At 33.2% G+C, this 69,279-nt stretch overlaps 11 protein-coding genes across 18 annotated transcripts; 5 read left to right on the top strand and 6 right to left on the bottom strand.

The window, feature by feature from the left end:
• Window positions 1-636: 636 nt before the first annotated feature.
• LOC140814205 (protein TRANSPARENT TESTA 1) lies at window positions 637-1,829 on the bottom strand. The gene is made up of 2 exons (XM_073173120.1): window positions 1,436-1,829; window positions 637-1,118 (listed from the first exon to the last, which is right to left on the bottom strand). The coding sequence occupies exons 1-2, from the start codon at window positions 1,811-1,813 to the stop codon at window positions 714-716; spliced, it is 783 nt and encodes a 260-aa protein (XP_073029221.1). The 5' UTR covers window positions 1,814-1,829; the 3' UTR covers window positions 637-713.
• A 1,392-nt stretch (window positions 1,830-3,221) lies between these two features.
• Window positions 3,222-8,220, bottom strand: LOC140842612 (cryptochrome-1-like). Of its 2 annotated transcripts, XM_073210634.1 has the most exons (5): window positions 7,584-8,216; window positions 6,790-7,008; window positions 4,951-5,657; window positions 4,040-4,842; window positions 3,222-3,503 (listed from the first exon to the last, which is right to left on the bottom strand). In XM_073210634.1, the coding sequence occupies exons 1-5, from the start codon at window positions 7,894-7,896 to the stop codon at window positions 3,500-3,502; spliced, it is 2,046 nt and encodes a 681-aa protein (XP_073066735.1). In that variant the 5' UTR covers window positions 7,897-8,216; the 3' UTR covers window positions 3,222-3,499. The 2 variants fall into 2 exon arrangements, with proteins under 2 accessions (XP_073066735.1, XP_073066742.1); XM_073210641.1 differs by lacking the exon at window positions 3,222-3,503 and having other exon boundaries at window positions 4,036-4,842; window positions 7,584-8,220.
• Window positions 8,221-10,296: 2,076 nt separating this feature from the next.
• LOC140814198 (signal peptidase complex-like protein DTM1) lies at window positions 10,297-11,228 on the top strand. Its single transcript, XM_073173106.1, has 2 exons — window positions 10,297-10,620; window positions 10,772-11,228. Exons 1-2 carry the CDS (start codon window positions 10,385-10,387, stop codon window positions 10,857-10,859), a joined length of 324 nt encoding a protein of 107 aa, XP_073029207.1. The 5' UTR covers window positions 10,297-10,384; the 3' UTR covers window positions 10,860-11,228.
• Window positions 11,229-18,046: 6,818 nt separating this feature from the next.
• LOC140814191 (aspartokinase 1, chloroplastic-like) lies at window positions 18,047-18,650 on the bottom strand. Its single transcript, XM_073173095.1, has 3 exons — window positions 18,486-18,650; window positions 18,342-18,434; window positions 18,047-18,241 (listed from the first exon to the last, which is right to left on the bottom strand). Exons 1-3 carry the CDS (start codon window positions 18,627-18,629, stop codon window positions 18,113-18,115), a joined length of 366 nt encoding a protein of 121 aa, XP_073029196.1. The 5' UTR covers window positions 18,630-18,650; the 3' UTR covers window positions 18,047-18,112.
• A 431-nt stretch (window positions 18,651-19,081) lies between these two features.
• LOC140842589 (uncharacterized) lies at window positions 19,082-23,280 on the top strand. Of its 5 annotated transcripts, none has more exons than XR_012120446.1 (9): window positions 19,082-19,260; window positions 19,330-19,408; window positions 20,537-20,616; window positions 20,719-20,785; window positions 21,015-21,086; window positions 21,597-21,827; window positions 21,918-22,098; window positions 22,177-22,307; window positions 23,027-23,280. XR_012120446.1 is itself a non-coding variant. In XM_073210622.1 (9 exons), the coding sequence occupies exons 3-9, from the start codon at window positions 20,443-20,445 to the stop codon at window positions 22,180-22,182; spliced, it is 651 nt and encodes a 216-aa protein (XP_073066723.1). In that variant the 5' UTR covers window positions 19,134-19,260; window positions 19,330-19,408; window positions 20,372-20,442; the 3' UTR covers window positions 22,183-22,529. The 5 variants fall into 5 exon arrangements, 3 of the variants coding, with proteins under 3 accessions (XP_073066716.1, XP_073066701.1, XP_073066723.1); XR_012120445.1 differs by lacking the exon at window positions 23,027-23,280 and adding an exon at window positions 22,557-22,999; XM_073210622.1 differs by lacking the exon at window positions 23,027-23,280 and adding an exon at window positions 20,372-20,456 and having other exon boundaries at window positions 19,134-19,260; window positions 22,177-22,529.
• Window positions 23,281-24,569: 1,289 nt separating this feature from the next.
• Window positions 24,570-27,384, top strand: LOC140842580 (annexin Gh1-like). Its single transcript, XM_073210588.1, has 5 exons — window positions 24,570-24,823; window positions 25,437-25,582; window positions 25,880-26,098; window positions 26,473-26,685; window positions 26,832-27,384. Exons 1-5 carry the CDS (start codon window positions 24,748-24,750, stop codon window positions 27,126-27,128), a joined length of 951 nt encoding a protein of 316 aa, XP_073066689.1. The 5' UTR covers window positions 24,570-24,747; the 3' UTR covers window positions 27,129-27,384.
• A 234-nt stretch (window positions 27,385-27,618) lies between these two features.
• LOC140842573 (uncharacterized methyltransferase At1g78140, chloroplastic-like) lies at window positions 27,619-30,487 on the top strand. Its single transcript, XM_073210576.1, has 8 exons — window positions 27,619-27,932; window positions 28,258-28,361; window positions 28,476-28,616; window positions 28,914-28,998; window positions 29,072-29,265; window positions 29,375-29,486; window positions 29,922-30,029; window positions 30,165-30,487. The coding sequence occupies exons 1-8, from the start codon at window positions 27,741-27,743 to the stop codon at window positions 30,309-30,311; spliced, it is 1,083 nt and encodes a 360-aa protein (XP_073066677.1). The 5' UTR covers window positions 27,619-27,740; the 3' UTR covers window positions 30,312-30,487.
• A 2,688-nt stretch (window positions 30,488-33,175) lies between these two features.
• On the bottom strand, window positions 33,176-34,894 carry LOC140842566 (uncharacterized). The gene has a single exon (XM_073210563.1). It carries the CDS (start codon window positions 34,493-34,495, stop codon window positions 33,473-33,475), a length of 1,023 nt encoding a protein of 340 aa, XP_073066664.1. The 5' UTR covers window positions 34,496-34,894; the 3' UTR covers window positions 33,176-33,472.
• Window positions 34,895-39,820: 4,926 nt separating this feature from the next.
• Window positions 39,821-41,496, bottom strand: LOC140842556 (uncharacterized). Its single transcript, XM_073210553.1, has one exon. It carries the CDS (start codon window positions 41,242-41,244, stop codon window positions 40,051-40,053), a length of 1,194 nt encoding a protein of 397 aa, XP_073066654.1. The 5' UTR covers window positions 41,245-41,496; the 3' UTR covers window positions 39,821-40,050.
• A 9,697-nt stretch (window positions 41,497-51,193) lies between these two features.
• Window positions 51,194-53,646, bottom strand: LOC140814173 (probable trehalose-phosphate phosphatase D). Of its 3 annotated transcripts, none has more exons than XM_073173066.1 (11): window positions 53,567-53,646; window positions 53,145-53,465; window positions 52,886-53,029; window positions 52,721-52,792; window positions 52,540-52,632; window positions 52,363-52,419; window positions 52,164-52,265; window positions 51,849-51,996; window positions 51,676-51,746; window positions 51,509-51,601; window positions 51,194-51,431 (listed from the first exon to the last, which is right to left on the bottom strand). In XM_073173066.1, the coding sequence occupies exons 2-11, from the start codon at window positions 53,391-53,393 to the stop codon at window positions 51,372-51,374; spliced, it is 1,089 nt and encodes a 362-aa protein (XP_073029167.1). In that variant the 5' UTR covers window positions 53,394-53,465; window positions 53,567-53,646; the 3' UTR covers window positions 51,194-51,371. The 3 variants fall into 3 exon arrangements, with proteins under 3 accessions (XP_073029167.1, XP_073029184.1, XP_073029174.1); XM_073173083.1 differs by having other exon boundaries at window positions 51,195-51,431; window positions 52,886-53,026; window positions 53,145-53,452; window positions 53,551-53,646; XM_073173073.1 differs by having other exon boundaries at window positions 51,195-51,431; window positions 52,886-53,026.
• A 9,194-nt stretch (window positions 53,647-62,840) lies between these two features.
• LOC140842549 (putative disease resistance protein At1g58400) lies at window positions 62,841-66,170 on the top strand. The gene is made up of 2 exons (XM_073210544.1): window positions 62,841-64,031; window positions 64,202-66,170. The coding sequence occupies exons 1-2, from the start codon at window positions 62,957-62,959 to the stop codon at window positions 65,893-65,895; spliced, it is 2,769 nt and encodes a 922-aa protein (XP_073066645.1). The 5' UTR covers window positions 62,841-62,956; the 3' UTR covers window positions 65,896-66,170.
• The last annotated feature ends 3,109 nt before the right edge of the window (window positions 66,171-69,279 follow it).

The raw sequence follows: 69,279 nt of genomic DNA, 5'->3' as shown, positions 1-69,279 counted from the left end.
AACTATAAAATCAATTTTTATTATTAAAAAAACATTTTTAAGAAAAAAGCTACTAAATCCAAACGGAAATATCAATTTAAAAAAATCACAATTATATTATACCTTTGAGTTCCCAATATCCTGCGTTTTTAACATAGAATACTGGGTTTCAAAAATTGTATATGTCAAGTTAGCATGAATTCGTCCCAGATTATTGCTTTGCTCTTCACAAACCAACTCTCCATCAAAAGCAAACATAGGTCACTTAGACAAAGGTTACGTTAATAGAATAGAAAAGTTAGTTTTAGTCAAATGTATATATTTAAGGGGCAAAATCTTCTTTTTTTTAAAAAAAATATATAAAAGAAAAGATAAAAGAATGTTTGTTTGGAGATAGATGTTCATCGAGGAAAGTGTTCAAGAACCCAGAAAATATAACTTTTGGATTTGATCTTTAGATTTAAAATTCTTAAAAAGAAAAAAAAATCTATTATTTTTCTATTTTATCTAAACATCTTCTATTTTTTAGGGAAAAAAGTTGCGCTTTTTTTTTATTGAATGAAGAAATTTGGAAAAAAAATATGATATGTTTTGTTAAAAAAAAATTGTAAATATATCTAGCAAAAAATTGGGTTATTAAAGTGTTTTTCTCTGTTTTATAGTTTCTCTATGCAAACCAACCCAAAATGCCATTCAAACAAGTTGTTCAGAATCAAATATTAATGATCGATTTTTCATATAGCAAGCTTCCCCTCATCAAAAGTGGGAGGAAAAGAGGGACCATGACCAGAACCGAACGACGCGACATGATCTTTGAGTGATCTTTTGTGTTTGAAGTCCGAACCACAGACGCACAGCCAGCGTTTGCCGCAGTTCTTCTCGTGAGTTCTCCAGTCTCCTTTAACGGCCAAACGCTTGCCGCATTTTCGGCATGAAAAACGCTTCATTCCATGTTTTCTCTTGTGATGTGTTTGTAAAGTCCTAAAATCCTTAAGGGGTTTGGCTCTGGGGTGGTTAATATTGTTCTTGCATCCTTCTCTGTAGCAGTAGCATGGGATTCCTAACATGGCGCTTGGTTGAGTCCCTTTCAGTGAGTTAGGGCCTCGGCGATATTCTGAGCCATGACCCCACATGTGCATCTGACTTATCAAACATGAGATAATCAAAGAAATTATCTTACACATGTAAGAAATTAAAACAACGATTATAATTGGAGTTCTTGATACTAATAGTTTCTTATGTGATCGGAGCAAGATGGAAGTCATAATTTCAAAGTATTCGGAGCAAGCTGAAGATACGTAATAGTTTCTAACGATATTAACATTGATCCAAACATCATGAGTTTCTTCAGTATAAATACAGTACTATTAGTTTGAGCTACATAATGTATTCATACATGCATGCGTGATGCATGATATATGTATATATGCATGTATGTATGAGGGTATGCGCGCACCTGGAGATTGTTGTAGCGATTGAAGGTTTTTTTGCATATTTGGCAAGAAAAATGAGTGAAACCCACCAAGATTTGTTCAGGTGTAGGTATCCAGTATTGGCTAACTAGCTCTACTGAACTTATATCCTTAATACGACCAACATCAGCACTTGTATCGAAGAATCCACCGTTGGGAAGGCCTATTTGCAAGGCAAATGCAGCATCTTCTTTAGCGCGACCATCGCTTTGATCAGAAGCGTTTCTGGCCGTATGCACTTTCTCTTGAGAAGTCAATGGTTTGTTTGGGAAGAAGTTGAATTGTTCGATATCTTTGTTGACAATCGAGGAGGAAACTAGAGAACAAGATGGGCTAAATGAAATACCACCTGAACCTTCCATGCTTATGATCCGTGCGTGTTTCTTTGTGTCTCAAGGTCTTCTTATATATACGTAATGAGTATTATATATTAACCTCATTGAAAGTTAGTCATACGAAAATGGCTTAACTTCTAATTGAATGTGATGATATTCATAGTCTATATAAAGTAGTATCAAATATCGAACTCGAGCTCCAAAAAAAAAAAAGAATTTGAAAATCAAATTCTTGATCAACTCAAGCTTGTGGTCAGAGAGCTCTCGGACTCGAGCTTGGGCTCGGGCAAGTTCATCATCTCTAACCAACTCGACTTACAACCCTAATTTGCAACAAGAAATCTTGGATTTCACATTTAGTTAATACTAGATAGATTGATAAATGGATTTATGTGAGCCAACTGTCACATCTCATTATCTCGGGAATGTGATCAGGCAAGAAATTTAATGGATGAATAAGTTAGTTGAGCAAAAGCAACCTTAGTTGAGGTGATCACAGTTAATTTCGGCTGTTGGTGTGGAATATCTGATTTTGGGTATGTAATGATGACTGTGGCCCATGCATTCTATTTCTAGGACGAGGCATAAACCAGTGACTTCGAAATTTATGGGACTAATTTAATATCGTCCAGCACAAATTCTTACTTCTTTTAGGTCAGAAGGGTATGCTGGACAGGCAGAGCTACCTGAACTAGAAAATCTCGGGCTCGCACGAGGTTCATTTCATTTATGTTATGTCCTCCTAGGTTTTTCAATTTCAGTGCTAAATTCAATTCTTTCAGCTCCACTATTTTATTAACTAATAAACTAATCATAATTAGAACTCTTTAATTTCTAATTATGCTTTCTGATTTGCACATGAAGTATTACCATAGAATCCCGGTGGTGGTATATATTCGTAATTATTTTCATGTTCAAATTATGATTTTATTTGTTTTTCTTTAGTTGAATATACTATTAGACATACGCGACTTGCTGCAAGGATATCTCGATTAGCAAGTATGTTTTCTTCCCGGGATACAAGTGTTAATTGGTAAAAACGAAGGACTCAACATTGGTAATTTCTGGGATACAAATATATTATATTCGAGTCACTGACATATGGTAAAAGATATTGGAAAAAAAAAATGAAGCTACATGAAGAAATATTGCAGGGAAACACAATACATTTTCAAGGATATCAAACACACAGACTCAATTTTTATTTTCTACGATTACCAGCTCAAAACTTTCAGTGAAGGTCCATGAAACTACAATGGATGGAGGAATTCTGAAGTAGAAACACAAGCTAGAATCGCACACTTTCGAATTCCGTTCAGTATCACTTAAACTCCATCAGCAAGCCAGCCTTACAACCACAGGTCTTCGGGCATAGAATTTTGAATCAAACAAAAGCATATTGTAAACGTAATAGCTGCCTATAGTACATGAAGCATACAAGGCACAAACATGCATTTATTAAAAACGAAAAAACTCCAAATCCCGTCACCAAATTTCTGCTGCTATAGTGATGGCCAAACACAGACTGTACAGAAAAACCGTAAAAATTGTACAACAGGACAGCAAGCAATGGATACAGATGAACCACCCCATGGACTACAAAAAATGTGGATGACGATGGATTGTTGGTCGAAACAGACGGTGCCATACCCGTGCTGGTTTCATCTTGCAGTTTCTACTCCATGTCCGGTTCACTAATATACTGACTTCAAATTATCTGGTACCAAGTGAAACAATGAAAATCAAGGAATTTGCACACCAGAAGTGCTGAAGGGAATTGCCATTAATGATGAAAGTGTAATTTCGACTTTGCTCAAGAACAAATGGTTATTGTCAATTATCATATGCCGTTCCTTTTTTTCATGTTGAATATAAAGAGAAGTCACTGAATCAACAAATAGCAACAAGTTTTATGATAAAAACTTCTAGATGTTTGCAAAATCCCAATCACTCGATCCTTTGAAAATGGAGCTCCATGCAAGCACGAACAAATTGGGATTTTGATCATGTCAATTCGATGGCTGAGTATATAAGAATACACATCACTCATCAAGCAATTCTGATCAACTCTTTTCGTAAAATGAGTACGGACACAAGGTAATTTCTATTGGAACTCAAATAAAGTCTTATTTCTGTAGGCTAGGGAACCTGAGGAGTGACAACCGGTGAGCTTAGAGTGGTGGTAGTTATAATATGCACGATAGCATTATTTGACTTCGAAATTAACACTTGAAACTCAAACGGTTTACTTACCCAGTTTGATAAAGCCGCCTCCAGCTTATTAGCTGGTGAGATTGTCGGTGCCTTTGCGAGTAAGAGGAACCATTTCCAATACCACTGTCCTCAGCAGCAAATGGGTCAGAGTAAGTTGAACTTGAGGGAGACCAAACCGGTACGAGACCTCCATCTCTTTCTCTTCTACCGACACTGGATGACTCTGCAGTAGATTCTTCAGAATTCCTCCGACCTGTTCTGTTAAATTGTAGAAAACCAGTGTTCAGTCTAACTGTTTCTGTAGTAACCCGTCCAAATGCGTCTCTTCTTGGTTCCTCTGCCATATTTACATTCGATGGCACCTCAGCTCTACTCTCATCTGCAGAAATTCGAATATTAATAGATGTCTCTTCGTCTCCCACCCTCACAAAAGAAGAAGTGATGCTTGGGACCATTTGATCCTCGTATAGTCGAATATTTGTATTTATATGGTTGTTTCGAATTGGTTCGTTATCCATTTCCATTTCTACTTCTGTTTCTTGAGGAAACGCAATAGGGGTTGAATCAGATGAGTCTCCGAGTCCCTCTTCCATTCCATTACCGGCTCTTGAAGCTGCTTCATTTCGCCACATCTGTGACAGTGCTTCATGTAACCTGGCTTTTGCATCATCGATTTCAACAATTGGTAAAGGATAATTGGAACCAAGCTCGATTCCAGCTGCCTGAAGAACAGATTCTGGTGCATTCCAAGGGTGGTGTATCCATTCGGTTGGCAATCTAGCAAGTTCAGGAAGCCATCGCCGAACATACTCACCGTTTGGGTCAAACTTGTAACCCTCGAACTGTGAAATGACAATATACGTAAATTAAATGCACCATTGTTGAGAATTTGGAGAAAACAGTAACATAATGTGTGAAAAATCAATGGTAATACATAAATCAATCAACACCTGTGGGTTGTCAATGCGATCAAGCTGACGACCATCTGGAAGAGTCCCTGATATATACTGCCAACCAAGGGCATCACTTTCAAGATCCGCGTCCAAAAGGGTATCCCAGAAGTACTTCATTCCCCATCTCCACGGCAGCTGCAGGACCTTCACAAAGAAACTCGAGACCACCACTCGTATCCGATCATGCAGCCAGCCACTGGCCCACAGCTCTCTCATACCAGCATCCACCAAAGGATAACCGGTTCGGCCTTGTCTCCATGCCTTAAAGTAACCCTCATCCACTACCCAAGGGAAAAACTTAAGGTGACCAAGTAACGGCCTTTCATGGCTGTATGGATGGTTGAAACTCATATATCTCGAATATTCTCTGAGCCCAATACTCTTAAGAAATAAGTTGACACTATCTTCACCAGCCTTGTTCCCATCATTGGCCCATAGAACTTGCTTGCTGCGAACTAAATGGAAGACCTTCCGTACACTGACTTCGCCAAAATGTAAATGAGGAGAGAGGAACGAGGTGGTAGCACTATCTGCTTTTCTTCGGTTCTTTGAGTACTCTATGAGTGGTCCATTAATGAATGAGGTGAGAGCCTTATCAGCGTTGCTCCAGCCAGGAGACCAAGCTCGAGCAAGAAGTGCATTACTTCCTTTCTCAGACTCATCTTCAAATACTAAAGTGTCCGAAGCACATATTGGCATGTCAACTAAAAAAGATCAAGCATAAATTTCAATGCAAATCCGAAGAAAAAATGGTTAACTAGAAACTGAGGGACACACTAGCAAGCGATAAAACATCTGCGAAAAATAAAGGAAAGCAGCAGAAAGAAATCAAAATTGAATACCAGGATGAAGTTCACCAAATACTCTTCCGTCGTAGCAAGTTTTCTCAAGAAACCTAATCCACCAATTGTCAATGTTTTCCTATTCAACTACTGTTCTTGCCCATGTTGATGAAGTTTTATGAGAAGATAGAGCACAGCACAAGAACGTCTTGGTCTAAAGAATCCCATTAAGTAAACAACTACTCACATGCTGACTCATTGTAGCAATAGAATTTTATGAATGAATTGGGTTTATAATCAGCCATACATTAAATGAATCGAAGATTTTTAACATTGCTACAGCATGAACTGCAACCAGGAACACTAATATTTCTTGCCCTGATGAAGGATCACTAATACACAAGCAGAATTAAACATATAATTCAAATAGCTGCTTGAATATATCTCCTTTATGAACGACCCAGCTGATATAGCTACCATCATGACACAAGTATTAAGATATTGCGGTACTAGAGCACGTTCGTCTAGTTAGTTTTGATCATGCTTCCTCTTCCAAAACACACTTGTTGGACAAGAATAAGTGGATGTTTTGAATAGTTTCCATATTCGAACAAAGAGATCAACTACGATTTATCGAAATTGCCTGAGACTCACAGCCAAAAATATAAAATAACTTCTTCAGAAACTGTTAGAATTTAAATTCACCAGCTGGATACCATGTACAAAGTTATACAATTGATTAGCATGGGTGATAATATGCTAATATATACAGTAGAGTCAGAAAGAATTATCAAAAACCAACATAATTAGCACTTGTAGCGAAAGAGGTTAGATGTTAGCTGTATTCAAGTGTCATTTAGGTCTTGAAACTAAACGATATCCTTTTCAACACTATTTATCATTACTGTTTACCAAAAATATTGTCAATATAAGCAATATCACCACAAAATTTTGATGAAGTGCACATAGGGACTAGCAATTAGCACTTAGTAGAGTCGATACGATTAAACACAGTGAGAATCATAATTGTCAAAACGTGAGAAGACCCTACTACCAGAAATTATTCTTTTGGGTGGGAGAAGTGGAGCCTCGGGATCATGTGGCATGCTAAGGCATCTTTCCCAAAATCCTGCAAAAGTTATGAATGGTAGGCCTTCCTGATCATGGACTTCCCAAGGTTCGTACAGCAAGTCCGCGTTAAAGGAGCGGACAGCCACTCCTTTGGCCGTCAAAACATCCTTCGCTCGGTGATCCCGAACCAACGATATAGGATCTAAAATAATAATCAAGCAGATAAATGCTAACTCCAGCAGAAGTAGAGCTAAAAATCTTATTGAGGGGGATAAAACTAAAATATAAAAATTTGAGGGGAAATTAGGCCTTATGTAAAATGCCTTCTTTTCTAACCAGCTATTGCCTTTAAATTAAAGATAAAAGCTACAGCTTTAAGACAACAAGATAGTCCATTTCTACATATGGAAAGAAAGAAACAACACACTAGTATACTACCTCACTAATACGAAAGTCCACTTCTTTCCCAAAGAAAGGGTTATTTTAAAATAAAATTGAATATTATGACTGGCAGAGTCAAAAGAAATCACGGCATTTATGTTTATATTGCAGTATGATATGGACCAAAAAGAGAAACCAACAAAGGTTAAAAATAATTATAAAATTCTTTACCACTATTTAATAACTAAACGATACCAATTTCAGTAACGATAAACATCAATATAATATGCTAAAAGCACAGTACAAGGAACTGACAAAATCCCAAGTGCCACCTTAAAGTATATGAAAACTAAGAGAAAATTAATAGAATACTCTACAATGAGAAGGAAAACTGACCATATAAATGGTTGAAAAGGATCTGAGTAGCTCCAGTGGATTTAACAATTTCAAGGAGAGAAGAAACACTATCTGTAGATCTCTTAGTGAGAAGACTAGTGCCTAGACGTTTCAAAGAAATATCGAGATGTGCTAAACTCTGCTTCAGCCACCATCTTGAAACCCTTCCTGGAAAATAAAGCCCTTCTTCTTCAGGTGCCCATATAAATACTGCAATTACTGCTCCAGCCCTCACTCCAGCAGCTAATGCTGGATTATCTTCCACTCTTAGATCCCTCCTGAACCATACTATACTGCACCCCCCTCCTGACATGCCCAATAAATTTTCGAGAAAATAGACACACACACACACGAACAAATTACGTTTCTTCTATAAACATCATAATTCTTCTCTTCTTGCGGTTGGGATACAAATCACTCTTGACACCTGTTGATTTTGCTATTCTTTTCACCAATCGAGACTCAAGAGAATAGACCATGAACCAAAAGAACTGATCTTTAACTTTCTTTCTCGCATAAATTACATATGAGTGCGTGGAAGAATTTAATTCTCCGTGAATCTTAATGGCCTAAAGTGAATAGTATGAAAAAATGGGCACTCAGCAATAGCAAAAAGAAACCTTTGAGAGAGAAACAGGGAGTGATGGTGATTGGTTAAGGTTGTGGGGTTGCAAGATAACTGCCGGCCAAATTGCAGCCACAACTTTTAAGTTTTTCGAGATTTTTTATTTTTATTTTTATTTTTGGATCTTGGTTTCTTATCCGATGCAAAAACACAGAAATACCATCAAGCCCATCTAGCTGGTAGCACCTTCGCTGATCGTTCCAAGATGGCGGGCTGGAAATAAATGTCAAGCTTAGCTTCACTGCACTTGGGATTCTACGTATTCCATTCGAGCATTTATATTCTTCAATAACCAAGTCTTTAAATGCCGAAATTAGCTGAGTTAAGTTGAACTTAGGTAATCATGTGTTACGTTGAGTTTGATTTCGAATATTGTTTTACCCAAAAGTTCAGACATAAACTCAATTAATTCGACATAATCTATAACACCATTTCGAAACCGAAAATATATATTTCTGGTTTGAAAAAGCACCAAACTTGTTGGGTTTTCATAATTATTACACACGAATTTTGCAATTTCGGTTGATCTCTTCACACACCCTCGTAACAATTTTTCAGGTTGATTAATGAAATTGCGAGATCTGAAATGTGATATTTTTTCTTAAGAATGAAATAAAGCCATAACATTTTGTCTTTAGGTCAAAGATAGACTTGAAAGGATATGCATGCCACCAGTCGATCGAGACAACCACTTGCTAATTGTTTTATGCATAGTTTTCAGCAATTTTTTATTTGCAAGTCAAGTTACGATGTGGGAAGCCTTGGGGAGGAGTAGTAGTAGTAGAAAGAAGATTCACATGTAGATTTTGTTTGAAGAAAAATATGTATTTTAATGGTTTTTAACATATTATCTTATTTTGAGAATAGATAAATATAAAATATATATAACTGAAAGTTCTCTTGTAATAAAATCAATCTCATATTTACTTTTTTTTTTTTTTTTACAATATGTACTAATTCATAAAGCTTATTCATATTTACTTAATTAAAACTTTCAAATTTGACGATTTATCATGAATGAAATGTTTGATAGATCATATTTTAACTACTACACTTTCAAATTGGGAAAAAATTTATATTGATATTCTTTACTTCCAAAAAAAACTATATATGAAAAAACCATCAAAAAATTTATAATAAAATATATTATTTAATACATATTATCAACTTATCCTTATTCATAAGAAAAAAAGTACTCAAATAATATTTATTTCCAATGGTTTTGGTCAATGAAATATGAATTAATAATAATTTAAAATTTTCAATAAAATCACAATTTCAAATTAGAAGAGAAATTATTACTCTTTCATTATTATCCATAAAATCAGTTTATAATAATTTTATTCACATATAATCTCATCTCTTCAATCAAACAAACGAACACTCAGAATTATAAAGCAAAACATGTGTGAGACGGTCTCACGGGTCATATTTTGTGAGACATATCCTTATTTGGGTCATCAATGAAAAAGTATTACTTTTTATGCCAAGATTATTACTTTTCTATTGTGAATATCGCTAGGGTTGAGCTGTCTTACAAATAAAAATTTGTGAGACCGTCTCATAAGAAACATATTCAAATTATAATGTACTATCCAATTTGGAGTTGGGTTGTGTCTCTAGACTATCATTTAATAGTACTCTGTCACCAATGACTTGCATGGATAGATATATATAAGATAACAAACCATTAATTTCCATGCACGTGAACACTTTCAGCTTCAATCACCACCAAACAAAAAAATATTAATAATAATTGGTTACACTGACTGAATTATCTATCTAATAATTAAATACATATTATAAAACCCACGAAAATTTATTAAATATTTTTGGAGGAACCACACAATCCTATCGGAAATGAGATATCACACCTCGACAGTCTATCTAAGGATTATTTCGTTCGTGGGTCACTTCAAATTTCTCCTAATAACGAATAATTTTTCCATCAGATGTCTTAGCTTTATTTTTAAGAAAATAATAAATCAAAAAATATATGCTTTGGCAACGTCAATTCGACGAATATTTATATTATATTCTATCTGCTACATAATAATTTAATGCATTGAATTTTAATTTTCAACATTTAAAGCAATTGTTAAGAGTCAGCTACTCAACAGTACTACGCATCGGGCTGATAAATAACTGCTTCCATCCCATCTTCGTCCATCGATCCATGGGGAGCGACGCCGTTTTACGCAATTCCATGGTTTGGTTGGCTGTGGCGGCGGCGATAACTGGACTATACACCCTGTCATGGAAGAAAATGGGGATTACATACTTGTTCGGGATGCTTGCCATCTGCGGCGTGGTGTTGCCTGATTGGGATAATCTGGATCGCGGTGTTTCCAGGTGGTGCACCGTCGTCACCGGAGATGGAATGGCCCGGGCAACACCGGTAACTGCCACAAGGTGAGGTGATTGATTGTTAGTTACTTGAATAACTTTCGTATACTTGCTTGATAAAAAAATATATAGTAGTTGCGTTGGTGAATAAAATTGTACTCGCAGCAATGATGATTATATATTTTGATGACTCAAATCTTGTTCCCTTTACGTGCAGGTTTAAGATGTACCCAATAAAACTCCTACTTTATGGTGCAGTTTATGGTTTTGCGTTTTGTAAGTGGTGGAGTTTCATAACTAGCTAGCGAACTCGGTGCTACCTTTGTTATTTTGCATGAAGTTGGCTGTAATTATTCATTTCGATCCAGTTGTGGCTCATATTTCTTCATGATCGCGGTCAGGGCTAATCTGTTTCGTTATGACTTCTCAATATGCCTTTTACGCGCGGCTTAACCCCAATATTGCACCATGCACGATTCTAGCTATTTGGCATGCCACTCACCATGTCTGATGCTACTAATGCAACAATCTGCAAAGTCATGATCATTGTAAATGTAAAAAATGAATATGCACATCCCATTTCTTTCTGCACACCAAAATAAAATCAACAGATCATCTACTCTTCACAATTGTGCTTCTTTAATAAATTTTAGATTTACCAGTTATCTCCGAGTCTGAAGGGGGAAAACTGCACAGTTCCAATATAACAGAGAAGGAGGAACTAGTTTTAAGATAGATAGTTTTTATCTTGCTATTTATTTTTACTAGCAAGAAGCACGTGCGATGCACGTAAATATTAATTATTTAATAAAAATTAAAATTTGATTTTTTTTAAAAATAATTTGATTCATTTTTTTTATTTATATTGATTTAGTCTTTTGTCATATTAGACGAATAAATTAATTAAGAACTTATATACTTTACTTTCAAAATTGTTTCTCAAATTGAAATTCAAGTCGTTAATTTTATGTTATATAATAAATTATAATTAGCATAATATATAGAATGAATTGAACTGAAACAAATTTTGAAAATATATATATCTAAGAACCACGTATAAGGTATAATAACCTAAAAATCAACCAGATTATGGATTTTATAAATGCATAAATCATAATTTATATAAGTGAAGCATACTAAGGACAAATAATTGTCAATTTAAAATATTTATGACTAACTCGTCAAAATATTATCAAAACTAATGAAATAATAATAATTGATAATAAAATATAACCTATAATACTCAAAATTTGCTTTTAAAATTTGTTTTCAATCATTTTTACACGGTTGAAAGATTTTCTCAAACGGTTATAAATATTAACCACGTGAAAAGTGTGAAAGACATTTCAATATTTCTAATGATATTTTCAACCAGTTGACAATCTAAACAACAAGATATAGTTTGAAGAGTTAGTCTCATGTGAGACCGTCTCACGGATCTTAATCCGTGAGACGGGTCAACCCTACCCATATTCAAATAAAAAGTAATATTCTTAGCATAAAAAGTAATACTTTTTCATGGATGATCCAAATAAGGGATCCGTCTCACAAATACGACCCGTGAGACCGTTTCATACAAGTTTTTGCCTAGTTTGAAATGTAAAAACTTGTGAATAGTAAATACACGGGAATTTTATGGATATAAAACACTCACACGTCACTCCTTCCTCTGTAAAAAGAATTCCACTAAAAGACTTTGTCTTATATATATATATATATATATATATATATATATATATATATATATAATATATATATTTATAAGTGCGACTAAAATATTTAAACTTCTTATTATAGCTAACTATTTTAATTTTTCTATCAGATTCGTATTTTATAATATTATTAGTATATTAAAATTCATAAATATTGATATAAATTCTAATAAATAATTTATTAAATTCTTTACTTTCAATTCTTAGTTAAAAAATAATAAAATATATTAGTATTAAATTTCATATTATTATATTATTATATATTTATCATGTTATTGTACTATTGCATATATAATTATTTTTTTCTTATATCTTCATGTGATACTATAATTTATTACTTAATTAGAAACTACACTAAAATATAATTACAAAATTGCATTAAAATAATAAAATAACATGTAGAAAGAAAATTAAAAGGATAAAATATTTAAACTTAGTATAAAGATGGATTATTTGAGAAAGTTAATTTAGGAATTACATTTTATTCTTGAAGTGATATAAATTATTACAATCAATGTATATTGTAGTGATAATTCATTAGCAATTGTTAGACTATTAATTATATATGATGTGGAATAATTAGGCTACTAATTAATTATATATTAGGTGGAATAAATAAAAAAAATTGATATTTTCTTTTTACACTTACAACAATTAGAAATTTACAAATATATCTTTATTGAATTTTTGGATTTGTATTGATGAGGATGTCATTTTTATCTTTTGACAATTGAAAAAATTGTCAATTATCTACACTTACGTAGGTTTATATATAAAAAAAATATATTTTTATTATCAAACATATATTCATTTTTAATGCATAGATTTCCCATAAATTATGTAGAAAATTTCCATGCAATTAATCTAACAGCACACAATTTAAGGGGATGGTAGAAAATTTACAATGAAAAACTTTGTTATTATTTTTTATACTTTTATAAGTATAATAGTTAAATATATATTCTTTTAATATTTTTAATGATTTTTTAAAATTAAAAAAAGCTATTGTTTTAATATTTTTTCTAAGAATTATGTATCAAGAAAATATTATTTCTCTAATGTATTTTTATTATAAAATATTTATTCAATTTTTATGTAACATTATTTTCAAAGATTCTTATGTTGCAATTTTTTATTAAAAAATAAAAACACTATTTTAATCCTTATGTATTTAATGATTGTGTAATTTTCATGCAATTAATCTAACAATACACAATTTATGAGAATAGTAGAAAATTTACAAGGAAAATTTTGTTATTCTTTTTGTACTTTTATAAGTATAATAGTTAAACATATATTCTTTTTAATATTTTTTGTAAGAATTATGTATGAAGAAAATATTATTTTTCTAATATATTTTTTATTATCGAATATCGATTCAATTTTTATGTAATATTATTTTCAAAATTTCTTATTTTATAATTTTCTATTAAAAAAATAAAAACACTATGATCCTCATGTGTTTAATGAGTTCAAAAAAATAAATACCTCAATTAAATACATAATCAATACATTACAAATCCATTATCCCAAATTTGTCCCTAAATTTTATATATTTTTTCCACCAATGCCCATGCAATTAATACAAACAATGCATAGTTTTTGGGCAATGTAGTAAAATCACAATCAAAAAACTTTGCCCATCATCCACACTTTTATAAGTATATAGATAGATATAGATTAATATAATATAACATAATATAAAGTAATTGGAACTATAAATACAGGTCCATATATCAGGCATTAAATTCAAGAGCCTCTTCAACTGTTTACAAGCACTCCCATTAATGATATAATAATGATGGCGTCTTCTCTCTCACCCATAATTTGTATTACATAGATGAGTAGCATCGATAGCAGTGGTGCCAATTGAATGCAATCAAATCAGGTGTGCTACCTCAATTCTTTATTCACCAACAACTAGTACTTGATCATTTCCTCATCACGCTAGCTTCCTTTCTATGTCACACTCTTATCAATTGCCAACACAAATTTTATGTTTAACAAAACCCTAAACCCAAAATATTAATATTAAAATGTTCCAAAACTAGTGTTTACATAAAATCATGTAAGAATATATTGGATTATTAAGAAATTTTACTCCAAATGTGATGGTCTAACTTAATCAATCGAAAGCAACATAGATATAAGAACAAAAAAAAAGAAGAAGAAATGAATTCCCGATAAAAATTATATGTACAAATTAAAACTACATGAAAACATGTAGAGATGGCCCCTTTCACTTTCACATTAAAATATGTTGTCCTCTCAAGTTTATCTCACTCTCACATTAAAAGCTATTGTCCTTGCAAATATTATAGCTTCCAACTGCTTTCTCTTCATCACGCTTTATATATATTATCGCCCCAAATATTTTACACCATTCTTGTAATAAAATTCTCAAGATCGAAGGAAAAAAAATGCTCTCTTTTGATACATCGAAACGAATTTTGTCTGCGGAGGAAATATTATCGAAGAAGAGAAAGAGGGATGAAGAGAAGATCATAGACAAAACCAAACCAAAACCAAAACCAAATCCATGAAATCTTTTCTTGATGAAGCCGACATACAAACCCACACTCCTTTGCCTATGGAGTGGCAACGTTGTCTCGATGTCAAGGTGTTAAATTCATCTCTCGTATCTGGTTTCATTTGTATTTATTATTATTCTTACTATTATTATTATTATTTATATATGTGTGTGTGTGGATTCCATGAGAAAAAAATTTAGGAATGATAATATGGTTGTAGAAAAATGAAGTTAATTTGCAAATTAATTCAATGGCGCTCTGTGAGCTAGCTAGGATACTGCAATAGTTTTTTAAGCGTTTTAAAAATTTCTTTTTGAAGTGTGAGAATTGAATTGTTATCTAAATGTTTATAAGGAAATATATATTTGAAATACAATTTTTCTAAAACAAAATAATCCTATGTTAATTTATAAGACTTACATCACTTTTTATTTTGGATTTGTCTAAAACATAGTTTCATAATGACTACATTGTTTTATAATATTATAATAATAGTTTATTTTTTCTGTTGTTGTTTCAGTTTCAATTTCAAAATTTTTTAACTTCTATTTTTATTTTTATTTTAAAATACTTAATTCTTTATATTTTTTATTTTATGTTTTCTTTATATGTATCACAGTTCTCTGGTATGAAATATGCATGCATAATTAATGTACGTTTGTGTAATTGTTCGTATAGGGCTTCTGATGATATGAATCATTTTATGAAGACTATGATATCATTACTCGGTTGCTTTTATGGGTTATTAATTGTTAATTTGACTGACCTTTACACTTTTCACCGAGGTTGACTTAATCTGTATAGTAATACCTTAATTAATGACTTTCTTGCATGTCATACGCTTCTTGGGTAATCTTTCCTTCTTCTTCTTTTTTTGCGTATTTTATTTCGTATTTTAAAAAATAAAAATTTTAAAAAAACAATGATTTTACATTGGGTCAGAATAGTGCGAGACAATGTTAATGGTTAACAAGTACGTTGTACTCTCTTTGACGCAGTCGGGACAATTATACTTCCTCAACACAAGGACTCAACAGAGGGTCTTAACAGATCCAAGGTTAAGTGCAGGGCCATCTCCTAATCCTACTCCGATGAGTTTGGATCTTGAGCTTAATCTACCGAGCCAATATTTACGAAATAATCATTTCGTAAACAATTCAAATAACCACGATATTGGCCAGGCCAAACCAAGCCATTCGAGCGATGATCAAGTTATGATGTCCAGCACAAGAGACTTCGACATTCGGCGTCTTAACCGTTCGCCGTCGTGGTTGAGCTTTGAAGTGGAAGAACAAGAAATGGTGACTGCAGTGTGCAACAAGTGTTACATGTTGGTGATGATGTGCAAGTCTTCACCTTCGTGTCCAAATTGCAAGTACATGCACCCAATAGATACCCGTGAATCTACCCGCATCAGTAGTGGGTAGGGTTGTTGAGCTTAATTTTTATTTTTTCAAAAAAGCATTGCTTTGTTGCTTCCCGATCATATATATGCATGTGGCAAAAAAACAAGAGTGTGTACATTATTCTCTTACTTATCAACTAGATTGAAGTTTAAAAAAAAAAAGAAAAAAAAAGGTATTTGGCCTCCGTTTATATATTGAAGTTAATACGAAAAACAAGCAAGTGCTATACGCCATGAAATTCCATTAGTCTGAGAGGGAAAAAAGGTGACTTGTAAAATAATAAGTACTTAATTGTGACAATACTACAAAACCGTAAGGTTGAATTTCGCGTCCTACAACCTCATCGCAGATAAATACGCATATCATCAATGCTTACAGTTTATCCGACAGCAATGCGAACCAGCGATCATGTCCAACCACAAAATTATGATGATGATAATGGTCGCGAATAAAAATCAAAATTCTGATAAACCAGAAAACAGAACCTCGACGATTTGGGATATGGGTTTTGCTGTCGACGGCATAGGGAGATCAAAGACCTCCCAACACCGTATTCTAATCAAGGGATTCTTCTCATAATAATAACCGTTTCCATTTGTCGACACCAAGAGTACTCTGAGAGATGGGCCTAAAAGAATGCAGATTGAAGGGCTCGGACACATTGTTCTGATTCACTATCGTTTACTATCAAGTACTATAGATTGACTTTTGAAGCACCTTGAGAGATCATTTGAACATTAATTTACTCCATTAGTTCGAAGGACATGGAAAGCCTGCCACAACATGAATTAAAACAACAATGAGTGACTGAAATTTTACTCACCGACGGATTTATAAAGAACTAAATTATGATGAAAACGGATGAAAAGGAGTTGTATCCCACGTTAATTCTATGTTTTGGAACCGGTTCCTAGTTCAATGACAACTCAAGGATCATTCCAAGAGTCGGCTCAACCATTCAAACTGAGATGATCCCGGGAATGACATGACCTTCATTGAACCCACTAAGGATCATTGGCCAGGTCCCACATCCAATCCATTTCCTTAAATGCTATACATTCTTAGAGCCAAGAAAAATGACCAAGCGATACCCGTGTTTTTCTCAAGTAACGTACAATAAAAACTCGGAGATAGCCATGCCGAATCATGACATGAAAGGAAGTAGCAATAATTATCAAATTCTACCTATTTCAACTAAATTGATGAACTCTTATCTAACGGTGACACATTAATTATTTTTATGATAAAAACCGCTGTACTGTTTCTATAGAAGTTATTAAAATGCTAAATAAGAAATTACAAATGAACATTATAGTTGGATGTTCGCCTGATCACCTTAACATATGTTTTTTGTAACTTTTTTTTTTTTTCTAAATATAGTAATATCTTTACTTTTCATTTCATTCCATTTCATACCAATTAATCTCTTCTGACCCTACCGTAATTTAAGGAAACAATATTTTCTACCAGCGTTAACTAAAACATTAACCAAAGAGAAAGCTTATATCAGGCATATTGTTGCCCAAATCTGATTCAAGTATATATAATATGATACTGAAAACTGAAGAAGAAAGTAGCAAATAGGCAGAACCTTTTTCTAAAATCAACGAGGATCTCTGAACATTTCCAATGAGAGGGATATCTGTCCTGATATGAAGAAGATTCACAACTGCGATATTTTCTAGTTCTTCCACAGCACGATCTAGCTCCTACTTAAGAAGGAGAAGTGAGGTGAAAAACATAGAACAGAGAATAGAAGGCATGTCTAAAGCATATCAAAACAGCAAGGACATAGTAAGAGCCAGAAATTCATGCAAATTTGCAAAGAAATAGGGCTCATTTGCTGATTGTGAATTCTCTATTCATCTATTAATTTTATAAATGCCAAACAATAAAACGAGGCCACGTATCATACGCTTGCCTGTTGGATCAGTTCTCTGCTCCAAAGCTTGGATGGGTCCAACGTCAGGGAAATACTGACCTCGCTAGTGGCAACAACGTCCACTGATATGCCTAGATCCTCAAAGATTGAGAAAACCTGAATAAAGGCGTTGAAAAAAGAATTGCACTAGAAATAAGATATCCATCAAGTGGCAACAGTTATGAGGGATGTTGGATCATATGCATGGCTTGATCACCTTCGCAAGAAATCCAACTTGACCAAGCATTCGAGCGCTCACGGTATCCAACATTGCGACTTTCCTTTGCAAGACAATGCTAGTTAGTACTGCCTGGAAATGCAAATGACCAAGTATCCATCAGTTTTATTCTAATGCACCTACCTCGCTCATGTCTCTTGCCCGAGTAATCAGTGTTCTTGGAGCTTTTGGATTGTAAGAGTTCTTCGCTCGCACAGGAATGTCACCCTCCCTAGCAGGTCTCATGGATCGAGGATGGAGGACCTTTCGATCAGAAAATATTAACATATGGATTTTGTAAGCTCTACATACAAGTTCGAAAAAAGAGGAATTCCCTATTTTGTAAGCTCTACATACAACATATATTTTAATGTCGTAGAACACTGCAAACCAAATTATTTAAAATAAATATATATGACATAAATGTTTCTTCTTTAGATAATAATTGCTCGGATCTTCTTCTTTTTTTTTTTTTTAATGTTGAAATCCGAGCAATTGTCGCTCGTATTGCAATATATTTATTTATTTTTAAAAAAAAATTGGTTGAACGATCTAAGTGCATAACATGAGTTTGTGGTAAGTTTTTGTCAAAAAAATACGTGTTTGCTTTCCATGATCAACGAAAGATTGTTATGCAGGTTCACATGTTATTTTTCATATAAAAATGGATATAAAATTTTAAAAATATGATATTTGAGTATAAATTATTTTAAAATAATTTTAATATATGATTACCAGACCTCAAATTATCTTTTACGTGATTTCTTCTTGGGGCGGTGCAAGTTAACCACAACCCTAAAACCTCGCCCACCGCAAAATTTTCCTTTCTCTGTCGACAGAAGCATGTCGCACTTTGGTAGATCTGGGCCGCCGGACATCAGAGACACCTATTCTCTTCTCGTCCTCAACATCACTTTCCGTAGGACATCTTTTTGTACAGTTTTTTGGTCTTTCTGGTTAAATTTTCTCATTTATCGGTTTTTTTTAGGTACGACGGCAGATGATTTGTTTCCCCTCTTTGACAAGTATGGAAAAGTAGTTGATGTTTTCATCCCCAGGGACCGGAGGTACGTGTTTGGAAGTTTTATGTTATATGTAATTAGCGATCATGCAACAAAATATACGGTGCCTTTGAATTTATGGATATATTTGAGAATATGTATTCAATTGAATCTTATTCTGCAATTTTTGTTATCGTTATTGAAAATTGATGAAAAGTGAATATTAATTTCAAATATCAGTATATTACTTTCTAATTCTGACGTGAGGTCACAAACATCCAAGTGGGGTTGTGTTTTCTAAATATATCATAGAGTTTCTCTACTAGTTTAAAAGAATGTGGAACTGTTGTATTGTTATGGTTTACCATCGATAAAAATGTCTAAGACTCATAAGTCCCTGAATGTTCCTTGTAATTCCATTTTATTATTTTATTCCACCCTATTTGTTTCAAGTTAAAGCACCGTTGCATCATGCTCCGCATTGCTGGCATAATTGCATATGCACCTCTGGTTTTAAACAATCAAGAATTTGGTAAGACGCTACCCATGTTTATATATTCGGTTGGCTCTTGACTCCTCATCTCCATTTCCGCTCTCCCTTAATATTCGACCATACTCTCTCACTCAACCTGTCCCGATTAACCCCTTTTGTCTTTTGAGATAAAAACAGTCACAGATAAGAGCTTCATATTTATTTTATCATAAAAATTTGTGATCCCATTATATTTTCATTTTTTTTATGGAGAAAGATAAAATAGGTGTCAACCTTTTGAACATGTATATTGACAGTTCTCACTATTTTATGACATTTTGCAATAAATGGAAAAATTTAGAGAAAGAACATCTTCATAATTGTAGGAGTAACATTAATAATTTAATGTTACATTGATGAAAGGTTAAGGACATAGTTTAGTTGGATGATTGGAGGGTTTCAGTTGGACTATTTAACGATGAGCTGGGTAAAGTGTGCATTTAACTATATGAAGTGGGTTTGATCTGAATATTTAAAAATGAGGCTTTTAAGTTCAGGCAAGATGCAGTCTGAACTTTGAGGTGGCAAGTGCATTTTGCCTTAAAATGTCAATTTGAGCTGCTCAGAAATGTGTAATTGGAGGTTATATTTTCTCTCTCAATTTTGGCTGTAAACTTCTGTGTTTAGCTGAAGTGCTATATACTGTCACTCTCGTACATTAGGACTGGAGACTCGAGGGGCTTCGCATTTGTGCGATATAAGTATCAGGAAGAGGCTGCAAAGGCAGTTGACAAGCTAGATGGTAAGTCTGTTTGACAGGTGGAGAAATGGATTTTAAAGTGTGTTAATCTGTTAGATTATTGTCATTTTTTATTATGGGAAATTTGAAGTCTTTTATGTGAAGGAAGAGTTGTTGATGGGCGAGAAATAATGGTTCAATTTGCAAAGTATGGCCCGGACGCTGAAAAAATGTATGTTGGCTGTTCCCTCACTATTCTTTTTTGGTCTTTTTGTTATGTGTGTAGTTGCTTTCTTGGAGGATTTTTTTTAAAGTGTGTATTACTTGTTGGAAAAGGAATCACTTACAGAATATTACTTTGTTGGGTTGCTGTTTTGAATTGCCATTCGTTTGTGCAATTGATTGATAGTTGTTTGATTAGAAATGCCAACTTAACAAACTTTAATGGTCTTTTTCATCAGTCACAAGGGGAGGATTTCAGAGCCTGTTTACAAGTCCAAAAGGCGATCTAGAAGTCGCAGTCCTCGGCCAAGGTATATAATCTTTTTCTCATGTTTATTAAGTACATAACTGTTCAAACTCATGATTTACAGCAGCTTGGAGGCATCTTAGACATTTAACTGCAGAAAAGTAAATATTTGCATTTATGTGAATCGTGTGATGGGTTATGACTTATGATGTGTCTGGCATTTGAATTTTAGAATTTTTTTCCAGTTCCCTATAAATTAGAATAGAGAAGCCATATTCAACAGCTTCGCTAATTTGCTCACTTTTTATCTTTGGTCATCTACACGACCAGATTCTGTGCAGTTACTTATTATTTGGATACTGATTTTCTAGATTCACTTGAATTTATTCAGGAGTTAATCATTTTTTACAGATGATACATCCTGTAGAAAATCTATATTTCTTTTCAATGACAAAAAATCGAAAGAAAGCAAGTACATTTTTTGGTTTTCCCTAATTGAGTTGCCGAGCACTTGTATTTTGTAATCAAGTATCTTTCTTAGTCAGTTGTCCTGACTCAAAACAAATTGATCTAGGCACAAAGATGATTACAAGGACAAGGATTACCGGAATAGGGGCCGTAGTAGAAGTAGAGGTAGATATGAACGTGAACGTGAGCGTGATGTTGGCAAGGACAGGGATCGTCGGCACCATGGCAGGAGCAGGAGCCAAAGTTGGAGCCGCAGTCGGAGTCCTGCTTATCGTAGAGACCGTGGAAGAGGCAAGTATAATGATGAGCGACGCAGTCGAAGTCGGTCTTATGGAAGGTATTTCTTTATTATTACCTTTGTTTATCTTGAGTTGAACAATATGTTCATAAATTAGTTTTGTGATGATACGTTTGGCACACTCGACAGTGCTTCCCCTGTTCATCGCAGTCTAAGTCCTCGACGAAGCCCATCTCCAAGGAGATCTCTGTCCAGGGATGAAAGTCCAGATGCTAAGAATCACAAAGAACGATCAGCCACTCCAAAGAGTGTGTCTCCTCGTGTTATTCGTGATGGTTCTCGAAGCCCATCTCCAGGTTCTGAAGCTGATGTGAGTGTTGGAACCCACTTGAATCATTAGCTTGATTGGCATTGTTCTTGACAATGCTTTATTGTATCTTGTTTTCAGGAATAATGGAGCTGGTGCTGCTTGATGCGATAATGACTTGATACAACTTCTTTTGCAGCAGTTGTCTTGGATAAATTGGATATTTCTATGTAGTGGTTGCTATTAGTGATGTCCTCAAGATTACTTTGAAGGTTGCATTCTTCTCAACTGTTATGAAATCCTATGTCATGTTTGATGGTCTTTGCACCTTGCTATGGTTGCTACTTGAACAGTGTCTAAGCTTTCGTTTCCCTTTGCTATTTATAGTGTCACGTGAAGTTTGTGGTAATTTTCTATTTAGTATTTATTGAACTCTCGGTAATTAGCTTTTGTGAATGTTTATCCTGGATGTGGATCATTGAACATTTGACTCATATGTAAACTTTACTGGCCTTATATAGTTGTGCTCGTGAGAAGTAGTTGCTGCTGATTGACGAGATGATGCAGTAGCTATTGATGCTGTGTTTAGATGATGCAGCAGCTGTTGATGCTGATTTTACTTTGCTGTCGATTGTTTTAATTTCTTGCTGGTAATGAACAGGTGTCTAAACAAACTTTTTACGGTTCACTAAGTATTGCAGCACATTAAAAGTCTGATTTTGGCCCATGACCATCCTAGCTTTTGCTTGCTTATGATTTTGGGAATAAATGAGAGTTTTGTAAGTACCATGTAGCTGAGGCTATTGACAAATAAATCCTTTATTTGCTGAGAAATATCAACCCCCAGGCGTTCATTTTTGTCAAAGATACTCGAGGATGGTAAGATATTAACTGATTCCCCCCCATTGCCGGTGTTCTATTTGGATTTTGTTCGCTGCTATTTCCTGAGAAATGACACAGATATAATCTGATATTAGTTGTATTGTCACAGCATGAGATCGCTGATGTAGCTGTGAAGTGATACCTGATAATCTTGTAGATTGTGTAGATCAATTTTGGTCGCTGAATTGAAGTTTGATCGAGTCTTCTCAAATCCGTTTCTCCATTGTTTTACTTGCATTCATTTCCAGTTTTATTCCATCAGAATCCCTAGTTTATACTAGGGATCCACGTTTAATTTAACTTCTGTAAATTATGTGCTTGCCAATCCTGATCTTCGAGCCTGGTTTTCCATTTTTGGGGTCATTTCTGTATTCAAGCGTTCGCAATGTATATTACACGTTTACATCTTGCTTTGGGGTGGTTTAAACTCAGCTCAGCAAAGAGATTTTGGGAGGATATTATGTTGTATCTGGAACATGTATATTTAAGAAAATCTCGAGTATAATAGATTAAGTTCTGTTCTTAAATAGTTGATTTAGCTAGTGTGTACAAAAGTTTATTTCAAGTATTTTTAATTTTTTACGTATAATTTCTAAATATTTCATTGGTTAAAAGCTTGAAAGTACTTAAAAAGTTTTTGTGACGCTGCATTCGGTTTCTGGTCAACCGTGTTAATTTTATTTTGCAAGTTATATGGTCCTTGAAAAAATGTTGATTTGTCCGTGTGAAAAAACGTGAATGAAATGTCCTCTACGTACGTTTTGGCGGCTTTGATATTATGATTATACTGCTAGTGTTTGCACCAGTATTGCAGACTCATGCCCTTTGTTTAATAGCACCTTTGTAATACTTGACATTGTGTTTTGTGATATGTAGTAAACAAATTATAAAACATTTGCTCAGTAAATTACGATAATTTATGTGGGTTGAATTGAATTTTTTGAAAAGAAAAAATCTCCGTGGGTTTGATGTTATTTTGCGAAAATTCACGCTTTGATTACTCGATCTAGATCTAGGCTGTTTGAGTGAATGCCCACAAATTTAATTTAATGTATCCGGAAAGAGGGAATTGATGGTGACATTTTACCGAAATTGTCTGTGTGTGGACGTCTAAGGTTCAATCATCGGCCTTTATAAATATTATATGCATTATTGATACTTTTTTTTTTATTATTATTATTAGTATACCCTTTGCACAGCACTAAAAATCGCTTTTAAAAACAAAACATGTTTTGAAACGATATAATATAGATTTCAAAATTTTAAAATTTCCAAACCAACATATTCTTGAAACTTTAGCAATAGTAATTTTACAAATTTAAATGCAAATAATAGAAATTTCAATCGGCTTTTATCTTCTTGATGAAGTTTATATTATCATCTATAGAAGGGATTGGGGTGTGGTTGCCAAACGCTACCTATGAAGTTTTAGTCATATAAACGTGTACTTTTTAATGAAAAATAAGAAATTATGTAAGTTAAAATTTCTTGATTCGGAAAAAAGAATAAAAAAAATTATATATTATTTAACAAATTAAAAAAAATATTTACATTTAAGACGAATGAGTAAAATCGATAGTAACCACCATATGCGGACCGGACGGTTGAATATATGAAAAATCGTGTGCGTCCACGTCCTAGTTTTAAAGGTCAATGCTCCAAACACGATCCTACAAATGCCATCATATTCGGCAGGTACGTGTCAAAATCTGAGATCCTAATGCATTGTTTTGTGCGTTAAAAGGCTGCCCGTGTCATCCATACCTGCGCGTTTTCGGATTTCTCCCCACACTACCCAAATCATCACTCAGCCAAAGAAAAGAAAAGAAAATGTCGACCCTTTGTGTACCAGCACAAGTTCCCTCTGTAGCCGAGGACTGTGAACAACTCCACAAAGCATTTTCAGGTAGCTTTTGATCAACCCAGATTCGATTTGCGTGTTTGTGTTCTTTTCTTGTGTTAAAAGGTTGCTATGGAATTAGTTCGATCCCTTGTTTGACTGATCCTGATGTGATTATGTATGTCTTCGGTAAACATGTAAGAATCCCTGCTAATTTTTTTTTGAGTCTTAATCCTTTGATCTGTGACTGGAGCATCGGCGGATTGAATCGTCCAAAATTTTGCATTTTATTCATCATTCTCGAGTTTTGATCCAAATGTCATTGGGTATTAATCGACTCTCTCAAACGCATGTTCGGTTAGATGATTTCGAAGCAGCATATGAATCTACAATTTTCAGATTTTGTTGGATCTTGAGTTTTAAGTAGGAAGTACCCTGTTTTGGACAATGGCAAATGGTGTTTCATTCGAGGAGGGATGAAACTTATATTTTGATATTGGTACGAAGAAAATGGATATGGCGGATCAACATCATAGTTACTTATTCGATAATATTAGTACAGTATAATTTTATCACTGTCTTGTCTTTGTACTAATGTAATGTCATTGTATATACTGGCCGTTTGCAATATTTACTTTGAATATAGAATCAATATGATTTCTTTTTACCGGATTTTCAGGATGGGGTACCAAAGAGGGGTTGATCATATCCATTTTGGCCCACAGAAATGCGGCACAACGCAAGCTGATTCGACAAGTTTATGCAGAGACCTATGGAGAAGATTTGCTCAAAGCCTTGGATAAAGAACTAACAAATGATTTTGAGGTTACCTGACAGTTTTTTATAATTGTTTTTGGTATCGTTTGTGTTATGGTACCTGCAGCAAGAGTAATACTTGGAATTGACCATGAAAACCTACGCCATAAGCTTCCACCTACAACCTTTTGCCTATTTGGTCATGGGTTCATCAGTTCTTGGGGACCTTCCTTGACACCCTCCCCAGAAAAGAATAAACTTGATTATGTGTCATAATGAAAGACTGAGACTATAGTTACTTATTTTTGTCGTGGAGCCAGTATTATTCTATTTTATTTCATTTGTGTTTTCAAATGTATACGCCAGAGGGTTGTGTTGCTCTGGACGCTGGACCCTCCGGAGAGAGATGCGTATATTGCTAATGAAGCTACAAAGAGGTGGACATCGAGCAATCAAGTTCTCGTGGAGATAGCATGTGCAAGATCACCAAAAGAATTGCTTTTGGCTAGGGATGCTTATCATACTCGTTTTAAAAGGTCACTTGAGGAAGACGTTGCTTATCACACAACCGGTGACTTTAGAAAGGTAGAATAAGAAAAAAACAAAGAACTATTTCATGCTAAATTTGAGCATTTCCATGAGTATATTGTAGCTTTAAACCCTACACTTTGATCATTTTTAAGGATGCTTGTGCTGGTTCTTTTGGATAATTGTGTTTAAGCCGTGATCTATATCTATATTCTCTAGTAGCACTGTTGCACCTAGTCCAATGTCGAAAATCTGTTGTTTTCTATCCTGCATGTTGGTGTATGGAAAATTGCCCACTTTTTTACTGAGATAGTATAGTCACTCTAGTTCTTGAACCTATATTGTTGTCAGAAACCACTATGGATCGACATACGCAAATTTTAGTTACTGGTTAAAAAATAGCTATTTAACAGATGGTTGATTTCTTTCAGCTTTTGGTCCCCTTAGTGAGCTCCTATCGTTATTGTGGAGAAGATGTGGATTTGACTCTGGCCAAAAGAGAAGCTAAAATTCTACACGAGAAAATCTCAGAGAAGGCTTGCAGCGATGATGATCTCATCAGGATATTGGCCACGAGGAGCAAGGCACAAATCAATGCAACACTTAATCAGTACAAAAATGAATTTGGGAACGATATAAACAAGGTATGAATGCATATGCACAGTGCCGAGGCTCAAATATTTGTTCCTTTTACCTGTATACATTATTATCATTGAATTTAAAGTTATCTAAATAATATAAGATTTTAAACTGGAGTTTGTTGTTTGATTTCTGACAATTATTATAACAGGATTTGAAAGCTGATCCTAAAGACGAGTACCTCTCCATTCTGAGAGCCACAGTGAAGTGTTTGGTTTACCCCGAGAAGTATTTTGAAAAGGTCATCCGGCTTGCAATAAATAGTCGTGGGACTGACGAAGGAGCCTTAACTAGAGTAGTTGTCACAAGGGCTGAAGTTGACATGAAAGTTATCATAGATGAGTATTACAGAAGAACTAGCGTGCCTCTGGATCGAGCCATTACTAAGGATACTACAGGAGACTACGAGGATATGCTTCTCGCCCTCATCGGACACGGGGAAGCTTGAGTCTCCCCTTTTGGCATTTTGAACCGATAAATAAACAAATAATATCAAATCATCTTGAACAAACTTGGTTTGTTTTGTGAGGTGTGTTGCATGAAAACTTAGGTGTTCTACGCGTCCACATTGAGAATTGCTGAACATGAGGCTGCGATTCTTGGATCTCTCTTTATGTATTCAATTCGATATAAAAAATTTCCTGTATAATATATGTTATTATACATAATATTATGTGTGTATTAATAAAGAATTATCTTTACAATTCACGCCCATTTATTTTAAAACAGTATAATCTATAATTCCATGCTGCCATAATTTCTGGTTCACTGCCTCAGATATTACATATTCTGATGGGCAGAATTTCAAGAAATGTTCCCACAGAGTACGTGCCGCCAGCATTTCTGGAGAGTATTACCCCACGCCAGAGGACAAGCATAAACAGATCAATCCTCACACGTTTCGGATTTTTTTATATCATACATATAATAATCTATATAAAAGATACAAGAAAAGGATACATATAATTTCATTTCCAAAAAAATCAACAACGAAATAAAATAAAACATCATTATTTCGGTCTTAGCATCTTGAAGTCAAATTCTTGAAATATCTGTAATCATGGGAGCTGTGGGTGCCTGCAACAACCTGTCAGCTGCTGTGTTGCTGCCGACTCAACGTGGGTGCGACTCGATACCGCGCCGCCTCAATGTGGTAAAGCCATTTCTTTCCATCCCGGAAACCCTTCGTTCCCTTCGTCTTTGTCCGGCGGAAGTTCGAGCTTCATCCACTTCCTATGTCGAAGCTAAACCCGTAATTTTCCTTCTTTTATTCATGTAATTTCTCGGGTACTTATTGTCAAATTTTTGGGCTTTAATTGGTGTTCGGAAATATGGAAATTCACTCCAACTGTTGGAAAAGGATTGTGGGATTGAATGCATTCACAACTTACATTTTGCTTGAATGCATGAATGGCTCTCTGTTTATCTCAATAATTAATTACGACGCTTTAATAAAATTCGACCTATATGGACCTAAAATATCATTTCTTTTTGCAGTTTGACACAATTTATTGACATAATTGTGAATATCGAATTATAAATTTACTTCTCAATTGTTGATCCGCTTTTGAATATAGGAACCTGTTGTGGATGAGAGGAAGCTAAATTTGCGCAATAAGATTTTATCTTGTCCCATTTGCTACGAGCCATTAATTTGGAACAGCCAACCTGGGTTATCTTTGTGAGTGATGTGAAACTCGACAACCAATTAATCATTTATACATATTTGCTGATGATTTTATTATCCATCATTTGGTCTTATTAATAGGAATTGAAACTTGAATGCATCGTGCAGGGAGTCTTTAGCTCGTTGTAGTTTGCAGTGCCAAAAATGCAGGAAGTTGTATTCTGGCAACGAGTCACATATTGACTTGACAGTAACTGGTGGTGGGAAGGTGTATGGCGAATCTAAGGCAGCCTCTACCGAGATTTTTAGGTGACTGACATTCTTGGATTCATGTTGTGTTCAAATATGGTTTTTTTTATTGTAACATCATATTTCACCAACTCGCTTGTTCATAAAGGCAAATAATTTTGTGAAATTAAAATGATGTTGGGTCTCTTATTACCTTTCTGATCATCTGCTCATGGCTAAACTATCTTTGACTTCAAATGCAGTTGGATCTGATACATGTGCCAATTGCTCATTTGCTAATCAGCTAAAACATACTAATAACGTGTACTTTACAGACTTGTTTCTCAAGTTTAATGGATGAACTCTTCATTCAAACAGGTTGCCTTTGGTATCATTTCTCTATGAGAGAGGGTGGCGACAAAGTTTCTCTTTTTTAGGAGGTTTTCCAGGCCCAGAAAAGGAGGTAACTGATCATCCGACATTAACTTTTGTTGACGAATGCCTTTGCTTATTTCGCTTAATGGATTTGACTGCAGTTTGAACTGATCAAAACTTACCTCAAGCCAATCTTGGGTGGAAATATTATTGATGCAAGTTGCGGGAGTGGGATGTTTTCTAGACTTTTTGCCAAGAGTGGACTATTTTCCCTTGTTGTTGGCTTGGACTTTTCCGAGACTATGTTAGAACAATGCTACGAATTCATCAAGCAAGAAGACAACTTTCCTGACGAGTATGTTTTTTTTTACATAAATACTTGAATAATTTGCTTGCACATTTCTTGTACCTGCTTTTGAAATTTGATTGTAGATTTGTTTGTTTTTCAAATTGGTTTATCATAGGAACTTAATCCTGGTTAGAGCTGATATCTCAAGGCTTCCATTTGCTTCCCATTCTGTGGATGCTGTGCATGCCGGTGCTGCTTTGCACTGCTGGCCTTCACCATCAGCAGCGGTAAGAACACCTCAATCTTGATATGTCCCATTCTGTTTGTGTGCCGTTGATTGACAGCCATCATGACCGATACTTTGAAATAAAATTTTGGTTTAAACCTTCTGAACGTGTCCACCAAAATTTGATAGATCTACTGCTAATTAGGACAGAATGGTTTCCCAGATCTCATCTGTTTATCGGTTTTTTTCTTGTTTTGTGCTGGTTATTCTTATTCTTCACATCTTTTCAATATGAAAGGAGGGAATTTCATGGAATTGTGGGATTAGGCCAAAGGTTAAAGCTATTTCCATAAAACAGTTATGAGACTCGTTGAATTAATTTGCAGAAATTTTTTTGAAGGACTTGTAGGAGTAACTATGATGGTGACTAACATAAACATGGACATCTGCACGCCATATGTTCCTGAACGTATAAATTTCTGTCATTATATAACAGGTTGCAGAAATAAGTCGCGTGTTAAAACCTGGAGGAATATTTGTCGCTACAACTTACATTCTAGATGGTCTCCTCTCATATGCTCCTCTACGTAGACCTCTACGTCAGGCATGTTCACTTGACGTTATCTATAGACTGATGGAACTGTCGAAATGTTGAAGCTTAACAACCGTTTCTAATTAAAAATTAGAAACTTTCAATCTCAACCTTAATGATTGCAGTGCAATTGTTTTGCGATTGCAGACCCTTGCAGAAGTCACAGGCAGTCACGTATTTTTATCAGAGAAAGAACTCGAAGATCTCTGCACATCTTGTGGGCTTACCGGTTTTACTTGCACCAGAAATCGACGGTTCGTAATGATCTCAGCCATGAAACCTGTTGAGTTATAGGTGAGTTTGTGTCGTGCTTACTGCTTTCCGTTGTATACTTCAAATCCAAGACTGACCCTTCATAGAAATGTTTACACCAACAACAGAAACACTCTGATGTGTGAAACATGTATATGTCAAAATATAAGGCGCTCATTGTTATTTATTAAATAAAATCAGAATGTATAATTTTTATATTCCCCCATGAAAGTCGGTTCATCTTCGAATAATAATTTTCGTTATATATCAAATAAAATGATTAAAGAAAATAATCTTGCTTATTTATTTGAGTATTTTGTCTCCCGAGTATTCCACAAAAGGTTATTACTGTAACGCACGCCGTTTTGTTGGGAACAAGGGACTGGCCAACGCAAATATCATTGACATTGTCTGGTTTATTTTGTGGCGTGAAATCTTCTGATATTACCAAATTAATTCCCAGGCAGGAGAAAAATCGAATAACTATTTGTGGCTTGTATTTGTTTACAAGTCAGGCGGCTAAAGACCTAGACATATATATCTAGGATATGGTTAATATTGTGACATGTTATGGAACAAGGACAAAAAAAAAATCCTTGTAGCTTCATAGGTTAGTTGTAGGCATGTTATCGGATCAGATTGGATTAGTTCCTGACCGGATTAAACTAGTTCCGGCGGAGTGGTGAAACCGAGCATAACCTGTACGATACCGGATTGGACTGGTTCTGGATTTGCTGGATTGAGAGTGTAATTTAATCTAAATCCAAATAGAAGTTTAGTGCGTCCCAGACATTATCTTCTGGAATAAGAAATTCTCAAAGAATTAAGTTTTCGGAAATGATATTTGATTCAAATGGATCAGATTAAAATGATTTCAAATCTATTTAAAAGATCGATTTTAATGAGTATGTTCTAATCAATTATTGATTTAGATAAATATTCCCTTAGAGTTAATACATTTTTTTGGGGTTTACATCCCTAATTATAAAATCTTATTATTATTATTATTATTATTATTATTATTATTATTATTATTATTGCCAAAAAGAGCATGAGAATACAAAAATGTAAATTCCCAACATTTATAATTTTTTAGCATATTTTTTTTATATTGAATTTAGAAATTATGTAGTTGACTTAATTTTAACAATGATAATTTTTTATTAATGTTTCATATACTTTTAAGCTAGTTACGAGTTCCAGAATAATATATGTTAAGATATAAAATGATTTATATCAAAATATTAAATAATATAGTTTTTCTCTCTTTACTATTTATTTAATAATTCTGATATTTTTAATGTGTTCATAGATGAACTCATATTTAATTAATTTATAAATAAAGTACAAAGTAACTGTTAATCGATTAAATACGTTTTAATCAAATAAATATGGTAAAAACTTTTGTGAGACGGTCTCACGGGTCATATTTGTGAGGCGGATCTCTTATTTGGGTCACCCATGAAAAAGTATTACTTTTTATGCTAAGAGTATTACTTTTTATTATGAATATGAGTATGATTGATCAGTCTCACAGATTATGATCCGTGAGACGGCCTCACATGAAACCCACTCAATAAATATATAAACATAGGAACACAATATTACATTCACAAGCTCTGTACCTGTCATTTGTGCTTTTTCCCATTATTATTTTCTTTAAAACTACAAATATGGTACTAGAAATATATTAGAAGCATTAAACTAAACAAAATATTAAGAGAGAAAATAATAGGCAATGTTACATTCATACTGATACATCTATGGAATTTTTTTTTAGAATATAATAAAATTTAGGATAACGTTTTGTTTTTTACATATTATTTTTTACATATTAAAATAATATTTTAAAAATAAATTAATTTATTTTTAACTAAATTTTAAGTGGTCAAATAACTCGATAACTTATTTTCTGATCTTATAAGCTCATTTATTTTTTTATCAAATACTTTTAAAAAATTATAAACTACTGAACAAAAATTACATTTTCGTCCTATATATTTATATTATCGAATTTTAATATTGCTTAGCTATATTTGTTTTTAACAAATTTATTCATTTTTTAAATGTGCGTTGATGTGCACCAAATTTATTCATAGTATCACCATTAATTGTTTTGATCATATGAGGAGCTTACACGTTCCTAAACCTCAGCTTAAATTTTTTTTGTTTGTTAAATGTTTTATATCGGATGAGTTAAATTATTTAGAGTTTTATGTGATTGAGTTAAGTCAAAATCTCAATATTAATATAATATCATATCTCAAATTTATTGTTATGTGTTGAACTATTATACAGGTTATCCACTAATATTTTATAAACTTCACGTTCCAGTAATCCAGTCCTACGCATGAAAAAGTTTGTCAGCTATCCCTGGTTGTATATATAAATTTGAGCAGTCTTCCCTCAAGCTAACCTTGAAATTGAGTTAATTTTAAGTCTCTTTGTAAACATCAAGTTCAATCCTTATGTAGATACGTGCTATCACATAATTCAAGATTTTGTCTAATTTACATTTACAAATAATGAAATTCCTCAAAAGTTATAACTGATTTCTATTTCCAATCACATTTACATCTTAGAATGAGTTTCATTTGAGACCGTCTCACAGATGATAATCTGTGAGACGAGCCAACCCTACCCATATTCACAATAAAAAAAATACGTTTAGCATAAAAAGTAATAATTTTTCATGAATGACCCAAATAAGAGATCATTCTCACAAATACGACCCGTAAAACTTTCTCACACAAGTTTTTGTCTACATCTTACATATTTTTCACGTTTCATGTGCATCATGTTCCAAACAACTCGAATTTCCTATTACCAATAAAATATATTTAACTATTCCATTATCTTTTCATTCAATATAATTTAACTATTCATTAAAATCAAGATTTTTAAGATATAAAAGCAAATCTGTATCATAATCTAATTTTTTGAAGCACGTGCAAAAAATATTCCCCAAATGAAACCAACAAAGATGAACAGTGTAAACCAAAACTGAATTATCCGTTTACACTAGCATACATATGATCCTAATTATCGAGTAATTAATGTAATCTTGAGAACTCCACATTAAAAGAAAAGAAAAGAAAAGAAAAGAAAGAGTCAATCTAAAGACAAATCCACGAAGCAACTCTACCTTATAATCAGTCCCCACTTTCGAGACCAATTAAATTCTTGAAAATATTCCCAATGAATCAACTCTTCCCATCAAAAGGCATAAACTTTTCTTGAATCCCATAATCATTCTTCACAGATTCACCACTTCTCCATACTGTAATGTTATCATCATTGATATTCAAATGATCAGATGAAGTAATCTCTTGATTACGAAAATCACTAAGATAATCGCCAAAATTGATCGATCCACTAGCTTCAAATCGATGACCGTGGAGGGAAGGATGTAGGCTAGAATTATGATGATGCTGCAGGTTCAACAGACATGGATCAGAAAGTAAAGGAGAATTGTTTGAACTTATATCACCAAGAACAGCAGCAGTACTGGTTTTGTTACTAGTGGTGACTATTGCATCGATCATTGTGGCATTAAATATAGACGGAGAATAAGAAGAGGAAGTAAATGGCGATACGATATTTTCTGATGGGGGTTTGAGAGAATAAAGAGGCCCGATTCCATCCAAATGAGTGCCGGGCCTGACAACCGAGGCACCAGAAAGAAGATTCATTCGACGAGGATAAGGGGAGCCCGGAAAGTGAGCGGTAGGTATCCCGGTAAATTCCTGCACCATTTGCCGAAAGTTGGTGGTATCAGTAGTTAGAACAGTAGTAGGAGCTCGACGGGAGGCCCGAGTCCTCTTTTTCGAGTTCTTGATAACCTCGGGTTGAGAAGAGGGCCGCGCGGCGTTGGCTTGTGAGCTTGCCAGGGACTGGTTTCTTAAGGTGTCACTATTGGCTTCAGATCTTAAGCCTGCAGGCCAAATCATACCATCACTGATATTTATATTATTGTACTGAAAATTGGGAGTTGATGGTGGGTAGAGATCAAGATTTTGCGCTGATGGAATGACATGAGAATTATAATAACAGGATTGATTTTGGTGAGGGAGAAATGGTGGGAGTAGGCTCGAGTTTTGTGAACCAAAATTTGGTGTGTTTTTACTCAAGAAAGAAGAAATGGATTCGGTGCGGGAATCGTATTCTTCATCACCTCCACCGCTACTTGAGGATTGAATACTGCCACCACTGTTTCCAGAAGCCATCCAACAACAGTACTATTCTTTCTTTATATAACTTTAACCGAACAAAGTGAATAAAATAGCTAGATTTACGACAAACAGATCATGGTAAAATAAGTGCAAGAAGGGTTCGAATCCCAAAGGAAAAATCAAACTAACTTCTAAAAAGTCGTCAATTATTTACACAGAATATCGAGAATAAAATGAAAGAAAACAAAAAGTCAGATATCGATAATTTGGAGGAAGATAGACAGAGGGTTGCGTGCCTACCCCTAGCAGTAGGGTTTAAAGAAGAAACACAAAAAGAAAGAAAGAGGGAGAGACCCAAGAGTGCTGTATATATAATATATATAGATACATCATATACATGTGAGAATCGGGAAGAAATCAAGGAAACTGGCAGCAGTTGATGATATGATCATTATTATTAAAAAGATGTCCAGCGTAGATCGAGATAGATTTGTTGTGGGTGGTGGGGTACACGGAGGCAGTGGAGGAGATGAAAGCCGCTACGGTAGGTGGCGACGGGTCAAACTCGAACACGTAAGCGTACAACACATTCAGTCGCACACGCAAGAAAGAGAGAGAAGATGGTTGGCCAGTTTGATGTTTGAGTGTGAAACCAAGAAAACGATGTCACGAATTAAGTGATACATAATTAATAATAATTATTGAGTAAATTGAAGTATTGTTGGATTCGTTGGGTTAATATAAACCACTTAATCTAATTTATAACATCGAGTCTCTTATAATACGGTCTCACGAATCTTTATCTATGATACGGGTCAACGCTACCGATATTCACAATAATAAATATTAATATTCTTGGTATAAAAAGTAATATTTTTTCATGGGGCAAAAACAAGTGTGAGACAGTATCACGGGTCATATTTGTGAGACGGATCTCTTATTTGGGTCATCCATAAAAAGGTATTACTTTTTATGCTAAAAGTATTACTTTTTATTATGAATATGGGTTGGATTGACCCGTCTCACGGATTAAGATCTGTGAGACGGTCTCACATGAGACCTACTATTTTCATGGATGAACCGAATAAGATATATGTATCACAAAATATGACATGTGAGACCGTTTCACACAAATTTTTGCTAATTTATAATTCTATTGAATTGAATCTAATTGGAATCATGGCTTCCATGTTTTAAATCAGCTAACTCACGTACGGCAGGAACTTAATTAAAAGTTGATGCATTTTTACCGTTCTCTTAAAGTATAGGAGATACAACACTCAATTTTTGTCGGTAGAATTTGAGATAGGATACGCGAGTTTGAAATCCACGTACGTTGGTCTCTTTTGTGGGAGATGTTTACAAAAACATTGACTTATCATTGTACTAAATTATATCTGAATTAGTATAAGAAAAGCGTAGTTCATCATAGATACAAATACTATTTTACGACATATTCATAAAAGATGGATACTCCCTATTTAAATATATTTTGGATTACGATTGGTCTACAAGAACAAATTATTACACATCTAACAAAAAAAAATATTTCCCTTAAAAATATGTAAAATAAATATTGTCATACGTGAGAAAAAGACTTGACATGGTATACATACGGGAATTTATAAATTTAAATTATTGCGCAATACGTCAATCATTCAAAAGAAATTATCTATCTCATGTTTTGGTAGTGTATGAAATCAAATGCTTCCGATTGTCAAAAAATAAATTCATATTTTTCATTAATTCCATTTCTAGAATCCTAGCTAGTACTTTTCAATTCAGGAACATGCTTGATAAAAATTTAAAATCCAAATTTTAATTAAAAAAATATTATTAACTATCTATAAATTAATAACTTAAGTATGATTTTCAATCGTAGATTGAGTTGACTGACTCGTCTCATATATATATTTATCTGTAATACCGTAAGATGATGTATATATATGGTCATGGATTTTAAATATTTTGAATGCAATGGGAAACATATACTTAACCATATTTATATCGGGATAAATCCGCAGCTCATGCACATATAAAAATGATACACGTAATTGATTATTCATTTCTCACATGTATTGTCATCTATCCGATGTATATTTATTGGTTGCATGTGTACAAATACAATTAACAAGTCCGTGACTTGAAATAATTTAATTTAATAATCCCTTGGCGTGTGTTAATTAGAGATGTCAAATGGTTTGGTCGGCCCCGCCAAATGCGACATAAAATAATTGTTTAGATCGAAAAATTTTCTAAACTGTCAAAATATGAGTCGATCTGTCTCGTCTAATAGTAACTTGTGATTATTGCGGGACAACCAGTTTTAATCTGTCAAATTATACATAAAATTAACTAAGTTATCTGCTCGCGTTGAGTAAAATAGGTGTATATATATATTTATAATATCTTGATTAGTTCAACCACATTTAGTTAGCTTAGCTCCATCTACATATTAATTAAATTAGTGGGAATCCAATAAAAAATAACAATTTCATTTATTATAATAAAAATGATGTCACTTGAACAAAAAAAAAATTGCAGATTGTCATGGAGATTGAGTAGATTCGTCTTAATTAATATTATTATATATATAGACATCCGTCTGTTATGGCATATGACCAACCCCTATAAAATCCGTAGCTTTAAAAGATCCAAAATTCCATCTTTTTTTAGACAAAAGAATATCTAAAAATCGCTGTCAATTTCGTATATTCATTTATAAAAATAAAAGAGAGAGAAAAGTTGGCCCTTGTATAATGGGTAAATGTTCTCAAATAATTAACAAAGTAAATTAAACTCCCGGGAAAATACACTTGGGAGGTTGTTTTTTTTTTTTTTAAATAATTGATCAAGTCTATAAAAAAAAAAAAAAAAAAAGAGTAGTTTAAGATTTAAGATAAAACTCAACCACATCTAGCGGGCATGGGCTGAGGTGGGAAAGTGAATTATTGGGCCGAAAAAAGTAGGCCTTAGAAGCTTACTTCTGTATACTGGATTTTGAAAGTACAAGTTCCATTGTACAATTTTTTTTTAAAAACAAATAAATAAATTGAAGATTATTTCTGTGAATAATTAAAAATCAGATATATTTATAAAGATGAATTTCAGTTTATATATTGATGGTTCATAACATGTAATAAGCTTTTGTATATATTTGTATACTTAGGTTTTTATTAAATGGGAGTCCTTTAAAGTAATTATTTTTGAGGTCATGAATACAAGATATACGAATTTAATTTAATAAAAAATATTATTAAAACTTATTGCAATAAATTTGTATCTTAACTACCTATAACTCCCAAGATCACGGAGGCACGTATTTTGGTGTTGTCTACCACTGTCTACAAGATAGGAAACTACCGAGATTTTTGAGGATTCACATGCAGACTTAGTCATACGGATAAAAAAACAGATGTATTAAAATAGGCCTACTTGTTTTGTTTCAAAGAATGTTAAAATCACGTGGATTTTAACATTCTTTGAAACTGGTTAGGACATTAATGACTCATTTTTTGCATCTTAATATGATTGAGCATTCTCTAGGTTCTGGTTATCAATCAATCACTCTTCATGCAAATTTAATCTTTGAATTGTCGACGAGTCTAATTTGATTTTTAACATCTAATTTATTTCTGATAATTAGATAATAAACTTATAAAACGAGAAAAAATTATCGGTCTTTATAAATTTTGGCCGTACATTAAATAATTTTACTAACTTTTAATATACTTCCAGGCCTTGTATTATAAGATTTTGGATTCATAATTAATTAATACTTAGATTTGGCTGAAGTTCGGTGTTCAGAATTAATATGCACGATATATATGAATCTTTTGGCCAAAATCCTAGCCATATTAATATATATATTTGATAAGAGTAAAGAAATTTTGTGCTTAGAATCGTGAGAGATTCCTAACTAAACCCATGTGGACCAATACCAATATCAAGAAAGGATCTAAAAGTTGAATTAAATGCATAAATGGATATGGCAGGATGGAGGGGATCGAGCAGTTGAGTTTTGGAACTGGTATAGTAGCAATAGTAGTAAATAAAATGGTTGGTTACCATATTTATGTATTACTACTATAATTTGGTGAAGATTCCAACTCCATAAATCTTTCCAACATAAGAATACTTTGCAACCAACCAGTGGTGGTGCATTGCTGATGACTCGTACTAATATGAAAAGTCACAAGTTTGAGACGGTGCGTAGCCTATTGGGGTTGACCTGCAGCCACACAGGCCACTAAAACCATAACCAACTCCGTTAATTTTTCACCTTACCCGTTTTGATTGTTGGACCTGACCTGTTTTGACGGCTGTGAGACCACTTTCACCAAGTATTTATTATTTTCATGCTGCAGAACCAGCATATGTTAAGACATGTCAACCAGAAAACTAGTACAAGATAGAAACATCTATTAACGTATTAGATACAGCCAGATCAATATGACATCATAACGTTTCCATACACGACGTGCAGATATTCTTGATTGGATTATCGGGAGATTATGACATGCTAACTGAAGTATTGGAGAGTAATTTAGATGACATAATCATTACAAGGACTTCAGACATTCCCTGAATATTGTTTATTCATTGAGAGCCATAACAATAAACAGAAAGTTAAAAGCTTGAACTTTCTCATATCTGGTATGCCCGCAACAAAAGGCACAAAGAAGGATCAAATTGTGGTAGTACAATTCAGTAGCACCCAAGCATCAAATTAGCATTCCAAACAAGATGCAAGAAATTCTCCTCTGAGTACCCTTTTACAATTGAAGTGGCACCTTTACAATCGCTAGTATATCCACAGTTCTTTCTCGCGATCAGAGCAACAACCCACAAATTGAAGAGAAAAGGTGATGAAATTCACTCAGAAGAAAATCTCCCACCACCAGAATAGACTGTACGTCACTTGAATGAAGTTTATCTTAGGTTAACAGGTGTTACACCTCGTGGAAAAAACCAAATCAGTATCCACGACTATCTGATGAAAAAGAACAAATCAAATTGATTATGTGCTCATTCTGAAAATGTTTCATCACATCGGACTGAGTTGACATAACAGTATGTCAAAATCTTCAAAATTTCTAGAACCACAAGGAACATCAGACATACAAATTTTTTAAAATCCTCCCATAAACATTAGTCTCCAAAGGATGACGCATGATCGTTAAAACTTCATACCACATACAGCAGCAGGGACAATAAAAGAAAATGAAAGAGACATTTCATCAGCAGTGATGGACAAAGTGTTTTACGTGCTTGCTGTGAATGACACCAAGATTTCAAGAACAGAGGTATATCATGTTCAGAACGTGTTTTACTATCAATTAAATGTCTGAACTTTTTCAATAAATTATTAGCAATACGGATAAAAAAATTAATTTCCAATGAACATGAAATAAGCAACACCTTAGCTGCAGAGAATGGCGTAAATCAAATCTAAATCAAGTCTAATGACAATAAAAACAATCTGTTTTGAAAGATTGGGTAATACATAAGAGATACTAGTCAAGCTATGGAAAAGCACGGAACCTATTATGTTCAATCAGTTCCCACCACAGGCACCAACACTGTCGCGGACAACACATGCCAAGATCTCATCTTGATTTTCCCCACAAAGATGCTAATTGTTTCTTGTTTATTTTATCTTTACCACCAGGTTCGTCTATGTATACTTTACCCAATTCATTGAAATAAGGGGCAACAAATCTATCAGAAAAATGAGCATTTGAGATCGAGCAAAGCAGTCCAAGACTAGGCCAATTTTCTATGAGTTTCTTTGTTTCCAAAATCCTTAGAACTTGCAGCCGGGGCTTGTACCTCTTCTCGATGCTGTACATGAGTGAAACAGGGTAATGAACGATACTTGACAGATCGTACTTCCCAGAGGCCAGAAGAACCTCTTTTACCATCTTCATCTTCTCCTTTGATATTGTAAACACCGGAGATGAGGTCCGAAACATTTTCAAAATATCAGTTTCAGAAAAACCCATATCCCGAAAAGCCTTCAACTTGAGCTCCCAATTCACATTGCTGAATGAACGCACAATCCTAACAGCATAAATAAAACTTTTAGAGCTCCTACTGACTCCCATTTCATCAACCTTATCAACACATTTCCTTAAAACTTCTGGTTTATGTAAAAGAAATCTAGGAAAAAAGTAGATATGATTAGCAATCTGCTTCATGGGAATACCACAGCTCTCTAAGAACTTGACATTGGGCACCAGAGTCTTTTCCAAATCCATTATGAGGAACCACCCAGAAACCTTCAAGAGCTTCCCCACCTCTGCGTTGGACCCAAAAAGATTCTTTAGCACATCTAGTGAGGGGATGACTCTATTCTTTGCACTGCAACCCAAAATCCCTGGATCTTTTGAGATTATATTGGCAATTTCACTTTTCGAAAGGCCTAAATCCTGAAAAATCTTGATTTTAGGCTTGATAACTTTCTCGGTACTCGCCGAAAGCAAAAAAGGTCTATAGGTCAAAACTCTCTCCACTTGGGTCTTCGAAAATCCACTCTCTTTCAGGATTGAGATATTTGAATCAGCCTTTTCTGGGTTGTTTAGACGAGTTAACATAGAGGCGATTCGTGACGCCGTTTCTTGAGAGAATTGGTGTCTTCGAATCAAGTAATCAGAAACGGAAAGACTGTTCGAGGGTTGCGCTTCCCATGAGGTAGAGAAGAAATGAAGGCGAGAAAAAGAGAAGGAAACATGGCGCTGAGATGCAGATGCATAACTACTCGAAAGCAAGTAAATACGACTTCTATATATCAGAGACATCATGAACAAATTGTGTTCAAATTAAAGAATTTGGAAAAGATGAAATCACTAGCCTTCGATCACACCAACTTAAAAGAATCAGCGATTTCAATCAGAATTGCGGTTAGGGATCTTCAGCTCCGAGGTGAAAAGACACCAAGACGGAAGACCTAGTGGGGTTCATCCGATTCTGTAACGGACTCGCCCACCTTCGTCAACATTGTAGTATATACATTTGTTAAACTGAAGCTTCACCCGATGACTCTTTAAGACATTTCAGATCGAAATTTTTATCTTTAAATTTATATTTATTTTATTTTATATTTATGAATAAATTATTTAACAAGGACGATTTTTTCCTTTAAATTTTTTGATACATTTTTTCAACTTAAATTTAGTTTATTTAATAATTTAAAAAATGTAACGGATGCAGGAATTCTAACCAGATTCGTTTCAAGTATTTTTATCGCAATCGGCTTTAAATCGACCACCCCGTTTTACCATGTTCTTCAAGAAAATATAGCGGAGAGCCTTTGGAATCCACCTTGTCCTGTTACTGAAACATCTGCGTACTCCGGCCAAGTAATTTTCCCTCTTACTCGCATTTGATTTGCATCCATAATCACACCTAAATGTCATGTTTGTGTTACTTTTATGATGATGAACATACTTATACCCACAAGTTTAATCTTTATGTTTTCGAAGAATCCTTCAAATCTTGGCTGATCCAATATTTCTTTCACACTCTTTGTTTCACAGCTTCTATACTTCGGGGGCGAGGAACCCTTCTAATACCTGTTCTGTTTCTGATTTCTTGCTGCACAAACACCAGTTCTCTCCTGAAACGGTGTCACGAGTTGCATCTGTTTTTACTCATCTAAAAAAACCCAGAAAACTCTTATTCGATACTTGAATATCTTTAAGGAAAATGAATTTCGAAAACCCACTTAGAGAAATTCTCGAGGAGTAGACTTTGCTTGCTTTCGACTGAGTCTTTTCTGTTAAGTAATCAAGCCATATTTGAATTCAAAGCACACCATTTTGGAATTCAACAACACAATTAACACATGTGTTGATTAGTAAAAAATAATGAGGTAAGCCATGAGGTTTTATTTTTTGTTTTTTACCTAAACTTCACCTATAAATACCCATCCATTCTTCGTTTCAAAAACACACCAAAAACACAAAATCCTCTCATCTACAATAATAAGTGTAGAAGTGAGATAAATGATTTAGTGTGAGATTTCTTAAGGAGTGTTTATCCTTGAAAAGAATAGGATTAGTGGAGAGAAAGTGAGGTGTTCTGAGTGAAATACTCTGTATTCTCAATTCTCTTGAGAGGTTTAGAGTGGACGTAGCCCAATCTTGGGTGAACCACTATAAATATTGGTGTCCATCTTATTTATTGTTAATATCACTTATGATGTTCCGCTGTGATGTTACCTCGTTTATTTCCCTGATATCCCAACATTTTCTTCTAGTGAAACTGCCCCGATGATCTCTAAAGATGCGAATATATTGTATTGTAGCGCGAACAAAAGAGTCATCCGGTCATTACCAACGTGACTAAGGTTTTGAAGATTTCTTTCTGTGGATTTGAAAAAGTTTATTACCCAATGTCAAGTTCTTGGAGAGCTGTGGCATACCCAGGAAGCACATTGTTGATCATATAATTTTTTGTCCAAGGTTTCTTTTACATAAACCGGAAGTTTTGAGTAAATGTGTTGATAAGGTTGATGGAATGGGAGTTAGGAGCTCTAAAAGTTATATTTATGCTGTTAGGATTATTTCTTCGATCAGATGAGATATGAGAGATCAAGTTTAGGCTTTTCTGAATTTGGGATTTTCCGAGGATGACCTATTGAGAGTGTTTAGGAAGGCGCCTCAGGTATTTTGCGTATCGGAGGAGAAGATTAAAAATAGCAATGAACTTCTGCTTGCCACGGTAAAGTACAATATTTTATGTATTATTAACAGACCCATAGAGGAGAGGTATAAGCCACGGCTGCAAGTTTTGGAACATTTGGAAAATTTGAATCTTTTAGAAAAATGGCCTAGCTAGTCTTGGAATTCTATGCGGCATGACAGATGAGGAGTTTCTTAAGAAATTTGTTGACCCTTATTTTAGTAAAGTTGTCAAACTATATGTCTCGGAGTGCTATCGCGGGCTCAAAAGACATTAGAAACTTTTATCAGCTGCTTACACTACTGGGATCAAGTCTTTTCCTAATTCACTTGTGGGTGGGTGGTTAGTTCTGTGACCTGTGGAAGCTCATCTGAAAAAACAGGTACTTTGCTCATGCATTTTTTATGCCGATGTCTTACGGTAGTACTAATGTTTACATCATGATTCTCTTTTTCTCTCCTGAATTGAGTGATATAGATCTTTCTGAAGTATGTTACGAAACTAATTAGTTCTCCTTGTCCTGTATATATAGGTAACTATTATAAGTGTTTTTCTTGTCATACAATTAAATGTCTGTTTCCCTTTAGCAAGGTAGGATTTTCATCGAATTTCCCCAAATCAATTGGACTAAGAAGAAATTAAACTGGAACTAGAAAAACCCATGTGCTCTGGGGAAGCCCGGAATCTTGATCAGTTATGAGACATGACTGAGTTTTTTTTCTGGAATTACTTTAAACTGATGCTTCTTTAGCTACCTCTCAAGTTCTATAACTGTTTCTGTTTTGGTCCTTAGTGGAAGCATATCACTATGGTGAAGTCAATTTGAGTGTGAGACCAGTTTAACAAAATTAGATTTTATCTACCATTGACAAAAAAATATATACAAAATGACATCATCATTTTTCAGGCAGGCCATGCATTGTTGTAAATAATCGCGACACGACTTTTTTTGAATGAGTTTCCCATTGGCTAACGATGAATGTCAGATATTAAAAGTCTTCAATAAATTGCAGAAAATTTTCTTAATATGGTTGTGCTTGAACAAGAAATGAGATGATCTCGATCTGCTCGATCAAGCTGTTTCAGGTGAGGGAGAGCAAAGCACACATCATTTATTGGCTATGTGTTGTCAATTGTCATAGTAACGTTACGTAAGGTTTTGACTTTCACTTACCTTAATTGGAGTAAGTTATTGCACCCAATCAATAGATTCTTTGTCATGAAATTTCGAAAAAATCTCTTTGTTGTTCTGAATTTTCAAGTGCTGCTGCTTCCAGCAACCATAGAAGTCCCGTCTACTAACACTTGCCCTTCCAGAAAAGCATGGGATGGGGAACTCTCTCGGTCCTGATTAAGTGCAATCAAACTATGCACGGTTTGCACATCTTCCATGCTTTCATACATTCAACTTTTTTCATATTCCCAGGTCCCATATGATGCACATTATAAAATATTTGCAGGAGTCCGCAGCCAAACATTTGAATAATCTAGGACTGAGAAATGGACCGCTATCTGCAAGATTAATTACGTTGATCTTCTGTGGCCTGTTGTTACTATATATCATGTTGTAGAGTTCGAAGATGATAAAACCCTCGTTATCTTCTTCCTTCTTCAATTATTCCAGTACTGCTGGTTTCTTTTGCTTTTTCTTGCTTGTAGTTTGTCGAACTATTTGATCATTGTGTTATGGATTATATGTTATAATCATTGCCCCGATATAAGATTCTTGGAGGAATATTATAACGTATAGGAGCGACAGAATGTGGATTAATACAAGAAGTAGCAAATATTTAATTTCAAGGCTTATTCAAGCCAAGATCATGAACAAGGACTATTCTTCAGCTGTGCTTGAACTCAAAATTGTTACGGATCTAAATTTCCCGGATTATCTATTTTATGTATAGACGCTTATTTTAAATCATTTAATTCGCCGTGAATTTTTGTTATCCTCCAACTAATGAAATAACTAAAGTTGCATTTAGAATATTGATTAATATTGATTTCTTTAGACAAATCATATTTCAAATCTCAAATATTTATTTTTTGGGTCATTGTATGAATTCCAAGTAGAATCATTTTAAACCTTCACAGAAAATAAATCCTTAAATCCAAACACAACCTCGAATATTAATGAATTTATTTCTTTTCATTCTTCGTCATGGTTCAGTTTTTTAACAAGAAAATTGAAATATGAGCTGTGGAGATCAGATAAACTGGTCAAGTATTATGAGATTATATGGGGCCCAAATTTAATGAGCTATCCAACGGCCTATGCCGCATCAAGATTCTCCTGGACTCATCAAATTTCAAAAAAAAAAATCGGTCTCACTTTAAACACACCCAATGGCTAATTCTATGCTCCACCTCACATTCTTTCCCTTGTAAATTAATTATACCGACACTTTCCCTCCATTTCACCAGCAATATTCCTTCTCTCCCCTTCTCACATCCATGGAGGAGCGGGAGAGGTCTCTTACATATGAAAAAAAGGGACCCCGCTACGATGGAAATGATACCATCCAAAGTCATGAAACCACAAAAGTTATCTCACATGCAAAAGAGGACCATTTACCCGAATCCACCAGAAATGGCTCACCTACACAAGATGAGGACCCTTTACCTGTATCATCTCAACCAGCAACATACGTGGTTCAAGTTCCCAAAGATTTAATCTACCGTGTCCCTCCACCCGAGCACGCCATAATGTTGGCGGAACGCCATGCACGTCAAAAGAAGCAAAAGGGATCTTATTGTTTCTCTTGTCAATTTTGTTGTTCCTTCTTCCCAGTAAGTATCCTAGCTAAATTTTAGAATATAACCTTTTAATTAATTCGTTTAAATCTATCCCATAAACATTGCTTGCATCCCATCACGTGCAGTTCGGACGTTCGCGAAGAAAAGAAAGTGCAGTACCCACTCGGAAACCTAATAGCGATATCTAAATCCTATTCTAAAGATTTCGTGAAAACAATTTTGCGGAGTTGGTTGATTTCACCAATGCATGCCGAAAGAACCTACTTCTCTTCCTGCTTTCTGTAAATTTTGTGTATGTTTTTTCCAAAAATAAAAATGAAATTGTTTCTTGTTTAATTCGAACCCCTATGTTGTAATTATAGCCATTGAAAGAGAAACGAGGTGTACTTGAAGAATATACAATAATAAAGCTAGTAACACAGAAAAATGACACTTTCCATGGAGAGTATTGAACATTTATTTGTTAAACAAATCAGCGTAAAAGTAGCCACCAATTAATATGGAGAGTAATTGAACATTTATTTATTTTTGAAATTGTAATTTTTTTTCTTGTTTACAGCTTAAAAATACGTCGCAAAACCATTTCTCGATTCTCCACCGAATCCAGTCCAGGCCCAAACCGAATCAGCCCACCAAACCAAAAGTCCAGATTCCTAATTAGAATCCAGATGTTGAATCCCATAATAGCATCTTTCACGCACAATATTACTCAATGTCATCTCTAAATTCATAAATCTTGGATGAGAGTACAACATTTCGTCATCCAAAGTACGTAACCAAATAAATATTTATAAAATTAAGAATTTCTTTTAGCTTAATCACGGTCTATTCATATTCTCTACTATATATATTTGCTCTAAATGTAATGTTAAGTCGAAATTCAATACATTTCAAAAGAAAAGTAAAGCTTACGTTAATATCGATGGAAAGTGGACACTAGAGTTGCGTTAATTATAAAATCTAGCTAGTATTTACCAAGTTTCACGGTTTACACACAGTACACGTTCCATGTGAAAGTAGTATACTAAAATAAATCCTGGAAAATAGAGAATCTTGGTAGTAAAACGGGCAACTTCCAGCATCCCAACATTATATCGCACTGTCGGCTCACATGGAAATGAAACCGTCCATAGACAACCGAGGTACCACCTCGGCTCGAGCATCGATGTGGGGACCCAAATTATTTCTTTTACTTTGACACGTTCAATGAAATATAGCCCTAAAATGCCCGAATAATTTTTGCACACCATTTTTTATAATGTAAAGAGCTAGCAAGGTCCAAGTGTTTCACCACATTAATTATTGTTGCACTTTAGAAACTTTATTATAATATGTGATTATGTTCTTGATATTCTTGAGATCTTCCTTAGATTAAGGCCAATAAGAAAGATCAGACATATAATATTCTCAGTTGCCTTCTTTTGATATGTATTCAAGTCTAATTGTCATTGTTTAATGAACTAGTGATTACTTAATGAGGTTAATGTGGTACTTGTGGGGAGATATGCGCCTTTTTCCACCAATTATTGGTGTCTATATGGATTTATTATTTACTTGAAATTATATTTTTATTAGGCCAGGCCACCAATCAAGACGGGCTATACAAAATTTGAATTTTTTTGTAAAAAAAAATGAAATAATATTTTTCGAGAAATTATAAACTTTTTGAAGCACTCACTCTATATTGTTCTTGTCGCCTCTATTTTTCTGTCTGTCCCTTCCATCAATAGAGTATACACATTGATTGAATTTATATTTGGAAGGCCTTCTTTACACGTCTAGATAAAAAAGCTGATAGTTCTTGGACATTGATTTTCTTTATATCTATGAATTGGGAGCATGTTTGTGTCCCAAAACCCACGTATTGTTTCACATAAATCAAGCACTCTAAGTGGAATCCAACTCCTCCTTCAACAAATATTCATGGGTTTTCCTCTAAATTCAAAGGAAGTGGAGGGGTTTTCACTTTCACCACCTAACACTTGTAAAAAATAATGATACCAATAAAGTAAAAGGAGGCATGGAATCCATAAACAAAAACATACACTTTGAGATTCCTTTTCATCTTTCGAGCAGGTGGGCACTCACAAATCCAAGCACCCAATTAATAGTGTAATATTATGCTTGTGTTGTGAGAGCAATGGTTTAGTTCCAATTAAGTATTCATAATCAAAATTTTGCAACATCTCTTCTTTGTTTACATATATGTCCCTAGTTATCATTATTCATTTCTTTTGAGGCGAATACGTTTACAATCATTCTACCCGTAAAATGGAAAGTCTTTCAGGAATCTGTTTCTGAATTTCACATTATCTTATCAGAAATTAATATGGAGGAGTGCCTTTAGCCATTTTTGTGCTAATAAGACATCTTAACTAATTTGGTTTGATCTCATCTGTAATGAATATGTAGTCAATTATTATATACAATATATACTATAATTTTTGCAAGGAGAATTCGATTGGAAACATAAAGATTTTTTGTTTTTTTTTTAAATAAATATTGAACTGCTGACCAATTTTTACCATATATGTCGTACGTGGTGCTTTTGAGAAGATAGAGTTTAATTATAGATGGTATTCTCATTATATTTATTTTCATATCACAATGCAAATAAGACGTGGTTGCTTCCACATATCATCGGTGTTTTCATTATTTCTATTGTTAATTTGGTCGTAAAATTGTACTTACAGACGTAGTATATATATACCCATTAATTTTCTCATATTGATTTCACTAGCACAATTTTTCGTTATTGTTAATTTATTATTATCATGTACAATATAATGGGGAAAACCAAAATCAACTCAAAGTTGGCTACATCCATGAATTTCCAAGAATATACAATGGGAATATAAGTTGTTCAAATATTAATCTTTATAAATAAGTTTTTCACATAGTGTATTCGTGACAGAACAAAACAATGATATCAGAATTAATCTCGTTGATGATCGCTTGGTGAACAAATTATTGCTATATATATAAAAAAATTTGCAACATGATAGAAATAATATGAATATTTGTAGTGTATAGACTACAAATTACAATTTTGATGGCTTATAAATTTTAAAATTAACTTTTAGATTTTACCGATTACTTGTAAATATCTGAGAACTGTTTAAATATTTAAAATTTTAATAACTTGTAGATTAAGTTAAGCATACTCTTACCAAAACTTTTACCTAAAAAGAGTGGAAAGACAATCAAGAATACTAAGTTTTGACCGGCGAAAGGTCTCGACCTTTAATATTTCAGAGAATCAAGGCATGTGCAACACAAAACACACACACACACATATATATGATAGAATATATTTATGAAATTTACTTGAAATTATTGTGACATATCCCAACCCAAATGTTCATTTTATATATTTATACATTAATTGTGAAATTTTAAATGTGAAAAAACGTTAAAATTCTACGCATACAAACATGTTGATTTAATGTCGTGGATATAAAAGTTGATTATTAGTTTATAAGGGAAGAAAAAAATTAATTAAAAATAATTTAAGCACGCTTAAATGTGAATGCCTTGAAAATACAACAAAAGCAACGAATCGAATCATGCTTGGGTTGCCATTGAAGACTTTCTATACATTTAGAAGGTCCTAAGAACTTTCAAGCCGAAACCGAACAATAGGATTGCACGTGCGATATAAATGTGTATTGATTTCAATTTGTTTCTTTTGTGCTAATACTCAAATACTTAAAATGAGAACTATATTTACCAAACATACATACATACGTATATTTATTCTATTTTATTAAAATTGAAGATACGATAATAACCATTAGGAAGAATACCAATTTTTTCTTCCAATTTTACATTTATATGATACTAATATTACACTTTTGTCTTTTGTTTTTATTTTTAAATTTCAACACACACTTTTAAATTTTTTTTTATTTCAACAATTCAAATATCAATTTAGTCCCTTAATAATTTATCAAATTTCACTTTATTCTAACAATAATGATTAAAAAAACTGTACACACACGCATCACGTGTGCAGAATAACTAGTATATATTAAGAATATATATATAATAATTTACATATATATTCACAAGATCATTGTGTCTTAGTCGTTAGAGTTCTTATAAATTAAATATGGTCGATGACTTGTAATCAATGTCCCGAGTTTAGGATGAAATAAACAAATAAAATGAATTTTTTTTTTGTGGTCTACTAACTTGGTCTTTGTTTAGTTTTGATCTACAAAATTTACTTTAATTACATTAAGTTTTAATGTACCAAAACTCAAAAATGAACGTATATTTAATGGGAAAAAAATTTAGCTTCCCCTAAATAAATAAAAATAGGACAGTTTTATGATTGTGAGTAAATTATATTGTACTAATGCGGGTCATAAAGTTATTATTCCGAAGACAATTTTCTTTGATTGTATCATATGCAATAACACTCAACAAAAGTCATGTCGTTATCTCATGTAGAACTTCTTTTGAAAAAACTAGTTTCTAGTCATGGTCAGTTGTATGTCGCTGTAACGAGAGTTACAAACTTTAAGAGTGTGTTTGGTTGAGTGGATTAAATAAGGATAGATTAATAGTCAAATATTTATCGTTAAAATTTTAAGATGTTTTAATAATCATTTTGACCCGGTTTAAGATCCAATTTTATTAATCAAATAGTTATCCATAAATTAGATCTTAAATCGGGTCAAAATGATTATTAAAACAACTTAAAATTTTAACGATAAATATTTGACTATTAATCTATCCTTATTTAAATAACTCAACCAAACACACCCTAAAGGTCTAAAAATTTTGATATGTGCTAATGTTAATAGCAAAAAAAAAAAAAAAATTCAACGACAAATATTGTATTTAATAAATTTTTCATAATATGTGAAAAAATTTGTTTCTTAATTGTATATTTTATAAGCACTTTTTTTTTGTATTTTAAAAATCTATAATATTTAACATAGTAATGCACGGGTTAGATACTAGTAAATAAAAATAGGATAGTTGTATGATTGTGGGTGAATTATATTGTACGTAATTTGTGGCCGCATATGATAAATCAACACAATGTACAGTTCAGTAAATTAATTATATACGTAGTATCAGTAGTTTCACTACATATGTCGTTGTAGTTATGATAATAATAATAATAATAATAATAATAATAATAATGATAATAATAATAATAATAATAATAATAATAATAATAATAATAATAATAAGACAATTACATAAATAGAAATTGTAAGTTTAATTATGGTTTTATCTACTTTCTTCTTCGATCTAATTAAGTCGACATTTATTTAACATAAGATGATTTTAAAAAAAGAGAGGAGAAATGATAATGAAAAATAGACTATTTCACGATTTCTTCGAAAAAGGGAATAATCCCTTAGGGCAAAAATTACAATTACAAAAATAAAAGAAAGTGCGGAATATAATATAATCTCGACCACCCCATCTCCAATAAAACATCAGGGGTAAGTTTTTGGTAGTAGTGCCTTAATTAGCAGCAGGGATACTGTGATTGTTTCCACCCCACTAAACGTGTTAAGAAGTCCATAACCTGTAGAACATCACATGTTACAACCAGGCCAACTCTATCTTCAAAATTCATACAAATTTGATCTTCCTCGTACTTACCTCGGATGGTTCTTTTAAAGAATATGATGCATAGGTTTCTTTCGGAGCCTTGGATACAAGAATTCCTAGACCTTGTCCCTTCCTCCGTAGAACCTGACCGCTTTTCATTATAAGCTCGACTTCGAAAATATAATTAAGCGATGAATATATGAAAATCCCATACTTACTTTGAATGCATCCTCATCGGTGCGATCATCTCCTATGTATATGGGAAAAATATCGTTCGACTCCGCGTAACCTAAGGAATATTGAGAAATATATAATGCATGAATAATTTTTCCTTCTAGTCTTGTATATAAATTATATGTACACAAATGTATAGAAATTTCCTTGTCCTTACCTAATGATTCCAACAAGAATTCAAGTGCATTGCCTTTGTCCCATTTGATAGTGGGACGAATCTCTATGACCTTCCTTCCTTGTGTTAATCTAAGCTGCTGGTACCCCTTCATTATTGATTTAACTTGATCACCCAACTCTCCCCAGTTCTGCAAGTAAAATTTCAATTTTATTCATATTATTGTTTTAATTTTTCATATAACTAGCAGTTTATATATATATATATATATATATATATAATATATATATATATATATATATATATATATATATATATATATATATATATATATATATATATATATATAATCAGTACCTTTTCTTCAACGCAACGGTAGTGAACCGACAGACAGAATTTATTGTTCTCAACTTTAGCGCCTGGGATGTGTTTGATTTTCTCTATCAAAGTTTTGTATACCTAAGAATTAAAGCCATATTTTCGGCATGTTAGTGACAAAGTTTTCACCATATATCTATAAATAGTGATTGATAATTGTAAGACAAGTGATACTAACTTCATTAATCGTTGACAGAAACTCTCTGGCCGGTTGACAGATGACAGTTCGATTTTCCTGAACAATTATAACATAAACAGAAATTATTTTATTGGCAAAAATTATATTCAATATGCTTGTTAGTAATCTCGTGCTTAATAAAATTTAAATCGAATGTATAATTATCTTAACACTCACTCTTCTTTGTTTGTCTCCTTTTGTTGGTCCCCTGATGTCCATTCCGTGACTACCGGCGTAATAAAGCTCTGATAATCTAACGAAACTAGACACCTGCAAATAAAATTTCCCAGATTACAACTAATTAAACACAATTACCTGTTTTAAAATTTGATGATGAACTTGAAACACAAAAATGTACCTTAGCTCGGCTCCTTCCGCTAACAATGGCGGTTGGGAAAAACTTGGCTACGCCTTTTACAGCTTCTCTCATCTGATTATTCGATGCAGAACAAGTTGAATGTTAGTTTTTTTCTTTACTATATGAATCGGGGGAGTAAAAATTTTGATGAAATTGATGTCAAACCTCGTTAGTCATGAAAGCGCGGTCGGGATCCTCCACGATAGGTGATAATGTGCCATCATAATCCAAGAAAACCACTATTTGTTTCCCCTTTGAAGCATTCATTATCTCGTCAAACATGGTCAAAGCAGAGGGACGGTGAAACTGCTTGATTTGGAAATAAAAAACATGTGTCAATCACCCACGATATATAAAATCCAGTGATTTAAAAAAAAAACCCGAATCAAATATTGTTTTTTTTCTTTATTTATGGTGTACTTACAGTCCAAGAACTTTGATCTTTGGTATCTGAAGCCCTTCGGGTGGGTGAAGAAGCTCGCATTGAATCAAGCAAGGCATTGATCCTAGCGCCGTTCCCGCAGGTACTTTCGAGTTTCTTTAACAACTTTTTTCGTGACAAATATCCATTCTGTGAAACCGTCTGCGGGAACATAGTCGAGTCGGACATGGCTACCGCGATTGCCGTAAAGCAGGATTTTGCATCAGAAATGACCATATTTTGGTTGGTCATGATCAAATGATATGATAAAATTATACTCCTTAAAAGCTCTTCAACTGTATATATAGCAGCTACCTTGCAAGCCTGCATTGACATCAAGGGTCAAAATAATAATAATAATTTGTAATAAGACCCATCGAAATCGTAAAAAAAAATTTATAAAATATACAAGGAATGTAAAGTACCTGGAAAAGGGCTCGAAGTTTGCAGGAAATGAAATGAAAAAACAGAGGAAAGAGAGAGAATGAAACAAAGAAAGCCAGAGGCAAATGTGTTACGAGTGACAAATGAATGGATTTGTGTTTGAATTTATAAGCAACTTCACTGCAAAAAAGAGACCAACTTTTATTTTTCCAACTCTTCTAGTACAATCCAGTCCCTAATAATTATGAGTGGGTAAATAAATTCATATTTTACAAGTACTCTTTTGGAGTCATTATGCCCTTCTTTTCTCTTTAATATTTCGTTTCCAGTCTTTTTTTTTTCTTTTTCAGAATAAGAATCTATTCTTTTTTCGGGTCTTTTTGCGTGCCAAATCAAGTTTTCCTTATGTTAATATAGGAATTTTGATCTAACTCAACCCCAAAAAAATATTGGAATTTGGATCTAACTCAACCCCAAAAATTAGCTCAAAGAGAGAGAATTGTCCAAGACCATATATACAACTCTCATGTTAGTAATCCAACCGATGTGGGACAATTAGCACACCACTCTCACGCCCAATAATGAATATCTGGAGCGTGGAGTTTACAAATGACCCAATTATGGACAGAACGGGTGGCCTAATTATAGGCAGTCCAACACATAACGATAGAACTCGGGCTCTGATATCATGTTAAGAATGAGATTTGGACCTAACTCAACCCTAAAAGCTAGCTCAAGGGAGGAGGATTGTCAAAGCCCATATATACAACTCCAAGGTTATTTAACCTGTCGATGTGAGACAATTAACACACCGCTCTCATGCCCAGGAATGAACATTTGGAGCGTGGAGTTTACAAATAACCCAATTATGGGCAGAACAGGTGGCCTAATTATAGGCAGTCCAACACATAACAGTGGAACCTGAGCTCTGATACCATGTTAAGATTGGAACTTGGACCTAACTCAACTCCAAACACACACACACGTACACAAACAAACTGTCACGTTAATTTTTATATTATATTTAATTGTATAATAATTGAAAATATTCATTTGAGTCAAACAAAAAAAATCCTAAACGGATGTATAAACGAATATTTATCTCAAATCAAATGCGTATTTAAACTAAGTAATGCTTATAGTTTTATTTTTTATTTTTTTTGGGCAACTGATGTAATTGTAAGATCGGGCAATACTTTCAAGTTAAATGGTTTTTAAAGTCATCCAATTTTGACAGCAATCATATTATTTTGATTATAATGTAGTGCACTGTTTTTTTTTTTTTTTTTTTACTTAAAGAGAATTATTTTTAAAAACAATATGTGTTGTTATCAATCATTTGGGAGAAGAAAAATTAAAGGATCCAATTACTATTTTTTGTTATTATAATAATGAAGTAGTAGGGACGATATTATATATATACATTCATATATAAAACATCTATATAAAACATAAATATTGGATGGGGTGGATCCCAAACTATCCAATGGGTAAGACTATACGGACAAACAATGAATGGTTCATGGTTGAATGAAATATAAATAATGTTTTTTTTTATCGAATATATATAAAATTTTGTTACGTTGTCTTGATTCTCGTTAATGAGGTGGTGGGCACAGAGGTGAACACAGTTTTTGTTGAATGCATAGCAAAACTTTACATATATAAACATTTTACAGCTGACCTGGAAAAGAATAAATTCTATTATTGAACATTATGTAAAATATTTGGAGATGTTAGTTGTGGAGTTACATTCTTTGTCTTGTATAATTTGCTAGTGGGAATTAACTGTAATCATGCAATATTAGTAAGCCCTTTTCCTGGAATGAAACAAAGTTACATTATTACATCATCAATATTTGTTTTCATTAGAAAGTTATATATATATTATTAATTAGAGCGACCCCTTGAAATTTTTATTAAAACCAACAACTTCAACTTCGACCTAAACTGTTGGCTCAAAACAAGCTGTAATTTAATATTGTTTGGATTTTACTCAGACAGAAATGTGATCGTATGATGTCCTTTCTTCCATTTAAAGTTCTATTTCAATTGCTACAAATCCGCTTGTAAAATTAATGAATTACAGTCTTGTTGAGGTCCCATCTTAATTTAATAATAATTATTGCGACGTTTTGTCTTAATTTTTCTTAATTGTCTCTAACTCAAAATATTTTTGGAACTGCATGTGTTTCGAATAACTAAAATTTAACGTGAAGTCGTGAGATTTTTAATTTATTTTTTTAATGCATCGATTTTTTTTAATGGTGACGCAGTAAAAAAAGTGATATTTACACACAGGCACACGTATATTGAAAAAACTTTTGTATTCCATGTGACTGAGTCAAGTAGACGGTTATATATTGAAGAGCTAGCAGCATAAAAGTAGTATTTTCGCAATATATCTAATAGTCGATTTTAATTTGATCATGTCGATTTCATATATATTTACAAACCTCACATGTCCAAATCAATCCTGAACTCTTGGATTTTTCATTAACACAATAGCGTGAACTCAGAAAGTGTAAAGTTAAATATCTTAAAAAAAAAAAAAAAGTAGTTGTATTTTCAATCTTGAATACCGTCCATATTCATTTTACAGGAATATGCGAACAAGGAATAGATTCATCATTCCAATTTATATGTCTCGATCTGGAGATTTGCAGTCAAGCCCAAAGGGAGCAGGATGCTTGCTGGACAAAGTAAAGCTGAATTTTGAAAGGCTGTTTTTAATAAGTTCGAAGTTTTAAGGAAGAAATTGTCAAAAATAAATTCACGCAAATTTGATTCTAAGATGCTATCTTATTAAATATACATAATTTTTTCTTCCTTCAATTGAAATTTGACAACACATAGACTTAGAATAGTAAAGAGACAAATCATAAAGGACCCAAACAACAATTTTTACTTCCTGATCAGTAAATTACGTTTGTTTACTATGTGAATTTAATATTAACATATATTTATCACGCTAGCGTATGAAATCGTTTAAACTTAGAAAAAAAATTATATAGCCTAAAATCAACGAAAAATAAATCATTGCATATATTTTATATTATTTCAACAAGGACTTAAAAACTTTATGTTAAAATTTAAATCCATGAGATTTTGCTGAAATTCGTAGCGTCTTTGTCAATCTTCTCGATTTAATAAGTACGGCTTAATTCGCACTAATCCAACCGTAACAACTGCCAGCCATGGCCCACTGGAAATGAGAGAAACATACTCTTAGTGGGCCCGTATTCACTTAGGATATGACAATGCATGATTCATCTGGGCCCACTAATCATGGCCCCCTAAGCCCAAAATGCTCGACCCACTAATTAATACACCACTTCCACCAAAATACTATTAGTATTTGCACCCAAACTACCCCCACTCTACATTTTAAGTCATTTTCTAAAGATATTTTTAGTTGTAAATTTTGTGAGTGGGAATAAGTTTAATCTATCATGTAAGATCTGTGAAAAATCACCTTTTATTTAGATATGGCCCTAGTTAGGCAACAGTTGTTACCGTTTACAATAATTTTATATATATGTATCTACGATTTTTTAATGCTATCGAGTTAAAGATTTCAAATCTATTAGTTTCTATTGGTAAATCTATTTGACATTGGATTTTAAATAATCAGTCGACTGATTTAAAATCCAAATATAATGAATGAGACTGAGGTATAATTCATCATCATGCATAGTTTCAAATCTATTAGTTTCGTGAATCACCTTATTCTACAAGTTTTTTCCTTCATCTCCATTTTTGCATCTGTCTAGCTTCAAGTGTTGTAGCCTACTTTCTTGAAAGCGCGAGTGCTTTGATAGGGCGTAATGATTGATTGGCTGGTTTTAGGCTTTAAAGGAGGTCGTTTTTTCTGCCTCTTCATGGCATAACTGATCATGTGCATTATTTCTTTGTTTTATTTTTTTTAATGTAAAAATATATGAAAAATAAAGATGACCCGTATGAGTATCCGATCCATATCACATTAAAGCAACGAGAAATGAGTTGGGTGAAGATTTAGGCACAATCCGGTAGGTTTCTTTCGTCATTTTTCTAGTCTTGGCAAAGAAACAATTTGCTAAGGGATCAATTTAACAAACTGTCATCCAATTCATTCGAAAACGTTTCGAGTACTTTCATTCAGAGCTTCAAAAGTAGGAATTTGAGATATAAAGACATCCAACTTTAAGAAGTAAAATTTTTTATTTCTTGAAAATTCATTTATTTAGAAAGGTGGTGGTTACCCTACTTAAAATCTTAGTCCCTTCGCCTTTTATTTTCAGTCAATTAAGCATTATATTAGACAGCAAGACATGGATATATTAGCATACAAGCTGTATGAGAACCAAAAAGGCTACTTGTCAGTTTATTAAATTTGTATAAGAATGGAGAACGACTAATATTGTGACAAATGGTTCTCCACGTATCCATACAAGGATACCAACTAAAATTGTGCCCGTTAGTATCAGCTACCAAGAAAATTCAGAATGGAACTACTCTTGTTTTTTTATGTATAATAATTTGATGGCCTCTTACATATAAAATAAACTATTTAGCCATGTATTCAAGTTTTTTAAATATTTTCTCCCATCATCCAGCATACACACACATATATAGTAATCTGACCCTCGAATTTTTTTTGTTTTCAAATAATGTTTTACTGCAAATAAGATTATGATACAATATATATATATATATCACTACAACAATAAATGGCTATTGTGACACTTTTTTGTAGACATTTTTAATTAAATGTTGTTACAAATACTTAATAATGACACTTATAAAAAATTAATAATGTGTAAAATAAAAAAACATATTAGATTAGTTATCATGACATTTTTAATTGATGTCATCTATTATATGGAGGGAACAATTACTTTTCCCACATCGTAAAAAATTGTTAAAACTAAAAAATTTCACTATAAATAAGTGTGAGAATATTTGTGTTAGATAAATATTGGAGGAGGGCAAATAATAGTCTCCCTCCATATAAAAAATGACATCAATTAAAAATGTCAGTATAACTAATCTAATATGTTTTTTTATTCTCACATTTATTTTATCTAATTTCCCTCCTCCTATATTTATCCAACCCAAATATTCCCACATTTGTTATTGTCACTATAAATAATATACACGACACTTTTAGTTGTCATTATAAATGATTTTAACTGACATATAAATTTTTCATAATTACTATAATAACAAGGCATCTATAAATGTATTTAAATATGAGTTTTCCTGACATTTAAAATTGTCATTATATGAATTATTAGTAACACGTATGAAGTTGTCATTAACATCTTATAATGACATTAAAAAATGTCAGTAAGTTTAAGACGACATTGGAATAGATGACATTTGTTGGAGGTGTCACTAAAAATTAAATGTCACTAAATATTGAATATGATGACATTTATGAATGTCACCATAAGCATTTTTTCTTGTAGTGTATATATATATATATATATATATATATATTATATATATATATATATATATATATATATATATATATATATATATATATATATATATATATATATATATATATATATATATATATATATATATAGATAGATAGATAAGCGTTTGACAAATGGTCATGAGTTCGAATCCAGCGTTTGACAAACGGTCATGAGTTCGAATCCCCTTACCTACTCTTTATCGGGCAAGTCATCGCACATGATTTGTCCAATGTAATTTGCATGCTAATGCGTTCGTCTATGTATTTACTCAATGTACACCAAAAATAACGGTTGCCACTTCCATCATCATAATATATCATAAATCACATTTTAAACAAATTTAGAATATAGAATGTGCCACACTTGGCAACAACAATGTGCCTATCTCTTATAAAAAAAAATTAAAATCCCACTTCAGAACGCCCTATCCCAATTCCCAACCCTTCTTTATTCCATGCAAATTAAAATTAATAATAGATTGAAATATAATGGTAATTGTGCACAATCTTGGCTTGCTACAATCCAAGGTCAAATTAACCTTTTGAGACAATGAAGGTCCACAACTCTTCGGTGCCTCATGGGCCTCCCAAATTATATATATAGAGGCTGGAAATTTAGCTTTGGATTTAAGATTATTACTTTCTAAGTTGTACATATATCCACGCCTCTGTATAGATAGATACTGATGCGATGCAAGAACATATTGCCGACCTTAGAAAAGTAGCAGCAAACACTTTAAACAATGGATGAATGTAAATCTATTCGAATGAATGAAAAAAAAAATTTGATGTCTAGTTTTTGGTTATTAAACGTCAACTGTCAAAAATAAATACAACAGCAAGGATGCAGGAAGGCAGCAAAATAATCTATATTAGCAAATTGCATGGTCAAAGCCAAACTGGAAACTGGTTTAATTTTTCCATTAAAAAACTTCAAAAAATAAAATTGAAAATCTTTGAAAAGGGAAAATCAATCGGCATCAGGAAAATAAATTAAAACCAACTCTTGATTTGATGCCAACTTTTTATCCTCGCACGCCCAAGCACCACCGAGCAGTGAAAAGTGACTTGCAGCTCAATAAATCGAAGTTTTTCACTTGTTTGTTAAATATAATATTATATATTGATACTCACGGAAATTTAGGGTCCGATCCCAACGAGCGTCACTAGTTCAGACGTGGGCTTTAAGATGACCCTGAGCCTGAAATAAGAAAGAAGATCGTTAAGAGGGGGCCAGGAGGGTGTCCTGGCGTAGCCCCTCCGACGCTCAAGTCAGTGACTGAGGATATATGGGGAGCAACTAAGGGTGCTGCTGAAAACAATATCGAATCCTTGAATTAACAATCAAACCTGGTATTTATAAGAGAATACATGGGTCTTTGATGGGTCTGTCTTTCATTTGGGCTAGGGATGAGAGTAATGGGCTCATCCATGGAATATCATATATATACATATATATATATATATATATGGAGTAGACGAAATGTACTGTTTTTGCTGTAACATAAAGCGGAACTGAAAAGACCGAAATAATCGACGGCGGAGAGAATGGGAATGAGCTTCTCATAGTTGAAATTCGATTATAAAATGTTATCATGACAAGCGTGGTCAGGTTGTCAAGATAAGTTCAAACTCTTGTGTGAATAAATTTAATATATATTTTAAAAGTATCATATATAAAAGATTTAAAAATATTTTATTATTTTACTGAAATTTTAAATCTCTAACAACATTTTTTAAACCGACACACAGGAACTTGTTCAATCCGTATGTATATCTTCCTGTGGGGAGAGTTTTTGGGATTAGTTATTAAAGCAAAGCATATATCCATTCTCTTATCTTGGGATGAATTAAATGACTTTATTTTTGTTTTCACTCTTCTTCCCAGTCATACCTAATACTTGAAGATAACAAACTTTATGTGGGATGTGGCCAAAATCCAATGTAGTGTACATGAACCAACTTAATTAATAGGGAACAAAAATGGTCCATCTTCTTAAAAATAGAATACATTTTTATTTATGTTTACACCTGCTTTTTTTCAAAAAACACACGCACATTCAAATTGACACTCGTATATTTTAGAAGGGAAAATTGTTTTGGTTTTGTCTATTTGCGATTTCGATTTTTTAAATTGAGACTATGACACCACACATGTAGTGTTACATCGACTTCACGTTTAAAAAATAACTAACATTGTTTAAAAAAAAAGAAGATAAAGATAAGGTACTAAAACTGAAATTTATGGAGCAAAAGTATCAAAATATCAATCAGATAAAAAAATTTTAAAAATAATATTTTTATTTTAAAATATGTATATGAATGTGTGTGCATATCACAACAATAGTCTATGTACCTCATATTATCCTTGAAACATGAAACTTCCAGTTGGCCCATATCTCCCATGTGAAAATATAGAGTAGGGTTTGATGAAGAAAATGATAAAATTTAATCGATCTTTTACGGGTTGACAAACATTGATTAATTAATACGTTGGAAATTGAAAATTTTTGTCTGCCAGAAACCCCACTAACTTATACATGTTGGATATCGTGTTAGATTTCTCCTAAAAGCTAAAAATATATTGAAAAATATAATATAAAATTTCTAATTTCAAAAATAAAAATAAAATTCAAATTGCATGTTCTTGGTGTAATGACTGCCAAACCAAATTTATATTTCTTGTACTTACCTGTTGGGATCGGCAATTCTAAAGATAAATATATACAATCAAAAAGTTTGTATGTTATCGGTCTAAAAAGTATAATCAAAAGGTTTGTATGTTATCTATCTAAAAAATATTATTTCGATCTATGTTTTCTTCTATGATAAAATTCACAACTATTATTTTCAGTACGTCCTGACTAGTAAATTCTCAAACTACCACAATAACATGCAAATCATGTTAATCAAATTTTGATCTTGATAGAACTCGATAACTAAGCTAATCTAAGGTTTTTTTTTAAAAAATAATAATAATAATTTGATGAGTTTGAGCATGAATATGAAAATATGAATAGTAATCTGTTTCATTCGTATTCTTGACATCACAAATAAAATTTGTGGATTAGTTTTGTTATTTGGGTTGGACTTTGGATCGTGGGAGAACGAGAGCCTCGCCACATTCGATTCAATGAAATCAATAATAAGTTTCTTGGGCCAAGCCCATATATTGTTGGGTTAATGACTTGTATTTGAATTTGTTTTAAAGTAACCCTGTCACATTATTTCTTAATAGTTTTTCTTTATTTGTACTAAATTTTAAATTCTGTATAATTTGGTAGTATTGTTGGCATAAGTAAGTTTTTGGGTTAATTTTATGTCTAAGAAAAATAAAACGATTCCATGCGTTTAATAATTTAGGCTGGCAAATCGAGTCAGCGCATGTTTAAAATAAAAACTCTTGTTCTTGTCGTTTTAACTAAGTGGTTCGGAAGATTAGAACTAGGAAATTATATTGTCTGAATAGTTATTGTTCTTTTGTTTCCTAATTCATGCGATCATTAGACAAATGATCAGATATGCATAATCTAAATTAGACCGGAGATGTATGTTAACATAATAAATTCTAGAATGTCCAGAACTTGTAGAAGCATCAGTTGAAAAGTAAATAAATGGATCCAATTCCTAAGAAAAGTTGACAAAATATTTTAATTAATCCAATTGTATGAGTGATGATTTCAAGGTGTTTGGCGAGGTAAGAAATTATGCGTCTGCGTGTTAATTCAAACAAAAATGGTTCATAGTTTCAGTTTGACCAATACTTACTATTTTTTTTTTCAATACAAACATATATATAATTTTTTATGTTTTTTTTTAATATGTTTGTTGCATAATGAATGGTTAGCTATCTTGTACAGTGTTTCGTTGACGCAGCGAATTGACTTGGTGGTATTTGTCTTTCTTGAAATAATTTGCATAATTCCTGTAAAGGGTACAATTTTTCAGGGCGGTAATCCAGATGACGATGCAGGTGACAATCGCCATGGTATCTGCTGTTATGGCCAGGACTGAGCAGTTGCTGTTGGAGGAGGAAGGGGCAGCTCCAATGACGAAATGGGATTCACAAACGAGGGAAATGGTTCAGAATCTTCTATCAGACATCCGCTCAATTGTTCAGAGGTATTTGTTCTTATTAGTGCGTAATGAAGATGAAATGAATCAGGACGAGGCCAAACAAAAAGAAATCTTAGGATTGGCCTACGACTTCGAAAACTCTGTGGAATCTTACTTCATTAAGAACGCCACTTGTGCATCATCAGGAGGTAGATTCACGAGTCTCTTCAAGCGCTCGCATGCGAAGAGACTCCTGGACACTCTCCAAGGCTTCAGGTTGAGGGTAGATGCAATCCGGAAAAGTGATCTTCTTCCAATCCCAGTATCGGAAGTATCAATGTCACGGCCTGACTACGTCCTTCCAGTATCAAGAACAATGTCCTGGTCTGATAGAGCAAGTACTTCTTCCGTTTCAGCTGTGGATGATTTTGTGGCTCCAAGTGAGGTGATTGTGGTCCAACGAGACGTTCAAAAGTTACTCTCCATTTTGCTAAGCAATGATACAGATGCAGCTTCTTCTTCGTTTGTCTCCATATGGGGTAAGCGTGGATTGGGAAAGACGACTCTCGCAAAATTGGTCTATAATAACACTGCGCTGGTTGACCATTTTGATTGCCGCGCTTGGGCTAGCGTACGCTCTGATGCACCGATCAGGGACATTCTAGAGTCTATCTTGATCAGTCTCTCGCCTACCCCAGTTAAGAAAGAGACGATCTTCCGGATGGATACGGTGCAATTGAGAGACGAAGTTTACGAAGCCCAGAAGGGGAGGAGGTGCTTCATTGTTTTTGATGATGTCTCGAGCATCGACACGATAAAATTTGTTTTCCCTATGATTAGTGGCACCAAGATGCTGATCACAACCCGTTCCTCAGAAGTGGCCGGACAGCTCAACGGTTACATACATCGTATGAAGGAGTTGACCCTTGAGGAGAGCAACATGCTTTTCAAATGCCAATCGGAAATATCAGAGCACCAAGGTCGCCAATCGATATTCTTTTCTCAATCATTGTAGACCACAAGAACTATCTGCTTTACATTCTTGTTGCCAATTTTTTTCCCACATTTAGTGTTGACATTTAAGGACGGATGTTCTAGATCTGACGAGTTGAGGATTAAATAAATTTGGTATGTTGTCTGTGTTTTGCAGAAGGAACAGCACGTCAAATGGAGATTGGGGCGCAAATAGCAGGTGCTTGTGGGGGCATACCTTTGGCTATAGCCGTCATTGGCCGTATCTTGAGAGGAAAGAATTTGGATGAGTGGAATCGAGTGCTTGAAAGACTACAGGATGCTGGTGATGTAGTAATGAATGTCCTTTGTCTAAGCTACAAATACTTACCATTACATTTGAAGCCTTGTTTTCTCTATCTGGCGCATCTGCTACTCGATCAAGTGATGCCGGTGGAGAAACTATACCTATTGTGGATGGCTGAAGGGCTTATATCAAAAGAAACGTTGCACGGAAACATAAGAATGAATGTCGCTGAGGAATATTTGAAGAAACTTATTTTGACAAGCCTGGTTATAGCCGAAACTGAGAACGAATCAGCTGTCAGAAGGTTTAAATCCTGTCAGCTCCAGGGTTTAGTGCATGATCTATGCGTGTCATTTGGGGTGAAGGAAAACTTTTTCCAGGTCATAAACACAAGTTATCAAGCAGAGATATCTTCAGTATATCGAGTTGCCATATATTTAAACCTAAAAGATGGAGACAAAGTTTATTTAAAAATAAATGAGCCCAAGAACATACGAGCCCTCCTTTTCTTCGAAACGGACGAGTCTCCACCAGCGAAGAAATGGCCCGCAGGAGTCGCTGACCTTGCAGTGTTTCAATGGATGAGAGTGTTGAACTTTGATAAAGTTGATTTTGTAGTTAAAAAGCTTCCAGATGGCTTAGGAAAACTGCGTTATCTGAGGTACCTTAGTTTCCAAGGATGTAATCTTAATGAGCTGCCATCATTTGTGAGCAAACTTAAACTTCTGGAAATATTGGATTTACGTGTGGCTAAAGCTTGCAGAATGATTATATCAGACAACCATATCCTGAAGAAAGTTACAAGATTGAGCCATCTATATCTTCCTTCAGCTTTTCAAACTATTGCTGGTAATCTGAAGCTGAGAGCTTTGACAAGGCTGGAGTTGCTAGAGAATTTTAATTCCATGTCATGTGATATGGATGATCTACTCGAATTGACACTTCTTCAAATAGTCACAGTTGATATTGCAGTTGGGCTCCCCAAAGACTTGAATAAGATCATCGAATTTGTCCGTAAGAATAAACACCTGCGTCAAGTATCACTTGTTATTAAAGACTTTGATTGTTATCACTCGAAAGAGAGGCTCTCGATTTTCAAAACATTGTGGGATTTGGCCCCTCTTCATGCTTTGCATGTCGAAGGTCACATGAAGACACTATCTATGAACCCAAATGTAGAATATTATTCGAGAGTCACGGAGATTGTTTTTGATGAATCTGAATTTGACAGCGACCCAATGCCAATACTGGGGCGCCTACGTAATCTAAGGAGTCTTGTTCTTCAAAACGATGCATTCGTAGGTCATAGCATGGTGTGTTGTGAATCAGGCTTCGGGGAACTGAGACGCTTGGAGCTTAAAAATTTGAGGTTTTTGGAGAATTGGGTAGTGGAAGAAGGTGCAATGGCAAAGCTTTCTGTTTTGGTGATCAAGGACTGCAAGAAACTGGCAATGGCCCCTATCGAATTGATGGATACGGGAACTCTGAGAGAATTAAAGATTATCTCAATGCCTAAAATCTTTGAAGAAACTATGCGGAGGACCTTTCAGCGAATGGAAGGCCTGATTCTCACCTTTGACAACTGATCATTGGCCTTTATCCTACAATAATATCAATGGTTGAAGAATCCCTTAGGATTTGGTAGCCCGACACATATAAAAGCCCTCTACGCATGCAGGCATATCGTTTCGGAGCTGGCAGCATAGACTGCAGTTTGAAAGGCTAACTTTAATTTGCTTTCCGTAGTTCCATTTCATGTTGTTTCCACACGTTGGTATCTTTCCTATTTTATCAATTTCAGTGTTTCCACCATAATCATTCATAATCATGTGTAAAAAATTTCGTCCTTTTGAGTGTATAAATGTTTTGAGTACTGAAAGTTTCGGATCAAGATCCTCTACTGTGGGGAACCCCACAGTAGAGGGTGCTGTCCACTATTTAAAAAAAAAACATTTTTTAAAAAATTGATATTTTTATAATTTAATTATTTCAAAACCAAAATTATATTTTTTAATTAAAATATGTGATTAATAATATAATTTAAAGTTGCAATTTTATTTTTGATTACAAATATATATTGTGGGAGTAAAATGATGTATTTTTTATTACTTTTTCTTTTATAATTTTTTCAACTCTTTTTTTTAAAAATATTAATAAAAAATTAATTTTTTGTTACAAATATGTGATTTTGAACGAATAAGAGAAAACGACGGTACTTTCGATTTTTTTAATATTATATTTCTTTTTAAAAAATTTATTTTCTCTTTTTTTTTATTTTGTTAATTTTTTATTTAGAAGTTAAAATTTTATCAATCAGATATTTGTAACAAAAATAATAATCTTATTAGCTTTTTATATTCTAATTCTTTTAAAATACTATTTTCTCTTTATTTTGCATTGTTAATTTTTCTCATTCTTTTTTTAAGTTTTAAATACAAAAAATATTTTTTCGCTTTCTTAGGTATTTAAGAAATAATCCAATTTTCAAAAAAAAAAAATTTTAAAAATTTATAAAAGACTTAAGCTTTGAACAACAAAATTATACAAGTTAATTTTTTTTATATCGTGTCAATTTTTTGATATTATTTTTAATTGTTCGATAAGTTCAATCTTTTTAAATTTTTTGTACAATTTTTAATCGGATTATTTCTTATATCCCTAAATATATATATATATATATATATATATATATATATATATATATATATATATGTATATATATATATATGTTAATTTTATTTTTTTATAGATATGTAATTAATAAAATTTTAACTTCTAAATAAAAAAATAACAAGATAAAAAAAGGAAAAAATAGTTTTTTTTTAAAGAACAATAATGTTGAAAAAAAAAATTGAAACGTTCGTATTCATAATATGTAACAACAAAATTAAATTTTTATTGACATTTTTTTAAAAAAATTTTGAAAATTTTATAAAAGAAAAAATAATAAGAGAGACATGATTTTACCCCCACAATATATATTTGTAATCAAAAATAAAATTATAACTTTAAATTAGATTATTAACCACATATTTTAATATAAAAAATATAATTTTGATTTTGAAAGAATTAAAATATAAAAATATTAATTTTTTAAAAAATAAGTTTTTTTTAATAGTGTACAGGATGCTCTACTGTGGGGAACCCACAATAGAGGATCTGGATCCGAAAGTTTCATATAACTTGTTCTAGGAATTGAAAACAACCAATACATTTATCTGATGTACGTATAAATATATGATTTCTAATTGTAAATTTTCTAATATACTTTTATTCATTTAAGTTAGTAAATTAAATCGATAGTTTTTTAATGGGTTCTTTTGTAATTCATTATCCATCTTAAATGACTTTAGATATTAATGCATATATATTGAATTCATAAATTTACCGATGGTTTTTCTTTATTGCTACTAAAATTGATTGCTAAAATTTCTATCTTATCTTTTTCTTTTATTTTAGATATAAATGCATCACTTTTATAACAAGTTAATTTTAAATATGAACTAAGAAGTGTCACGTCCCGATATCGGGGTGAGTTGACATCCGGCGTTGTTTTACAATTATTCAATCGTAAATCAACAAGCCTCGTAGTACAGTGTACAACCAAACCAGTCTTTTTCATAAAACATACATTGTCTTTACAACGTAATCAATTTAACAAACGAGTGCGGAAGCGAACATCGTAAAAATAAAAGATAGCCAAATTCCAAAATATGTCTTGATCAACTGAAACATTGTTACCATCCCCAGAAATGCATTTGCTCTTCTTCAACTTGTTTTTCATTCTTATCTGGGAGTGAGAGGTGTAAGGGTGAGTATTTTGTGAAATACTCAGCAAGTGGGGGTCGATCGATCACAATAACACAAGGATATACATATATAGATCTTTAACAATTCGAAATTTTCTGTGTCTCAACAAACGTTGGAACAATAAAATGATAGATACGACATAACTTATATATATTTATGTAAATATTAAATGAATTTCATGTCACAATAATTATTCATAACAAAATCAAGACATGATATTAACAATGAGCAAACACAACTTAGCATATGCATATAGACATATATTATTCGTATTGCATTGTTATTTCATCTTATTATCCATGATGTTACTGATCAGTCCCCTATATGTAATTCCTCTAAGGGGTGAGGCCATATATCGGTTATTATTACCCACCGCATCAGGGCCATAAACTTGTCATATCTTATCATGTTTTAGGAAAATTTTCCTTTTTACCATTTCTAACTTGAATCATAACAGTGTCTTTAACCAAAATTCTTAAAATACACCAATTGGTGTTTAAGAACATATATTAGAATATAACATGAAACTAAGACAACATAATTTTGAAACGAAAGGAACCTGCAATCGAAATTGATTTAAACATGCCTAACAATTTATCGAAACGAAATATTCATATATCAAATCGAAGGAATATATCATGTCGATCGAATTTTCGAAAACATACTTAAATACTTTAAAACATAAGCCCACTTACTGAAAGGTGTTCCAAAATTACGGAAGAAACAAGCTGGAATTTATCGTCCGAAAATCCGTAAATTAGCTAAACTCGTTTGGAATCCGAGCAGTTTTCTTGCCGAAGGGTTTCACAAAATTTGACCGTATGGATGAGGCTGAAATTTTGATATGATGTTTAAAACATATGAAAGTGTAATATGAACAGTGGAGATTGGATTTGTATAAACCGTTGGACCGGAAGTTTCTATCGAAAATGAACAGAATTTCTAGCTCGAAAATATCACTCAAGAAAAGGTTGATGGTGTTCAAGCTTCATTCATGCTCTAGTTTGAGAGGTTTATGGTGTGTCTTCCCTCATTCTCAAAACATTTATTTATAGGTAAGATTGGAGAATAATTCTTATAATTTAATGCATGCTTTAAAATATTTTAATTATTTTAGTCAAGAATTTGGGCACAATTGTTTTTTCAATGTTTTGGACTCT

This window comes from Primulina eburnea, chromosome 1 (assembly GCF_022965805.1).
Source record: "Primulina eburnea isolate SZY01 chromosome 1, ASM2296580v1, whole genome shotgun sequence".
Taxonomy (NCBI): domain Eukaryota; kingdom Viridiplantae; phylum Streptophyta; class Magnoliopsida; order Lamiales; family Gesneriaceae; genus Primulina; species Primulina eburnea.
Note: the sequence above shows the minus strand (reverse complement) of the source record. Positions and strands in the feature narration are given on the sequence as shown.

What these genes read in the sequence shown, in the direction of transcription:
- LOC140814205 (XM_073173120.1), bottom strand. Translation starts at nt 1,813, where the DNA reads ATGGAAGGTTCAGGTGGTATTTCATTTAGCCCATCTTGTTCTCTAGTT. An exon ending in ATCGCTACAACAATCTCCAG is followed by an intron (nt 1,119 to 1,435) that starts GTGCGCGCATAC and finishes TTGATAAGTCAG; the next exon opens with ATGCACATGTGGGGTCATGG.
- LOC140842612 (XM_073210641.1), bottom strand. Translation starts at nt 7,896, where the DNA reads ATGTCAGGAGGGGGGTGCAGTATAGTATGGTTCAGGAGGGATCTAAGA. An exon ending in ACCCAAAAGAATAATTTCTG is followed by an intron (nt 5,658 to 6,789) that starts GTAGTAGGGTCT and finishes GATCTTTTTTAG; the next exon opens with TTGACATGCCAATATGTGCT. An exon ending in ATCGCATTGACAACCCACAG is followed by an intron (nt 4,843 to 4,950) that starts GTGTTGATTGAT and finishes GTCATTTCACAG; the next exon opens with TTCGAGGGTTACAAGTTTGA.
- LOC140814198 (XM_073173106.1), top strand. Translation starts at nt 10,385, where the DNA reads ATGGGGAGCGACGCCGTTTTACGCAATTCCATGGTTTGGTTGGCTGTG. An exon ending in ACACCGGTAACTGCCACAAG is followed by an intron (nt 10,621 to 10,771) that starts GTGAGGTGATTG and finishes CTTTACGTGCAG; the next exon opens with GTTTAAGATGTACCCAATAA.
- LOC140814191 (XM_073173095.1), bottom strand. Translation starts at nt 18,629, where the DNA reads ATGTTAATATTTTCTGATCGAAAGGTCCTCCATCCTCGATCCATGAGA. An exon ending in GGGCAAGAGACATGAGCGAG is followed by an intron (nt 18,435 to 18,485) that starts GTAGGTGCATTA and finishes TTGCATTTCCAG; the next exon opens with GCAGTACTAACTAGCATTGT. An exon ending in AAGTTGGATTTCTTGCGAAG is followed by an intron (nt 18,242 to 18,341) that starts GTGATCAAGCCA and finishes GCCTTTATTCAG; the next exon opens with GTTTTCTCAATCTTTGAGGA.
- LOC140842589 (XM_073210600.1), top strand. Translation starts at nt 19,185, where the DNA reads ATGTCGCACTTTGGTAGATCTGGGCCGCCGGACATCAGAGACACCTAT. An exon ending in GGCAGTTGACAAGCTAGATG is followed by an intron (nt 20,617 to 20,718) that starts GTAAGTCTGTTT and finishes TTTTATGTGAAG; the next exon opens with GAAGAGTTGTTGATGGGCGA. An exon ending in GGCCCGGACGCTGAAAAAAT is followed by an intron (nt 20,786 to 21,014) that starts GTATGTTGGCTG and finishes CTTTTTCATCAG; the next exon opens with TCACAAGGGGAGGATTTCAG.
- LOC140842580 (XM_073210588.1), top strand. Translation starts at nt 24,748, where the DNA reads ATGTCGACCCTTTGTGTACCAGCACAAGTTCCCTCTGTAGCCGAGGAC. An exon ending in AACTAACAAATGATTTTGAG is followed by an intron (nt 25,583 to 25,879) that starts GTTACCTGACAG and finishes TGTATACGCCAG; the next exon opens with AGGGTTGTGTTGCTCTGGAC. An exon ending in CAACCGGTGACTTTAGAAAG is followed by an intron (nt 26,099 to 26,472) that starts GTAGAATAAGAA and finishes GATTTCTTTCAG; the next exon opens with CTTTTGGTCCCCTTAGTGAG.
- LOC140842573 (XM_073210576.1), top strand. Translation starts at nt 27,741, where the DNA reads ATGGGAGCTGTGGGTGCCTGCAACAACCTGTCAGCTGCTGTGTTGCTG. An exon ending in GCCTCTACCGAGATTTTTAG is followed by an intron (nt 28,617 to 28,913) that starts GTGACTGACATT and finishes TCATTCAAACAG; the next exon opens with GTTGCCTTTGGTATCATTTC. An exon ending in GGCCTTCACCATCAGCAGCG is followed by an intron (nt 29,487 to 29,921) that starts GTAAGAACACCT and finishes ATTATATAACAG; the next exon opens with GTTGCAGAAATAAGTCGCGT.
- LOC140842566 (XM_073210563.1), bottom strand. Translation starts at nt 34,495, where the DNA reads ATGGCTTCTGGAAACAGTGGTGGCAGTATTCAATCCTCAAGTAGCGGT.
- LOC140842556 (XM_073210553.1), bottom strand. Translation starts at nt 41,244, where the DNA reads ATGATGTCTCTGATATATAGAAGTCGTATTTACTTGCTTTCGAGTAGT.
- LOC140814173 (XM_073173066.1), bottom strand. Translation starts at nt 53,393, where the DNA reads ATGACCAACCAAAATATGGTCATTTCTGATGCAAAATCCTGCTTTACG. An exon ending in GCGCTTTCATGACTAACGAG is followed by an intron (nt 52,793 to 52,885) that starts GTTTGACATCAA and finishes TCGAATAATCAG; the next exon opens with ATGAGAGAAGCTGTAAAAGG. An exon ending in CCGATGAGGATGCATTCAAA is followed by an intron (nt 51,602 to 51,675) that starts GTAAGTATGGGA and finishes AAAAGCGGTCAG; the next exon opens with GTTCTACGGAGGAAGGGACA.
- LOC140842549 (XM_073210544.1), top strand. Translation starts at nt 62,957, where the DNA reads ATGACGATGCAGGTGACAATCGCCATGGTATCTGCTGTTATGGCCAGG. An exon ending in GGAAATATCAGAGCACCAAG is followed by an intron (nt 64,032 to 64,201) that starts GTCGCCAATCGA and finishes TGTGTTTTGCAG; the next exon opens with AAGGAACAGCACGTCAAATG.